The following is a 72,089-nucleotide window of genomic DNA, read 5'->3' on the forward strand; positions in this document are numbered from 1 at the left end:
TCCAAATAACTCCAGGGACAGGCAGCCAAGCTCCAGGCTAAGGCAAATTAAAACAATTATCCTCTTAGAATTTTAAGTTTATTTTGGCAAAGTTGGCGAATTCTTGACAGCACAGCGCATTAGTCACTCAGGAGCAGCTCTGGGGAGTCCTGGAGGAAAGCACTGGGCAGTAACACAGCTGAGGGCTTGCAAGGTTTCTGTTTTGTCACCCTCCGCTTCGTTGTGCAGACAGGCTGCAGCAGGGCTAGCGAGGGAAATGCGGGACTGTAGTGACGTGCGGCCTCTCATTCCTGTCTCCCTTTTTTTGGGTCATCTGGTAGAGTCCGAGTGTGGCTGTGGTGATGTGGGCTGAAGCTCAGCTTTAGGAGTATAACAGGAATTTGGGGGTTTGCAGAAACAAGCAGAGAATGATGCAGAGACTGTATCAACAGGCTATCTGGGTACAGCCTTCCCAGCGCTTGTTCGGCAGCTATGGGCAAACTGTTTGTCCTTCGAACAATAAACCCAGTGAACTACTGATTACTTGGAAATCCTCACCTCTTATCTCTGCTAGTGCTGCCGGGGAAGAGACCTGTGCAGACTGACTGCTCGTAGTTTTAGCACCATGTTGTCCTTTGCTGCTCAGGATGTGGCTTATTAGATGGAGAAGGGAGAAGAAACTGGTGCTGTGTGCTGAGCAGGTTATTATTTCACATGAATGTTTTAATTGAATGTTAATCAAAATTAATGTTAATATTAAATAAGACCGTTTAGCATAGCCGGGAGCTGTTTCTCTGTGTGTGTGTGTGCGTGTGCACATGCAGGCATGTATTTAATACGTAATTTTAGAAAGCTCTTATATATACACCTCTAAAAGTGATATAAATTAATTTCATAGCTTAAGACATTCCAAGGCTGGAAGAGACCGTTGGCTCACTTAGTCCCATCCCCACATAGGCGGGGCCAGGAACTTTTCCCCCCAGTTACACTGTAGTAGTGCCAGCAATGCTGTGTCTGAGTGAAGGATGTTCTCCCAAAAGGCAGCCAGCGGTGATCTGAAGACAACAAAAAATGGGAGCTCTCTCACTTCCGTTGGTAGCGTGGCACAGACATTTATCGCTCTTGCCRTAAATAGCGTGCATCTTTTCAGATTCTGTTGTTTTCTAGAAAATGGTTTCTGCCATACCTCTCTCCATCAGATTATGTAGTTCTGTTGTTACGTTAGTTTTGTAACTTTTGTCTCAATTAAGAAAAGACTCATTGAAGATCTTTTCAAAAAAAGCCTGTAAAATTTGAGCCCCTTTTTTCCCCAGGTGCAGACTTGCTGTTACCGTCGGGGCTGGCCGGCCGGTGGGGAGCTAGGTGCTTAGCTTTCCAAGTAGCTGTGCAGGAAATCGGAGCTGTTGGTGTGTAAATACCGGAACTGGACAATTTACCCTAAGGCACCATTTCTGTTCTCACTTCCTTTTTCAAAGGCAATGCCAGAAGGGGCATCCAGTAATGGCCTGTGCTATAGCTCTTCGGCAGGCTCTTGTACGCGGGAGCCTGGTTGGCAGCTGTGGCGACTCCTCCAGTTCTGCCTGACCCAGCGCTGTTTTTCTAATGGAGTCTCTGAGTTGCTGGTTTTGTTGTTGTTATGGGGGTTTTGTTCTGGTTTTGTGTTTTTATCCTTTCTAATGTTCTCTACCTTGACATACCTTAGTTCTTATTTGCTTTCTACATAACCGGTCTGGAACAGAGTGTTCCCCCTTGTAGAAATAAATCTGTGCACGTGCAGAGATCCCCGGGGCCCAAGGCCTGGTCATTTGCTAGCCGAGTCTCTTCCCAAAGCCGAGGGATGTCCATTCACCCAGTCTTTGCTGCGAAAAACATGCCTGTCTGTGCTTGTAAGTAGAAATAGCTTGTCCAAAATGGGCCCAAAGGACCTACTTTCTTCTGATTTAAAGAACAGCACAGTTGATGTCAGTTGCTTAAATTTATGGGAAACTGCTGCTTTRTAGAATTGAGACGGACTAGCAGGAAGCAAATGTATTTTTAACAAAAGCATTATTAGTGAGATACAAACTGTTAAGCATGCTTCACAGTTCAGGCTGCTGTGTCAGTTCAGTATTAAACTGTGGCATTTCATTATAGCCTTGGCTGCCTTTCATGTCTTGTGACAGAGCAGTTACTAAAGCGCTGCCCTTTACTCCGCTGGGCTGGTGGCGCCCGGCTGGGCACACGCAGCCTGTCCTGCTGGTCACCGAGAGGAAACTTCCTTCAGCTCCAGGAGCAAGAGTGTCTGAGTTTCTGTCCGGGTTGCTACAAGCCCCTGTGCAATGTGTGGGCAACCCTAACCTGACACCAAAAGTCCTGAGTGAACCTGACTTTAACTTAATAACACTGTGGAAGTAGAGCAAGATAAGCAAGGGTTTGGTAGAATTTTATGCTGGGATTTATGTGGCTTTGAGAAAAATGTTTAAACTTTCAGCTTTTTTTTCCTTCCTCTGTGAAGAAGAAAGGTGAAAATGTTGACTGACTCCTGTAAATGTCTTCGGATAGAAGTGTCATGGGCAGGAAGAGCAGGCTGCTCCCAAAGGAGGTGAGCCAGGAGCCCGGGGGAACATGCAGGGGCAGTGGCTTCACCAACAGTCCTGCAGTGCCCAAGCAAGGGTATTGCAAAGGGGAAAGAAGCCCTACACAGTCACTGAGGAAAGGTATTTCTTGGGGTTTGCCCCTAGGAAAAAGGGTGGAGTCCCTCATGGAAGAAAATGCAGTGAAGAAATTGTAAAGTTTCTGCTGCATTATTATTACGACTAGGTGATGCCAGGGTATCACCAAGGTGGTGGCGCAGGTTGTGTCCACATTCCTACAGTGAATTTTAAAGGTGGCCACCAGCAAGTGGAATTAGAGCCAAAACCCTTTCCAGGACAAATTTTGTGACTTTTGGCATTTCGCTGGTTGAATTTGAAAGGTTATGAGAAGGGTCAGTGTACCCCTCCAGCCAGTCTGATCTATAACCTAGCAAATGTTACAGTTTATCAACAGACACAGATGCATTTACAAATGGCCTGAGATAAGCTGAAGGCTGCCAGTCTGAAACTGAACCCAAGGAAGTGTGGGTTGCTGTAAGGAAAGAAAACTTATTTCTAGTTTTCTGACAGTGCCGTAGCCATTGTGGAATGGATTTACAGTGACAAGAAGAAAACAAGAAGCTGTGCACAACTCCTTAAACCCACCAGATGTTCAAAGTCTTGTAGAATGATGGTCTTATTATTCCAGAAGGTATACTGGTAGATTGCCAGGGTTGCAAAACGTATACGTAAGTTGGAGAGGAGAAGGAAACGATTTCAGTCATCAGTAGAATGTGATYTAGCAATTTCAGAGCTGAAAAGGCCTTTTGCAAGTGTTCCTCCTGGCATAACCATGATTCAAAACCCTTCTTTGTATTAAATACAGATGTTAGAGCATACAATTTGGGGCAGTATTGACACAAGAACACAAAGCTCTTCAGGGGATGGTTGCTTAAAACAGTAAGAGCTTAAATTCCCTAGGGGGAAATTATTGCAACACTCGGAAGGAACTCCTGACTGTCATTAAGGCTACAGAGTATATTCAGCAGAGGTTTAGGAAGATGTTTATGGTCAGGACAGGCTGTACATTCCCGCAATGGCTCACTAACTTCTGGAAACCTGAGAAAGTTGCCAGGTGTCTGAAAAACTGCAATACCAACGTACCGCAATTATGACTGCTCTGCTCACGTGCCTTTATCTCGCTGAGTCTAGTGCAGGGCTGCTTGGAGGGGCGAGTGATGGTTGCTGAAGAGAATGAGGATGCTCAGGAGGAGATGTTCATCTCTTCTCTTGGCATAGGTGAAAGTGGTACTGGTTCATTCAGGTAATAATCGTCTCTGTAATTGTCATAACCAAAAGCTTCCCAAAGTGGGAGCTATGTCTGGATAGTGGGCAATGAAAAGATTATTTGGCAAGTGCAGCCACTTCAGAAGTGGTATCTCTTCAAAATATCTGGTAAAAAACTCTGGTTAGAAGAGGAAAGCACTGAGATTAAACTTGACGTTGTAGAGGACATGAGAAGAAATCAGCTGATCATTGGTTCAGGTATTAGTTGGTTAACAGCCAGTTTTTCAAAATCATGAACTTAAAGTGAGAAGGATCTGGGTTGCGTGACGCCGTCTGCAGAGTCTCACAAAGCATTTCTTGTTCGTGAAGCTGGATAAGCTCCTTCGCAGTGTGGCATCTCGCCTTGTGTAGAGATAACGTTTTCCCTCTCTGTTTCTCCGAGTTGCTAAGCGCCCTGTAGGAGATGCGTGCCTGTGTGTCTATCCCGGCTGCGTGTGTTGTGGGGGGTAGCCTCGTGATGAGGAAGGAAAATGTGGGTAACAGACCAGCATGTACACTGTTCTGCAAGGCACTGGGCTTCATGGAAGCTTGCGGTCCATATCATCTACTTAATATAAATTGGTACAGTTCCATTTTTAGAGCTAACAGAAAAATTAACCTAGGTTTCTAAATAAATCCAATATGCAGTTATATACTGGGATGATACTGTCTTTCCTTTGACAGGTATTTCGTTGTAACATGCTACTGAATTTCTAAATGCAAATGATTTAAGGAAGCAGGGCCATGAGAAATGTTGACAGTGTAATTTGATTTTATTTGTATCACTGGCACTTCATGTGTGGGACATTCTTTTCTGCTTTTTTTTGAATGAGAAGCATTCCATCAGATTGTGAAAAGAACATTTTTCTGTTGCCAATGCATAAGCAAAAAATTAACCAAACAAAAAACCAATATTGTAAAGAACAGGAAGATAAGACAAGTTAAACAATAATACTTGACTTTTATGTATAACGCATTGACTTCAAAAATCTGAGTCATTCTGTCCATATAAACAAGTTATATAGTAGTAACAAAGTGCATGAAGCAAATTGCTAAATTTAACTAAGGTATTAAAATAAAAAGTACTTTAAAACAATACTTTAATACAGTTTCTTGCCATGATTCCATCATGCATCAACACAAATCAAATCCTGAGGCAACCTGTGCCTTTGACAGTCTTTCTGTATTATTATGTAAATAAATGGAAGTAATGGTCAAACTCACAAGGGGGTGAAGAACATCAAGACAAACCACCTATTTATAACAGAGTTGTATTAAAAAAAAAAAATCAAAGTGCACTGCTGGTACATCTCATTTGAGCCTCTTTGGGTTGTGTATAACACAGGGGCCTGATCCAGTCTCCAAAGGTTTTTGTTTAAGCACCAGGGGAGTAAAGAACAATACGTGTTCTGTTACGAGCATTACTATGACTAGCACGAAAACTGAAAAATTGTACCAGAATATATACGTAAACATCTTTTGTATACTGAGGAGGCAAACACTCTTAAATTATCTGATGTGTACAGTACTGGTACTTAATGTTTTGGTGCCAGTACCAGACTGGTCCAGTAATTAGCATTCAGATCTATTTCTAATTACAGATAAGGCATATAACAAAAAAGTAAATATTTGGTTATTAATAGCTCATACAGTTCAGCAACCCAACCAGTCAGAATTTATCTTGCCAATTTTAACAATCTTCAAACTCTTGTCTTCCATTTGTAGATAGTACTGATCTTTGAAAAAGTAGGTGTATCCTGTGAAGTAAATTAAAAAACGTACTCAGGTTATGGACAACATAATTCTTGATCAAAACTTCTTTGTGCGTTTGATTTCACTAAGCCTAGTGGACTTGAAGAGGTATTTCCTGAAATATTTATACAATCTTAAAAAGTTACATAAAGGCTCCCTTTCTGGAGAACAGAGGTCTCCTTTTAAATGGAGCCTCTAGTCAGGTTACCATTTTGTGAGCCTGAATTTTCGGGGCAGAAATATTTGCTGATGCCATTGACGTCCAAAATGTAATCGCTGAGGACGTCCTGACATCAGCGGTGCTTGCAGACACCTGTGCATGTCTGCACAAAGCAGGAGGTCACTTCAAAGAAGGTGCCAGGCCCTCAGCTGCAGCTGATAAGAGGAAAGAAAGAGCAAGATGCCTCCTCTTCGTGCCTGGCGTGCAGGAGATGATCATCGCTCTGGCCGTGGTGGAGCAGCATGAAGCTGAAATGGTGCTGGGCCATATCCTGGCTCTTGGGAACCTACAGACCTGCCAGGGTGCTGGGAAATTTCTAAGCCGTAGGGACTGTCCCGCTCACACCGTTTGGTGGTAAAACAGCCTGTGTATCAGGCTGTGTGTGGCAGGAGCCACTTCYGTGACTGTCTCAAACTACACTAAAAAGAGAGGCTAGTTTTCCCTGTGCCCAAATGAGAACACCAAACAAAACCCGGATCTTGGCCTTAGTGACATCTTGACATCAGAGCGACTGCCTCATCTGTTGCTCCCCTCTGCAGCCTAACATTTGTATAGCAGGTTTCTAGTCCTGTGCAACATAGCAGCAGAAAGCAGTGAGACACCTCAAGACACTTTCACAAGACAGTATAAAGTCTTACGAAACTAAGTTCCTTTTTTTCTTACAAAAAGTTAACAGGAAGAAAAGGAGGAAAAAATGCTACTAAGAGCCATTTCTTGCCTTGTAAGTTTTTCCAAAATGTTTAACATCAAGCAAATGATAAAGAAAGGTAGCAGATTTAAATAAAATAAGCTTTGTGAAAAGGTTATTAGAATAACTATTATTATTTGCTTGGACTGATACATTTGGGAAAGGTTGTGTCCCCTAAATGTTGCATTTTAAAAGGATAAATCTGTGGTTGGTAGGATATTTATCAATTGATATTTAACGGGAAAAGAAAGAGAGAAAAAAGTTTGAGCCAGCAGTATGCAAAGCTGAATTAGCATTTGGCTCCTGTTCATTAAGCAGCAGAAACTAAAGTCTCCAGTAATTGTCTGCTGTGAAACTTAAGAGAGCTTGATAGGGACTTAAATCAGACTTGCAGCTTACCACTATCACTGAGACCCAGGACAGCATYGAGATTATCTGGAACTCCATTCCAAGAATCAGCAATGAATTTAGGGGATGCCAGCTCCATTTTCTTTTTTTCTTCGTTGTACCTGAAGAAAATTATATCCCGGCATTATGAATCTGTATTTAATGTTAAGATTTGACATATTTTTTCAAGGAGTCCTAAGCAGATGTGGCTATATAAAACAGTTCAACAGAAAATAAAATAGAGGAGATTGTAATATTCTTTCCATTCGGTTAGAGTTTCCCAATTTCTTTAAAAGCCTGTGACATTTTGCCTCTTCTGCTTCTAGAAATGCAATTGTTGCTGAATTGAAAATATGGTTTCTAAGCAAAACATTTTTCAGAAATTCAGCTTTAAAATTCAAAACACATAATTCCAGGAAAGGTAACAGTTTTTCACACAGGAACCAATATTGGAAGATGTCAGATTTTAATGTGAAATGGCTGTCTTTTTTAAATCTTATTTGAAATTTTAGAGTTGTAACCCATATAATTGATGGATTACTAGTAAATTACATATTGCTTTCTGTGCCATTTCATTCTAAAACCCTGTTGTCTTCACACAGTCCTGCCTCCCCCTCAGTGATGATTAAAAGATAAATGCATGTTAAAAATATAGGCATTTCTTTGAACTGAACCCAATGGCTTTCACCCTCCGTGCTTTGGAGAGAAAACCTCAACTGACGTAAATCCACGTAACCCCAGGGCAGTCGGATCTCCTTTGTCGTGTCCTTTGGGAGCGGCAGGAACGTTGTGCGTCCGTATCGCCTGATGATCGGGTGTTTTCGTTACTCTGTGTGCTTTCCGCTGTCCAGTGCAAAGACGGATCTGCCCAAAGCTGCTTTTACACTCTCACAACCAAGTAATCCAGGCTCTCGCTACAGGCGGGCAGCCTGTAGGCAGTCGCTGTCCCAGGGAGGCCGGTTTCTTGGCGGTGGGCAGGGAAGGGGCAGGCTGTGGCCTGCCTTCCCTGCTCTGCGGATGTACACGCTGGAGCGGGTGCGCCGGAGGAGGCTGGAGGTGTCCTGGAACAGTCGCGCCGGCTGTACTGTGCACCAGGCTTGGTCACTGCGCCTGTGAGGACGCGGTGATGGCGAGCATCCCACCTCCAGGACGGCTGGCTCCGCGGAGGTCGCTGGGAGGAATCCTGGAGGGAAGCACTCATGTTCTCGTTTTGGTTTATCCATATCTGTCTGTACCTTGCATCACCTTTCCCTCATTGCTGTATGAAACTACTTGGATTGTGTCCAAAGTTACACCAGTACAAATGAGCAGTAAGTTGGTCAGAATCAACCTAGATAATTAATTTAAATTTCTTATTATTTTTTCTTATGGATATTTAAAGAAAATCTAGTACCTTGCAGTGTATCTTTAAAACTTCAGCTGTGGAATTTGAGCCAGCTCCTCTTCCTCTCCCTCACATACCTTCACTTTGCCTAACAGTCCTGCTAGGATGACGCTAAAATAGCTTGGGGCTGGAACGAGGCAGAAGAGAAGGCTGCCAAAATATCCATTTAAATAAAGTAGGTGTGATAATGACATGGGAAGGACTATGGCATCTAACTATTTTGATTCCATGTGACAGAGTCCTTGTGTAAAACAAAACAGCCACATACTTAAGGGTTGTAATGTCTGTGTTAAACACACAGGCTTTTTTTCCCCTCAGATATTTGTTAACTGCTTGCTTTCTTCTCTGAACACAYAGAAATCACTTAAAGTTGCTTTCGTTTCTGAACAATAAATTATGCATTCTGCAGTGACTGCAATTGATAAGGCACTTTGATAGAAATACTCTCTGTGATTAGAGAGATAAATTGGAGGCCCCRGAGTACAGTTAATCCAAACAGGGGCCGGAACAGAGGAGGCCAGCAGCTTGCTAACTCATGGTCTGTAGGTTTTAGCAGGAATCTGAAGTATTGCACATGACCATTAAAACTACTTGAAAACATTCAACGAGATCAGCTCTACAATCCGACATTAAAAAAATGAATAACAATCTTTAGGTTTTGAGTTCTATATAAATATATATATATATTTAGATAATGGAAAAGAGTAACGTCCTTAAAGCAGCTGAAAGAAAATTATGCTCAATTGGTAAATTGTGAAAGGGTACTTTATTTACTTACAGGAAACYGCTGCCATTAGGATATAAAATAGACAGTCATCCAGTTTGATCATACCAGGAAATGACTGTTCGTATTAAATGGACTCAATTATACTGATACCTCCTTGATACTTGATATAGCTATCTCTGCAAAGGGGCTCTAAAAGCCTGGAGAATCTTTTACATTTCTGGTTGGTGATTCTGATTTTCCTCTCCTCTCCTTTCCCCTCTCCTTTCCCCTCTCCTTTCCCCTCTCCTTTCCCCTTTTCAACTCCTTTCCAAACTGTTAGTTAATGAATGGTTCTGCTTTCAGCCTGTCGTTTAACGTCTGCATTCCTGGCCTGAAATCCTGCTCCTGACAGGGGCTTCTGGGGGCGAACCCAGGCTTGGTGCCTTGCTTCTGGGCTAACTCACCCCCCTTCATCGGAACACCTAAGCGCAGGTCTGCATTTTAAGCTGATCTTTTGTGCCAAATCTTCCTGCCAGTTATGATCATGCAATCCTGTTATATATGTTTTTTACACTTTTCCTTAGGTGCAAGGTAGGATATTTAATTCTRCCACCCTGATAGCCTTGAGGCATTTTAAAGACCTTCCTTCCTCATCTTTGAGTCAAACATCCTTCCTGTGCAGAACATGTTCTCGTAGCAAGTTATCTGCCCGCCCAGTTGCAGCACAGTTGTCTTGAAAATTACTTTGAATGTGTGGAATACAAAAGAGAAATGCAGTTCAGTACCTAGCTCTGCCAGAGGTTCCTGTATAGCCGTAGTTAAGACACAAAATTCCTGTGGGCCTTTTTCCTTTTTTCTTTTTATAAAATAGGTCTTTGCTTGCTTTGCCTAGCTAAAGCATAAAGCTTTTGGTGGAAGCGCTAACTGTTATCCTAACACAGGTAGAGCTCATGTTGATTAGGGCTTCCAGGCTCCATCGCAATGCAGGAGTTGTTTTAATATGACGCGAGTTTGGTTGCTTGTGTTGCATTGTATTTGGGTTCTCATACAGCCTTTCAAAGAGCAGCCGTGGCGCAGATGCACATTTACATGTGTCTGTGGACTTCTTTGCAACAAAACTGGCCTGAGTATGTACTGGAAACTTGAAAAGGACTCTAGAGACTGTGGAAATGAATTCAGTCTAAGCTTTCCCAGAGTACTCACAGGCAYGCTTCTCGCGATTTGCTCGGATCTGCTCAGCGCCGGCTGTATTACTAACGGGGGTGTTTGGGTGACTGGCGCGTCGGCAGCGGAAAGGACGCCCGGCCCTGCCAGCGCGCGTTGCTGGCCGCCGTGGCCTTTGCTTTTGCGTGCAGCACCTCAAGCCTGACGGCTTAGCGAAAGGATTTCGAAGGCAGGCTGGGCGGGTTTGGGCCTCTGGTGTTCGGCTTTTCTTAAAATGCCCCCTCAGCGACGGCGCGCTGCCCACGGGGGCATCGGCCTTGAGAGAGCCGGGGGCTGCTGGGGAGCAGGGGCTGGGACGCGTGGGTTGAGAGACGAGTTGTTGGCAGTGAGCAGCCTCACAGGCGCGCGCACGTCTCTTCCTCCCTGGCAAGCTGTCTTCTCAAACACATGCTGTTGTGCGAAGAGCTTTCCTAGCCAGGCCGTCGGGCTCAGCAGTCTCGCTCACCGCCGCCGTCGGCGCCGTGCTGGCAGCCTTCGTTTCAGGCCGCCAAAGGAGGCGACCCCCCCCCCGGTTGCTTCCCCCCGCCCCGCCGCACCTGCGGGTGCCTTCAGCGCTCGAGGCGAGCTCGGCTAAGGGCATACCCCCACCACTGCAATGCAGCTTACTTCCAGTATCTGTCTCCGGCAAAAATGTATGTCCTCTTGTTCCTGCCCCAGTTAAAGGCTGCGTCGACACGTTGCACATCGGGGGGGAGGCCCAGGCTGCTGAGTTTCTTTGGATAGCCCCGGTCCAAGTTGCTCGCCGAATAGACCCAGTACTCGTTCCCTAAGCGGGGGAGAACAGAGCAAACACACTGCTTACTAACCGGACAGAGAAATCTCTCTTCTTTTATACTTTGTTATGGGACTTTTTAATCACACTAATCGTGTTACTAGCCTTTCTAGCGTTTCCCCATCAGTGAAACCCTGGGTTGGAGTGCAGGTGTACTATAACTGCAGTTACTGGCTTTATCTCCCGGCTGCTGCTTGCCTCTCGGCAAATGGCTTCACCTCTGTGTGCTTTTGCTTCCTCTCCTGCTTCTTGTCTGTCTCATTTATTTTTGTGAACATTTTGAGGCAGAGACTGTCTTCATCTAATGTACAGCTCCTTGCAAGAAAAGTACAGTGGCAGTTACTGTAAAACAAATAATATTGGTAATTTTCTGTATGATGGAGATGGTTGTAAACCAGGCATGGGCACCTGAAGGTCAAATGCAGAAACTCATGCTCAGCCTCTGTATATAGCCATGGTTTGTTTTATTCAGGAATGTTCCTGACCGATTAATAGGAAGCTGTTGCTCAGAGTCCCTGCTTCTGTTGGCCTTTGCTGTACAACGTTTTCTAATGTGCTTCCAAATATGTGCTAGTGGAAGAAGTCTGGTTCTGCGCTCTTTACATGGAGCTGTAACTTGCTTAGCAAATACCACCCCTGGGCAGTGAGAGTGCAAGCTGTGGGGAGATTCATTCATGAGAGGACATTTCTTCAGTTCTATATCACAGTAACTGCCAATTCCAGAAAAACTTCTGTTGGTTTCAGTGACAGTTGGATCTGACAGAGCAAAGTATTAAATATGGAAAGGTGTAAAGTGCAGCACCTGAGTTCTGCCGAGTTCCTGGTTTGATCATTCAGGAGCAAAGGGTGGGCTCACTAGTAAGTGTTTTAGGATAGCTGAGCTGAAGGTTACTTTCAACCAATCTTTGATTGATTGATAGTTCTCATTTCTAATTTTTTTTAAGGAGGTTAGTTATATTTTTCTGGAAAAAAAAGAGAGAGAGAGAAACAGAGAGGGAGAGAGAGGTGCAGCTGTATTAGGATTATATATATAGTAAATGAAATATTTAGTGTTTTCACTTGGCTGAAATAGAGGGTTTTTCAAGTTGTTTTGTTTTGTTTTATCATGTAAAGTAAGGAAAACAGCCTTTCAGACATATGGGACAGATTATTACTACTTTTTTTCCCCTYCTGTACAGAAAGTGTACAGCAGCATCAGCCATATGGCATTTACATGGTTGGAGATGTTTAGTCATGTTTTYAGTGGATACTGGAGCCCAGTTTTTGCTGGCTCTGTTTTTCAGCTGTTTCAAACAGCCTCCCAGCTCCGCTAATTTGGCCAGTAGAGCTGAACCATACGTGCGAGTCCGGGCGGATGGAGAGCTGCCTCCTGGTAGCACGGCCTGGCACCGAGCGAGCCAGGTGCCCGCTGCAGCCTCTCCTGGGAGCCCCGCGCCGGGCGCTCGCCATCGGAGCAGGAGTCGGGCTTCGGCRAAAGAGAAGAAGACATGGAAAGGCATGGGGAAAAAAGACCTTATCTTCTCAAGCAACAAGTACAGGGACAATAGCATAGGATGAGAGGAGAGCAAAGAAAAACAGTGCTGAATGAGGAAACAGAGCTTCCATTGCTGGATTGGGGTTGCTTCTTGTTTTAACTAAGGAGTCTTGCTTAGTCCTGCTTGTTGCTGAACTTATCTTTCCAGGTGTTTAAGTGCCCTTTGGTGTAATGAAGACTGAATGCTGTTCAAAGTCTTTCAGATCCAGCCTTTTTTCTAAAATCCTCCATGGGGGATGTTTGGGATCTGCCTCCTGTATCCACTGGGTGTACCGCTCTCGGGCAGGCACTTCCCTGGCCCAGGCACAGCTCCCGAGGAGCTGAGTTTGAACGTAGCATTTATGCACATGGCTGCCTACATTTTAAAGCATCACCCCAATACCTGAAAAAAATACAGCCTTCTCGTCCTGAGGGGCCTCGTAGACAGCATCAATTTTCTCGGGCAGGTCGGGCCAGAATGTAGCAACCAACAGAGGACCGGTGGGTTTACCTCGGGGGTTCACGGTCCTCCACATGAATCTGAGCCGAACAGAAAGTTGTATGAGATTTGYAATGAACTAATTCACCAGCACATCTGTTTCTCATCATTTCTGGCAAAGGCCGCATGCACACGCRCACACATGCACACAACAGTRCACACTTAAAAGTGTTTTCCTATAGTGGCTGAAAAGGCAAATCATTCGTTTAGAAGCATGCTACTAAAACAGCTGCACAATGCGCTGCATGCTGGACCACCGGTGAAATTGCTGATGCTGATTGCTTTACAGTTCATGTTGCCTCTTGCATCAGAGCAAAATGCATCCTGTGTTTCAATTATACAAATAAGCTCATTTGCAAGGCATTTAAACTATTAGACGTTTCCTGCTGTTGCCTTTGGAGCAGACGGATGGRTGTCTGACAAAAGCAGAGATTTGCATTCTGTGAATTGCTCTTGCAATTACTATTATAGTGACTAAAAGTTCAAATTTAATAACAGTATATCAAACAGCTTGGAAGTGAGCTTGGCTGTAAAAGGAACTGCTAGCACTGAAAATGTTCATTAGAGAAATGCAGAGGGTAATTTATTGGCTATTTTATGTATAAGCAGGATCATCATTTGATTTAAGCTTTAAAAGRTGTAATTATCTTTTAAATGGCAGAGCTTTGTGCTGAGGGCTTTTGGTATTAAAAATGGCACTGTTGTTCTCCTCCTGCAAAGAACAACCAACCTTTTTTCCCCCCAACAGAATAAAAGTTTTGCCAATTGCATAAAATGAAAAACCAACAAGGTAGTGCAATCTCTCTCTCACCAAGCTGTAGCTATTAAATAAGCCTCAGGTCAAACAGCTTTTACTAATATTATTCAATCATTAAGTCCTGCATGTTGCTGAAGCTTAAGACACTACCAGCATCTTACTTTTTGAGAAGTATAAACAGTCGTTACCCWTTCCTACCCAGAATCATCATTCCCTTGTGAAACCCAGGAGTTGAAAGTGGATTTGGGTTTTGCCTAAAACTTGGAAGATCAGTCCTAAATTAATTTAATAAATTGCTGTATTATCRTCAACAGAAATTTAACTGTGAACAAATAAAGTTTAACTGGAACATATGAAACATTCCGAAATACATTTGCAAGTATAATTATTTGCAGCATATTCAATTATTATAGTCTGTAGTGTTTGTTTGCCAGTGCAACTGGCAAAGTGCATTATTTTTGTCTCTTTTTTWAATTAAAAATGAATATTTATTTAACCTGACATATGGTACTCGTAACTAAGCTAGTAATATATTAACTCATTCTCATTTTGCATACCTGTATGTATTTTTAACATGTACAAAAATATCTCTGATCATATCTCATTAGAGTTTTCGTGTTAAAAAGAGGCAAAGAATAATGCATTTAGCTAATTACTCTTACTCATATCAACATTTAAACATATATAAAAAGGCTGTAAAAAGTAATGATAAAATGTATCTCATGCATGTCTTCTTAGACAGAAAAATGGATCCAATGTGGTATGAAATGGAAATCCATATAACAAATCTCTCTAACACTGCATTAATAAAAGTAGCTCTTGATCAAATTTGGATCTGACTTATGGATGAATCAGCGCTAATAATTACTATCTATATGGACTCCAAATTTTCCAGAGCCAACAGAGAGTTGAAGGCAGGTTTTGTATTAAAGCACACATTTCATGAGACTTATTAAAATTGTGAAGTCTTCTTCTGAAAAGGGAAGTTTTGTCAAAACTGAATTTTTGTTTGTTTTAGAATGGCATAGGAGATATTTTGATTTCTGCTCATTGTGTTGAGGAAATGCTGAAATTAGGTATTTTGGCTTGATTTTTCACTTTGAAAATTTTAAAATGTCAGGTTAAATTTTAATATTATATGTCTAGACAGATTTCATTCTTCATTACAGTCAGGATTTCAAATTATGTTTTAATATAATCAAGATTTTCCAACATTAACAAATACAGTTATTTAAAGGGACCAAATCAGTGTTGTTGGGTTTATTTATTTATTTTAATTTCCTGGGAACTTCAGAAGTTTAGATTTTTATTCCCTTTAAAAACAAAATAAGCTTTTAGCCTTGACTGTTCTCTATGGCTAATAGCACCTACAGGATTTCCCTTTTTATTTCCTAGGCTTGAGATGTGATTTGAGGGGGGAGAAGAAAATACTTTTTTGATGGAACTCCTCTGATCTGGCCTCCTTTTTGCTATTTAGTCCTCACGCCTATGTAATGTGACACTTGGGTGCTGTGGTCGTCTTTGTTATTAAGGCAGATGAGCCATACAAGTCACACGACACATGATAGACATTTGTTTTTTTGATTTCAATAGTGAGTCATAGTGTTGCTTCCCTAATATTTGGAAAGGCAAGAGACTCATAGACAAATTAATTCCAAAGCAAAACAATTAAATAACTGTTGTCTGCTTTTGCCGAATGTTAGCGTAAAGCATGAGTCAGTCTGAACAGATTGTTCTAGTGTTTACATAGCTCCGTGACCAACTGTAGCTGAATGTGAAGTGCTTTAACTGGTTCCGATTACAGAAAATACTGGACTGCCTTCCTGACTTAGGAATAGGTTTAAAACTGTGCCTTGTGGAATCAGGCCGTATGTGGAGGCCAGCTTAGGAAAGAGGAAGCTGGGTGGCAGTCTGGCTGAAAAGCAAAGCCCCCAACTGAGCAGAAGGCAGTCAGGATGCTGCGAATGCTGTGAAACCGGCACTGTTTTTTCACTGCTGTGAGAATATTTTGAGGCACTGAGCCAAAGTGAAGACTTCAGCTCTCTGATGACTGCGGTAGCAGCGGTGGAGACCCTGCTTTGGCAAGCTGCTGAGGCTGGTGCGCTGGGGCCAGCCCTGGGCGGCTCCCTGGTGGCACGGTCCGGTGTTGGCTTTCTGTGATGCCAGGTTGCAGGTACAGTGGGGCCATTTCTTGCCCCCAAAAGGGCTCTTTTTTGCCATTATGGATCACTGGATTATAGGGAATCCTAGCCTGCTGCTGATGGGGCTGAGAGGAATAGTACAAGAGGTATCACAGATGTCCCCACACAGATGTGTTTAATACATCCTTTTAGCCCTTAGCAGCTGTAATAGAAATGGGGAACATTATATTCTTATAACCAGGACTTTTTAATCACAGTTTCTCCATTGCTAGAACACAATGTCTGCAGTAAAGTCAAATTGCAAACCCCAAGCACATTGTCTGGGTGTCACATAGATGGGAACCAGAAGTAATTGCATCCAAGGAACTGCTGTATACCAGGGACTGTAAAATTATCCATACTTGCCCCTGAATTTTCATTGTGAAAAGCCAGTGGGTGGAATTAAACAATGCAGCATAGTAATAAATCCCTCACATCTTCCAGATGAAAATTTAAAATCTGGAGGAGATGGCTGGCCATTACAGCACCTGCAGATACAAGTAACTGTTAAACTGCTGGTTTCAGAAAGGGTGTTTTGTGAGGGGGCTGCGTTTGTCAGTTCCTGCTCCCTTTAAGTTTCATCTCGGACACATGGCGAGGAGCAGTGAACAGGTGAGTTTTGCTACTTTCTCAGCCTCAGTTGCTTGTAAATGTTGCAACATGTTAGGACATAGCGTTTGACGTGGACACACGCACTTGTCCCAGATCTTCATCTACATTGGGAATGTTCAGGGTAACGGAAAATAAAAGATATAAAGTCGGGCATTGATTTATGGCAAGGGGGGAAAGGAGCTGTGGTGTCTATGGGGCTACCAAGCGCATCAGAAGATGCTCTTCATTACTGAGCAGCTACTGGTAATACAGGTTCTGGCAGCAGCAACAGGAGCCACAGCTGTGCAGCCTCCTCATTTTGTCAGGGCAGTCTCCACTCTTGCACCAAAAATGCCATTTGGGCTGGCTGCCTTGGAGCCCTTGCACACATGGAGCCCATCCTAACAACCAGTGTCCTTGAGGTGTCATTATAGCAGCCTTGCATCACCTGATACTATTATTGAATGATTTTAAACTCACCCTGGACTAAACCAGTTGGGGACAAGATTGTATTCAGAAATGTCCGTAACTGTGTCTTTATGAGCACGGGAAAAGAACAGACCCTCTTCAGACCATCATAACGCCTGCACTGCAGTTTTGCTAAGGAGTGTCTCCATGGTGGAACAGACATTTGGGGTTATTACCATTAGCTTTGGATGTATTACTTTTGGGGGAGTCTTTTAGAAATTGCTATTAGAATTTTTGTCCAATTTTCCTGCAATTGGCTTTGAAGCTTGCATCAGCATGTAGAATAAGTGCAGACTATAGGGAATGAAATCCGGAAGGGCAGTGCCTCCAGAACTCTACTCCACTGCAAGTGATGAAATTTCCATTGCTGAATTACAGTCCTTGTTGTATACGCTGTAAAAGGCATCCGGAAGTATTTTATAGGGAATGAATCCTTCTTTGGCAGAGAATAGACTAACTAATGCATCTTCTCCATCACTAATTTTGTGATTAATGTTACAGATGGGTAAACCTCTAAAGATTCAGGGTTAGATCTGTTTTGAAGAGACATTTAGAAATTTGGACGCTTCTCCCATCTACTTGACCCTTTTGAGCTGGTTGCAGCCCTCGTGTGACTCCACAGAAGCCAGCACAGTGACATCAAGGGTAACTTTGGCTCTCTAGTCTGTAAAATTGGGCTGAAAATGTCATGAGAGCAGGCTTTTTTTGTGAGGTTTCTGGCATTTCCTTGTTCTGATTTTGGCCATAATCACCACCAGCCCAGTCGTTGTCATAGCATCTTGGCACGAGCAATCCCAGTGTAGGCCAGAAACCAGAAGTGAAAAACCAGCATGAAACTGCCTGAAACCATGAGTGAAGTTGAATGTTCCAGAATCTCGAAAAAGTTTGTGTGTAGCTGTAAGAAAAGGTGAATTTGGAGCGTAATCATTGTTTATGTCAAATATCTCATGTCTCCCTAATTAAAGACAATCTTTTCCATATTATTTAAACATAAAGCCAGAATTTGTCATCTCCTTCCCGTAGCAGTTGATTAGGACACTTCGCTGTCTCTGAGCACACAGATGAAAGGGCAGAGATCATGCCTGATCATAACTTTCTAGGTTTTGACGAATAGGTCTGACAGAGTCCTCCAGTCGAGACCACATCAGCAAGCTGATAGGCGTCTCACTTACCTATCTTTGAAGAAAAAGATTTCTCCTCTAATCTGTGCGACTCCGTCAAAAACAATGTCATGCTTGCAGAGCTCTGGCGTGACCGGTCCAAGGGTTGGACGAGGGCCTGGCCCCGGTCCTGGTCCTGGCCCTGGTTCAACGTCGGGCGATACTTCTGCAATGGTGAACAGAAGTTTTCTGTAAGTCTGAAATACAGTGTCGCCTTGGTAACATGAACTATCAGAATTTATAGAAGGGCAATAATTTGGAGGCAATACTTGAAGGGAAAAAAAATTGTAATATCTTTTCCGAAGCGGGGTGGCAGAGTATAGCTCAGACCACCCTGGATTCGAGTCCTGGCCCTAGGCGGCTGAGTGGCCTCATTCAAGACACTGTCTATGTGTCTCTGTTTTCCCTCCTATCTATGTTGAGTCACCTGTTTAACTTCAAAGACATTCAAAAGTGGCTCTATTTGGTTGAAATGTTAACCTCGAGGTTTTTTATTTTACTGACTATGAGAAAGAAGAGAAATCCACTTTGTCTCTCTATTCGGAATTATCTGCATCTCAGCCGAGAGAGACATCAAAGCAGATTTCTCTTCTTTCTACAAGTGCTAACAGTTTACAAGTTTTAAAGGCACATTTTGAGGCAATTGTATGTTTCTTTCTGCCTTCATCAGTAATCAAATGTGCATGCACTTTGCCATTTGGTTTATTTTATTTTGATTTATTATTTGGCTGCTCCTGTGTTGCCTTATGAGGCATTTGGCTTTTTCTTAGATGTCAGGTTGATGTACTTAATTGAACAAAATGTGAGTATAGCTGGTATGAGATAATCTTGAAGAGTGAAAGAAAACAAAGTTTTCTGAACATTTGTTTTGTGTAGAGAGCCATTTCTAAAGGGTTATGTCAGTTATAAGGCAGCAAGAAAGACAGTTTTGCCTCAGGTTTTGAACTGTGACTTGAGAGACCTGGGGTTAAAGTCTGAGCTCTATCAGAGATATGCTGTGCACACTTAGAAAATGCACTTAACTTTGCCCATGTCTCAAATCCCAGTCTTATTTAAAGCACCCAAGAACAAAGAGAAAGGGAAAATTCAAATCAGATTTTTGATAAAAGTTTTTTTTTTAAATCTGGTCATTATTTTGACTTATTATCAATTCTAAGGTGTTGAGTACAGTAGAATGTAGTCGCGTACAATTAGGAAGATATCTCAGTGTAAAAGTGAAAAGCATAGAAACAGAAATGGTATAGATTTTCCTAAACTGCTCAATAAACTATAATATACTTGTTCTCTACAAGGTGGGAAATACAGAAATGGAATGGACTTCAATCGTAATAATTCCCCCTCGTTTCACTAAGAGTGTCTGTAGAGAAAACAATAAATTTTAAAGATGTACCGACATAAAAATACTTAAAACCCAGTTCTTCCCCTGGAGCTTGCCAAACACATTTATACACAAGTATCAGCTCCCACACGTTATTTGCAAATGTAATTGTGACTGTACAGCTCCAAGTGCTGTGGGAAGGGAATGCGAAGGGTTTTCCAGCTGGGGCAGGAAATGAAGCCCTTCCCCTCTTACCCGGAGGTGCAACCTGGGAAGCCCAGGGTGATGCAGACCAAAACACCCACACCAGGTATTTCAAGCTAGGGAAGAGCGCAACATTTCATTGGCCCAGTAAAGGCACTATAAATTTTCATCTATGGGTTTGGCATTTATCAAGGGAGTTTGGGGGCTTCCAGTAATTCAGTAGATTTAGTGACTCCTCATCCTTAAAKTGTGTTATTAGTAAGAAAAAGGAGCTCTGGTAATAACAGAACAGGGAATGTTTCTGTCATCTGTGATATTTTAATTACTGCAAGTCCTGAATCCCCAAATTCAGCCTGTGCTGCCTGTTTTTCTGATGATTTCAGCTGCTGAAGGAAGACATTACCATATAGCTCCTGGATCCCTTTAATGTCATCCTGAGAAAGTCGGAAGTTCTTGGTGTAGGTGTAGATTGGAGCCATGAGAGCTCCTGGGTCCTCAGAGTGCTCTAACCCCATGGCATGGCCAAATTCGTGAGCAGCGACCAGGAAGAGGCTGTATCCTGAGAAACACAACAAGTTAAAAATGTATTGCACAGGCTATTCTCTGTATTCTCGTTTTATTTTCTTTGCTACCCATCAAAAATCTCCCCATAATAAACATCTTACTGTAATAAATCATAGCTAATATTTACAGCCTCTAGTTTTGTATGTCATGCATGTTGCCAGAAATGACATTTCATGAAATAGAGGTATTCCAAAAGCTCTTGTGTAGTTGGTATGGGCTTGTTACGGTCTCCCATGAAAGTGACTTTGGCCATGGCCTTAATCCCGCTGTGAAAAAAGGAAGTGTAATAAATCAAATCATAGTGGGGTTTTTTGTTTTGTTTTGTGKTTTTTTTTAGCACAGAAGGTTTAAACTCTAGTCTAGACCTCAAATCTTGTTTTGCGTCGTGAAATAACATCCAARTGTTAAACAGGTCAACATGCATGTGTGTTCACTGCGAGCAATGCCTGCATCAGTACTGTCATACCAAATGGTTAGGTTAAAAAGAATCCCCTTTATCATAAGACAACATTTTCTCAATTATCCCCAAACAGGCAAGTCTCTGAAATTTGGCAGTTATTTTCACTCCTAAAAGACAAAGGGGAAATACTCATATCCAGAAACCTGATTTTAGCAGTTGTTTATAAATGTCTGAAAAAAGCCTTTTGCTTTATTTAATCTTAGCCATGTTACAAATAAGGGCAAAGATTAACTGAAATATTTTTAAATATTCATTTTCACCATGCAAATTTAACAGTTTCTCTTTTTTTTACATTTTCTTTGTCTTTGGCAGTATCAGTCACAAATGTTTTGTTGGTTGGTTGGTTTTTTTACATTTAGCACTTGTTCCTTGTTTGGCCAATATCACAGTCTAATTCTTATGAACTATTGAAGTACTGCAGTACTTGTGGGTTTTAGCCTGGTAGGGGAAAAGATGGTGATGAGAGAAACATTTTTCTTTGATTTTCTTTTTTTAAAGTTTTTTTTTTATATTTTGGAAAGATACTTCATTATAAATTTGGAAAATTCAAATGCATCTGTTAGAGGAGTTCTGGGACTGGCTGTTTAACTAATGCCTCTTTCATGGTTAAATGTAGGGTGTTTGCTCAGATACTTGGGCGAGGGGAAAGTAATATTACCGGCCAGGTTAGATAAGTATGGCAATAAAATTGTGCTGAGTGTGGTGTCATCAATGTGGTCGATATACTGTCACCAGTGTGTTGCTGTGGCAAATGGTTTTACCTTGATCGGGACAGAAGCCCCACTTGCGGTCGTCGTCATAGCTGCTGGTGGAAGCACACCACAGCTTGCCGTCGTTGCGACCCGCGCTTGTGCAGGACTCATATTTATTGCCAAGGAAAATGAAAGGGAATACGCAAGGTGCTCCTTCAGAGTTTCCACCAACCGTTGACATCGCTGTGGAGCACAACAGGAAAACACAGTGAGAAGGGAATCCCGTTTGATGGATCTTCTCCTAAACTATACATGAAGCAAGCAGAAAATCTGAAATCCTCTTAAGAACATGAAGAGTAAGAGTCAAAGTAATATTTGAAAAAAAAAAAATTGCCTGACACAGGAGAGTGGGATAATCTGGCCGGTGCCACTGAAATGAACTTGTTGCTGTTAGTTTTGATGGGAGCAGGAACGAGCCCCAGACCCACGTTCTCAGCTCTGAGAAAGCAGTGGTTACCTCGGTGTTTTGGGGAAGAGGATTGCATGGCAAATGTCTTTGTATTGCCCTATTGATGAAGTCTTTCCTGGGGCTGTTTTAAAGTGTGTCTCAGAAAGGTTACAGGTAGGTTTATTATCAGCAAGATGAAAAGGCTGTTGATTATTGACTGGTTGGTAGGTGTTCCACTGAAGTATAATGAGCTTTCAAGGAAAAAGAAATTCCCGAAGAGGAGTCAATAGGTTGCATCTTATAAACTGAGGAATTGCTTTATGTTGACAGCAGGATGCAGTTTAAAAGCATATGGTTTTAAACGTTCTTTAATGAAAAGGATATAAAATGTGGATGATGCTTTCTTTTAGAATACTTTTGCAAAACCTAGCAAAATTTTCCCCTAAGTTCTTTCTTCTCTGTTTAGTATATCAGAAATAACATTTGTATATGCATGTACAAGTATTTTGCAGAGGGAAGGACATGAAACTAAATTGAAAATTGCACTCTAAAGTAGGTGTCACAAACAGAATATGGAAGGAATATAAAATCATTTTAATTCAAATTTACTGCTACTAAATAATTACAATATTCAAATTATGTTATATCTTCTTGGAACATACAGGAGAGCAGCACAGAGACAAAGCCGGTTATCTCCCTCATGTATAATTATTTATTTCTCATTCATTATTATTAATAAGGCAGAAATAAAAGAACACATGAACACAGCTACCTGAGGTGATAGCCTTTCATGCTGAAAAAACTTAAGCTGAGTGTATTTCTTAGTTCCAGTGATAGAGACTATGTTATGCAGGAGTTCTGGAGCTTTGATATACTGGTTTTCAATATAATGGTTCTTTTGCTTGTTGAACTGTCATTTAGATTTTTCTTTTTCTAACTCTGAACTTGATCCTTTCTCTCTTTCTTTCTTTCTCTCTCTCTCCCTCTTTTTTTTTTTATTTTTAATTCTGTAAGGTAAAATTGAAGGGTTATAACTGAACATCAGAGGTAACAGGAAGCCGACCAAAAATGCATCCAATCCCTATCTGAGGTGGTTAGGGCACTTTGAAAAGGCCCCCAAAGGGGGTGCGTGTGTTTGCTCCTCGGCTGGCCCGTGTTGCGGAGCCAGGCCAGTGGGCAGGGGGACCGAGCTTCACCGGGGCCGGGTTAAAAGGCCCAGATTGTCGAGCTGCAATAGGTGATTTATGAAGTCTAAATGAATGATTATGCCTCTAAGCCTGCAACTTAAAATGTGGCACCTGCCAGGCTACACACGGCTATAAATAAATTTTATTCCTTTATGTATTAAAAATCAAGTTAAAAAGTATTAGAAATTTTGAAGAAGGCAGAAATATTATTCTCCTGGAGAAACCATTTCACTTAGCTCTTCTGAACAGCTAGACAGATTTAATAACTCAATCTTATCATACTAAACAGGATTTTTGTTCAAGTGTAAATGTTAAGTATTACTCATTGACAGTTACAAGCTAAAATAGCCTTCATGCTTTCTTTCCTCACATGAGGCTTCTCTTCCAGGGCCATTAAAAAGTTGTAGCTTGCTCACAGTTATCCTGCAGGGGCAGACACTTCGTCCTCTGGTTCAGTGCCACCTGCGCATCCCTGATGCATTTGGTACACTTGGGCATATGGCATCCTCTACATAGGCCACTGTTGCTTTGGTTGCTTCCTTGGCCACCTGTGCTGAAACTGCACCCAGTCCATCAGCTTTTGTATGTTTTGGGGAAGGTGTAAGAAGGGAGATCTGGGTTGTTTAGAACAAGGACAAGCAAGACAGCATTACAAAAGCAAAACTCCTCCTACCAGTCTCTGGACAGAATCCGTATTTCTTATCTCTGTCGTAGTCTTCGGTAGTGCCGCACCATCGGTACCCATCTGTCCGGCCTTCGGTCGTGCACTGCTCATAGGACTTGCCTTGGAATTTAAAGGGGAATTTGCATGGCTGTCCATCGCCGTTGCCACCCATTGTGAAAAGGGCTGGAAGGGAAAGGAGATAGAAAACTGTCAATACCGAGTGTGCCGTATCGATGAGCCGTTGTGATGTGCCACTGGTGACGGGAAGGTCCTGGCAGAGATATTAGATATATTAGGTATCCCTTAGTGCGCTGTGCTGTTCACATGTATTTCACAGCAAAAATGAAATGTTTTGGCTAGATAGACAAGGGATGTTACAATCTCACTTACAAGCAGGGAAAGAAAGGAATGACTGATTCATCTTTATAAATGAGCTGGGAATGAAGAAAATGCTACCAAGTTGTGTGAATGTAGTCTGAATTGTGCAAATCCTTTACAGCCTGCCTCATAACATGTAATTAATATCCCTTCTTGAAACAACATTTAGAAAGAGGATGTTGAGGAAGCCCCTCACCTTCCTTACTGTTGTGTTGGTTAGTTTACCTTGCATCAAAAATATTATTAAATAGGATTGTAAGCTTTTGTACAGAGCCAGGGACAACCTAGATCAATTTTCCTAATGGGTATCTTACGTAGTTTTTTCTCTGTTTCTTTAAGATGCTGACATACAATAAAGCTAAAGTAAGATAATACAACCTGTAGGCTTTTTCCCTAGGCTCTGCTTTGCATTATTTGAGAGCCCATGCAGCTGGGCTTGGACACTGGCTAGATAGGCCAGGTAGTAGGAATATCACTCCTCTGGGAGAGCTGGGCAGGGGCAGCTCCTCCTGCCTTTTGCTTAGGGAGTGAGCGTGGACGTTGGGTACTGCTCTTCTGGAGGCTCTTTGTCGTCCGCCCCCACGCACAAGCAAGGCCCGGTGATTCATCCCCGAGAACAACAAACCTCGTGGAAGAAGGACCATAGCATAAATTGAGTTAAGAGTTCTGCTAGCTTAGGATTTCAGTAAACTTTCTGGAGTAAAATAGGTCAGGACAATTTTTCAAAAAAATTGATGTCCAAATTGAATTACTTGAGAGTACAGATGGCTCAGAGCATCTAACAGTAACTCTCTCGAATCTCCTGGCTGCTGTGCTCTCCTGGCTGCTGTATCTGCTGGTGTCCGCCATGGTGGGACTGTTCCTGAGTGCCATGTACTGATGAGCGCAAACAACTGGGACAACGTAATGTGCCAGGCCTTTCGCTGAACCGAGAGCCAAACTCCGCCACACAGGAACACTAGTTCTCCTTGAGAATTAAGAATAGCACCTCGGAATGAAACACAACTGTCTGATTGCCAGTGTAAAAAATGCGGATTTGGCCATATTTTCTTACATCCCAAGGGGACACCTTTCTTCCTTTCCTTCCCCCAGTCTAAATCTAAAGCTAAAACCCAAATATTTACACAGAAGGCTTGGCAGGTTATTTAGAACTTCACTTTAGTCATTTTGATGACTGAAAAGTCATTGGAGACCCAGTGTCTTTGTAGGATTTCAGGGTTGTTGTTTTTTTTTCCTTTGCTTAGTCTGATACGCTGCTGGGAGGAGACACTGTTTGTAAGCCTGCTCCGCTTTGTTCGAGTAGCAATAAATAAGGACCCAAGACCTTCTCTGGCTGAAGGGTGACCAAGAGGGCTCTGATGATGGGTGTATTGTGACACGGATGATTCATTTTGCCTTTCTTTTCCACTTAAATCAGTAATTGGCCATGGCCGCAGCATTAAGGGCATGAACTTGAAAGTTACTCAAGTAAGCTCCAGTCGCACTGAGGAGAGGACTTGGAGCTTGCGGGCCTGGCTCGCACGCACGACTTTGCCGAACCTCAGATCCAGCCAAGCTCTCCTCTGTATCCTTGTGCATCCTGGACGTGGAAGCAGCCGCACACAGCTCCTGTCGCCAGGCAAAACTGCGCTCCTCAAGGTGACTGGGACACACCTGGCAATGTCTTGCTATGCATCCCCAAAAGGGGCAAGATACAGATTTTTGTGCTTGCATCCCAGGTTCTGTAATGAGTTAGGAAACCTGCATTAACTAGGGCTGTGTTTATACGGATCAGGGAAAGACTTTATTTTTTTTGAAAATGATTGGATTGGAAAGCAAAATTAAGCTGAGTTGTTTAGATGACTCACTTGCCGCATGAGCTGCTTCCAGCTCTAGATCTGGCAAACTCTGTATTTTAACAGCCTTTTTTTGTTGGTTTAAACATGGCTAAGTTGCAAAAAACCGTATGGAAAGTCAATCTCTTACTGCTTTGCGTAGAATCCTTCTGAGTCACAGTCAAAATGCAGTTTTTCATTTTGCCTGAGGTAACATCATATGATGCTCACAATCCCCTATTTCAGCAATGGTCTTTAAAGATTTCGGAGATTCCCCCTCCCCCTCCCCCTCCCCCCCCCAAAACCCCCCTCTTTGCCTTATTGCAAATTAAAATTAAAGAAAGATACTAGATCAGTTTCTCCCAAAACTAAACAAAAGTTTTAGGGGTTTGTAAGGAAGCCTTAGAGTGTGACTCTTGGTCTGCACCCTGGCAAGCTGGACATCTTAAAAATTAGGGAAGCTATGTGAGAGAGCAGATTCAGACTGGATATTACTAAACTGTAAGCTGAGTGACACGGTTAGCTCTCCCAGAAAAATCAGCCAGTCAGGGTGTAAGGAAACCTCAGGGCTGGAAGGCAGCTAAAATGTCTGGTACGGGTCTGAGGTGGAGGTAGCTGCATCCACAGGAGGCTTCTGCCTGCGACAGTCAGTTGAGCAGCTGCAGCAGCCTACAAGACTGCGACCGCTGCCAGGGAGGTATTTGGGCTGTGCGACTTGCAGAGGAAACGTCTTTGTCTTTTTTGCTCCTATTCAGGATGTTGTCTGGGTTTCTGAGCTGGTGCCACACAGCCTGCTGACTTGAATCATGATCTTGATATTAAAGATGACATAACTGGGAGGAAAACCAGCCTGGGTTAACCCCCCAACCACCACTCTGCGGCGTGTGACTGGCTGGTTAGTGTGGTGTCTTTCTCTGGCAGGGGAAGCTGTGGGAGTAAGGCAGAGTACCCATATCAGTAATGCTAGATAGCAGAGGGCCAAGGTTAGGAGCCCTGTGCTGTCAGCAGAGTTCGGTAAAGAGAGCGACTTGACTTCCCTGGCTCCCAGATGCCAAAGGAGAGGCTCAGCACACCTCCGTACGGTTCTTGCAGCAGGTAGATAACTTTCTGCTTTCCCTTCTGCTTTGCCAAGTGATAGTTGAGTCAGTCTACAAAATTGGGGTACAGATCTGCGATCAATTTTAGAAAACCCTAGTGCAGTACTGTACCTTTAAAAATACTGCCAAATATGCAGTGTGGCCATGTAACAAGAGAAGAGGGGAAACAAACTTAAGTGAATTAAAGGAGAGAGAAAAAAACACTAGCAATTAGGAATCTTGCTCCCAACACACAGCCTGTATGATGTGAATCCTGCCCTATCTGTATTTAAGAGCAGGATTTAGCAAATGGTGTCCTGGAATAATGAGTGAACAGTACCCCTCTGCATTTGATCAGAAACAGCTGTGCATAACTGTTGAAGGATCTTGCAAAACAATTACGTCACGAGCAAAAGGCTGAAACACATCTGCTGGGTTTCAGAAGCCTTGACACAAGCATTTCCAGGAGTCGTAGCGCTCTCTGAGAAAGGAGACTGCTTCACTGCTTACGTTTTCTGGCTTGTGTGATCTTAGGGTTCTAGAATGGTATTAACCATGGTATGTAGACGTCTGTTTGTCCAGCCACCTATAATCTGTGTTTCATTCCTACAATATCTGAGCATTTGAGGTATTTTAAAGAAATAAACCTATCTTTTCTCTTTTCCAGCTGGAAGGTTTATCCTACAGAAGAGGAGATTTGGGGAAAGTGGGGAGTGAAAGAGATGACAAAGGGTGTGTGTGTGTGCGTGTGTGTGTGCRCGCACGTGTGCATGTAATTCACTGAAGTAAATGTTAGGCTAAAGGAGCTAGGTTTTGGTAAATTCAAGTCTGTTAAAAGTTCATACTCCTACTTGCACGTCCCCTGGAAGTCATATAAGTAGCTGTCACCATGATAGGTCCCAGCTGCAGATGTGATATATAGACAATCAGGCTTTTAGAAATTAAAGACCATTTTTTATCATGTTAGGACTAAAAGACTGATATGTTCTACAACAGATTTTCTTTGAAAGCCACTAGCATCCTGATACAGAGAAACTGAAATCCCTTATTGGAAACCATATGGTTTTGCAAATGTACTTGAGAAATCCCCCCAACTTGTCAGGCGGGAATCTGTTTGTTGTTTGGCTGCGGCAGGCTAGCAGGGGAGTTTTGAAGACAGGATAGTTGAACTCTTTCTGCACACACGCCTGTGATATTTCAGAAAATTGTGGGTATTTAATTGACATATACATATTAACACACATACATGTGTGTTTTTTGCAGTACATGTTGGGGCTTGCCTGGAACATGCTGGGCTGTACTTCTGCATTCTTGGTCTGGCAAAACCCTAAGTCTGTCTTGTTTTGTTAGCTTTGCATTTGAGGCATCACAAATTTTCTTTCAGCAATCTGCATTCCCTTCCCTTATACCGACTGCATGTATATTATAAGTAAGTTTAGTGCTATTGTTCCAAGTGGGGTTAGCACGATTAGATTAGATTGCAACAAAAGCTCCATTGTTTGCTGTTTCATTCTCTTTCATAACTCTATTATTATTCATTAGGACATAGCAGTAGCATGTAGCAGTTCCAAATGACACTGTGGGCCCGTTGCTCAGGACATCGGGTAATGTGTGATGAAACAGTCCCTGCTGCCAAGAGCTTAAAGCAATTAGTTATGTTCAGCAGAAAAAAATGGATATGGGAAACTGCAGAACTGCGAATGTAAGTGAATATAGATGCCAGCACTGGAGTTGGCAAACACGAGATGGAATGAGTGGCTAAAAGCCCCTTACCTTCTCCTCTCATCTTTCATCTGCTAAATTAGCCCAGTAGGCTACTGCCTATTGTACTTGTCTCTCTAAAGGTTTCTTGCTGTTTGATATACAGGAGATCAGATTAACTCTCATATAGCAACTAATTGTCTGAAATTTTGTATCCAGTACGCTCATCATCAAGGTTTTCAAGAATATATTTATATGTTCCCAGTGTTTAAAGGGAAACACATTGCCATATCATTTCACTATAGAGATAATCACATTATGCATATTTTTAAAAAAAATCTGTAAATGAGTGCTTCCTAAGTCATTCCAAATACAAAATAAATTGCTTATGAAATCTAGAATTCTGTTCGCATGTCAAAAAGCTGGAGATTAATTATGATCTCAGCTTTCTAAACCCTCTAACATTTTTTCACTGATACAGAGCTGTGACTTCTAAAACACACAGTGTCATTCCTGTATCTAAAGTGAACAATTGGAGCTGCTTCATGAGTAAAAGAATCCTAAGGCATGTGTTAAAAACCTAAACTCTAAAAATGCAAATGCTTTCCTTGCTAGCAATTTGCAGTGTACCAATATATAAATAACTTTGTACCAATGTTGATTTTCAGTTGAAATCCAATCATTTTTATTTTGAAAAGCAGTAAGAGGACATTTCAAGAGTGGTATGTGACAGTAATAGTGTCACCTTGCAATAAAAGGGCTCCTGGGCTCAAACAGAGGACCTAGGCCACCAGTTAGTAAAATCTGATGTACTCATATATAGTACGTGAAGTTTCAGAGATTTTGGCTTGGTGGGTTTCTTCCTTAACTACTAGTTTTTTTCACTTGCTGCTCTTGAAGGAGATGCAGTTTTAGTGGGATGACCTACAATATTGGAATAGATTTCTACGACTTAGTGTGCTCCATCTCCATGTTTGGCCCTATCCTTACTCTAAAAGGTGGCTGTAGTTCCTAGATCGTGAAACTGAACCTATAGTGTCTTAGATGTATATATGAGGCCCGCATTGCTTCAGACCTGTCTTCAACATGTCCTTGATTTTAGAGGAGGGAGTTGGCACAGGTCATCATCAGTTACAAACTCTTCTATATGAAGGGAGTCTTTAGAGAGTTAAGTCTGTTCAGATACTGAGGAGATATTGAAGAGTGGTAAATCTAAATATGCCATCAAGGAAGTAAAAAAGCACAAGGAGAAGTGGAGAGGCAAAAATAAGTAGGGGACAGTCTCCTAGAAAAAACATTAGAAACAGTGTTCCACTTACACTCGTGGGGACAAAAGCCGTATTTGCCATCTGCATCGAAGTCTTTGGTTGTCGAACACCAGAGGAACCCATCGCTGCGGCCTGCATCTGTGCAGCTGTTGTATTCCTTACCATTGAACCAGAAGGGGAATTTGCAGTATTCACCATCTGCGTTTCCATACTTCACCCTAACCACTGTAAAGAAAACAGATACCATGGTGAGACTAGTCACCCGCTAGTCACCACCTCCAGTTCCTGGAGGACAGAAATGTCGTCTGGGTTTCCACTTTGAAATTCTATACTCTGCTAGTCTCTCTATTGGCAAGGTGATCATAGCTGAAATAATAACTGGTAATTTTGAAAGAATTACATGGATATTACTCATTGTGAACTGTTAGAATGAGCAGTCCTTAAAATCAGCCCAGAAAAATATATATGTTTTTGTTACTATGACAATGCAAACCTGCAAACATGCTGTTAATATATTTAGTAATTTAGGTTCTTGGGTAATATGGTTTGAAATGTTCAGTATAATTTGAAAGATTCCAGGCAGTACTTTGAGCGTGAGCTGAATATGCCTTCTGCCTCATAAACCACTTTGGTATTTCCAATTTGACTTGAATGAGATCTGCTGCTGCAGATACGGTGGTAACGCAGACACACCTGGATCCTGGGATTTAGTTCAGTTTGTCACATATAAAAACTTTTCTTAAGCCTGCAGTACTGGTGCTGTAGCATGTGTTAGTGTGCAGACGATCTGCTTATCCATTGCATTTTTTTATTGGCATTAACTTTTTGGACATTTGTGCAATACGTCCACTAATAGGGAGAACAGTTTCCCCCTGCTCATTGTGATCCTGCCCAATTGCTACAGCTACCAGTCAACGCTTCTGCTAAAGTTGAAAGAAAGCCAGAGACAGAATATGACTATTTTGGTGTTAAAGTTCAATTATTTTTTTCAATTTGGAGGAGAGTTGAGAAAATGGAATGTGACATGAAAGACAAGCATGAGTTTGCATAAATTTTGCAAATTATTTTACAGTATAAAGAATTATAATTAGTGAGAAATGATTGTGGTAAAGCTTAAGCAGAAAAACCAGGTCCGAAACAACTAATACTTGGTCTGATTTTTCTAATTTAGGTGATATGCTCTGGACTTCGGTTGTTTCCTTAAAAAGGGTATGGCAAGCTGCCTGTTAACGATTCTTGGGAGAAGTCCTTAATCCACTATTTGATAAAGACTTTGTTTCAATCATCAGCATGACAAATTTGTAATTCAATATTTTTTGACAGATACTGTGACTGTATAAATCCTTATTCAGGTGGCTGGTTCTATTGGAGTCACAGCTTAAGTCGTCTTAAAAAGGTACGTCTGCAGAAAAGCACTGGACAGTCTGCCTTTTACAAATGAATTTAAAGATGATGTAGCTTGGGTACCCAAAAACTGAGGCACTCAGAGTCATAGTCACGGCTTTGTACTTCCCTCACACTTTGTTAAGGTTGTGCAGCGTCAGGCCTATTATTAATTCTGTTTTTTCAAGGGGTAACGGGAGAGGAACAGAAAGGGGAATCCWATGAAACACTTATTTAAGAATTATATAAACATTTTATAGAGAACAATTTAAATTGCAAAAATTAATTTTCATCTGTAGTAATATTTTCCGTAACGTTTGTTGATAACTTAAACCATGTCAATGAAAACATTTAGTGTAGTGCCTGAAATGGCATTAAAACACAGCAGTTAGCAGGCCACATGCTCTGAAACACTAAAGTTTGGTACCTTGCCCCTCTCCAAGAGTCCACAGTTCATCATCATCAAAATGGGAGTCTCCTCCAATTCCTGGCCCTGGTGCAAAAGCGTGAGCCAGGAGACCGTCTTTGCCATCAAACGGATAGCCATCACCATGTTCTGCAGGAGAAAGCATACAGAAAAAGAACAGTTTCTAATGACTTCAGCTCTGTCAGCATGTAATTGCGAACGATGATTATCATGTGCACCCTTGTTCCCATCCAAGAGAGCAGCAGCGTATTCTGGTGAGGGAGTTTATTGGTATGAGCTGGGCTGGCAAGCTTCAACGTGAAGAGAAGCTGCCAGTTCATAGAAAGAAGGAACATAAAGTGAGTGTACTGCAGTTGTCGCAGCATGTTACTTTATATATCCTAAGTATTGTGGGAGGGCCTCAAAGGCAGCCAAGACCAGTAAAGTATTGTACACTGGATGTCTGAACGCATACACAATGTTAAACACTGTAGATGAGAGGTATTTTCAGAGAATTCATGCCAGCCTACAACAGAGAGAAGGGAAAGCAAAGACAGGTTTCTTTTTGCGGCTACTCTTCTGTTTCACCTCAGCCTGCTGTGCTCTCTTGTCTTTGCACAGGGCACCAACTTCTTTAAGCAGGAAAGCACATCGGCTGAGTGCTTCTCACTCCTGTGAGAAACCTGTGGAAAGCTGACACTTATTCAATGTCCCGAATCCCGTGAATGAGCCTGTCCCTCCTCCCCGCTGACCACTCCAAGGCTCAGCCTGCCTGCAGGGCAACAGCGTTTTAAGTAGCTCTCCTGTTATTACACTGTAGGCTTTTCTTGGAAGTACACCGCATGTGGCTAGAGCAGGCTGGCAAGGGCATAGCCCTGGTATTCATAGCTTTCCCACCACGCTGACCTGTGCTTCAAAGCTGGCTGCCAGCATCTCCCGTTGCATCATTTCAAGCCTTTTGGTCTGATGTCTTGCCATTTGACAGAAGCCCTAAATACACAGGCCTGATTCTGTACTCTGCTACACTGATTTCATGCTGGGGTTGGTCTCTTGATATTAGTTCAGTTTATTCATTTCAGTAGACTAGTGTCGGTTGTCAAGGGCCAGTTTTTAACATACATTTAGGTGCTTAACTCTCATTTATTTCAAAGCAGATTCTTTGCTTAAGAGAAAGCTTAGCAATGAATAAGCTTGAGGAAGTCCCAACTCCTGTGAATCTGACATGCAATAAAGTGATAAGAATGAATGTGGAAGAAGCTTTTTCCCCCACTACTTCTGAGCTGACTATAATCAGCAAATACTAAAACCAGCGGGAACACTTCTGCTTTTGTAAGAGTTCACTTCTGAGACCCAAGCCAGTCTGGATGAGGATCTGAAGTTTTGGGTACTGTACAGAATCTCTGAAGCTTTTGAGGTCAACTCATCAGTAGCTAAAGCAAAGAAAACCAGCTTGAAAGGGAGACTTCTACACAGAGCTCAGTTATTCTTCAAGCTATTCACTTCAGTTCCAAGRTCTACCTCCCAAGTGACTGGCTGCACAAGTGTCTTCACTGGTATTAAAAATTCTATGACTGTCCGTAATAAGTTAAAATCCTCCAGGTATATACTGAAAAGCTATATATGTTCTTTCAGGAGAAACCAAAATTAATTCAGAAGACATGTAGAATTAACATGAATCATGTCACCTATCATGAGCTGGACCCAAACCAGAATTCGGTTTGAGGTCTGTACTTTGAAATTCCTCAAGACTAAAGAGTATGTTGCAAGCCTTCATTCTGCTATGCTAAAGAGCAGAGATGAGCTATGGAGTTAAAACTGGAAGTCACAAATCCATTTTTAAGGTCCAGCATGTTAGAATCTCTTCCACTAACTCTGGAAGTCTGAGCAGAGTGTTATAAATGAAGAGCCTGATGGCATTCCTCTCTCTTCTATGGAGGGAAGCCAATTCACATCATCCAAAGATCTGTACCAATATTTCCCAGTTCTATTTCTGATTGGTAAATTTAAAAATAAAATGTTGCCCCTAGCAATTCTCTTTTGGAAAGATAAATATAGCATAAGGATATTRTATAAATATTTCTCTCTCTCTGTCTCTCTCTCAATTATAAGAAAGAAAAAAAAATCTTACTGAAATTAGATCTTAGCCTGTATAAGCCAAGTGCAAACTAGGACAAGGTTTGCCAGAAAGGCTCACGGGTAGTGCTTATTGAGGGTAGATCATTCCAATACCGAGAATTAATGAAAGGAACAAAACCAAAAACATATGTAAAAATAGAAAAATATACCCCATCTGCCAAAATTAATCATAATGTCTGCTTCTCCATCATGTATTCGGTTAAATCTCAGTGGTGTGACATCACTCCAGACTTGAAAGGCTCGGGCAAAGGCATCATCTACTGTCTCAGGATCCAAATCCGGTGTATAACCTATAATCCTTAGAGGTAAAAGGAACAGTTAAACAACACATAAACCCTCCCAGTATTTCTGGCTTACTGACCAAACYGCGGAGTGCACTGTGAAACTGATTGAGAGGCGAAACCACTGCATGTAAGATCTAGATTTCCCCTGGTCCAGAATGGAGTTTAGATGTGGCACTTAATGTTTGTTTTCCTTCAAAATTGATGCAGCAGCATGAAGAAAAATGATTACATAGCCAGAGGCTGTGCAACTTGCATGCCAGCGGGCTGTGTACAAAATATTCGGGGTTTTACCTTAGTGCCGAGGTGCTGGAAAGAGAACACCTGATGGTCTTTTGCTCCACTGAGATTTACATGTTTGTAAACTTTTTAAAGGCTTTTCAAGTCACGCTCACATTTTAGACTTGAACATACAAGCACATCACTGATTTGTCAGAGCACTTGAGCCTCCTGTTTGCCAGAACAGAGCTCAGTATAGTTCTGAAGGTTTCTGGAGTGGATCATTTTGCTCTTTAATAAGACAACAGCCCTTCTTCCTCACCTTCTTAGCTAGCTATATATTGTTTCATGGCAAATGAATGTTAATCCTTCACCAGTGTGCCAGTTACATTGCCAATAGAAGATACAAGGAAGTAGCAAAAGAAGGCAAAAGCATGTAAGAAAAAGTCATAGACTTGACATAAAAGAGGGGCAAGCTCTTAAGTGCATTGCTTTTTTCTTCTTGCTATGTTCTAATTGGATTTAGTAGTGCCTTGTATTGCAGCCAACTAACCTCCATCTGAGAAGCTTCCAACTCTTTGCTGCTGCTGCGCATAGTGAATGAAGCTACTTTGTGCCCAAGGAAATTGTTATCAGAGGAGGCCCATCAGTGTGAGGAGGCTGAGAGCCACCGCAGTCTTAGAGTCAGAGTCTGTTAGACTAGTCGCAGAATGGAGGATGCTTTGAGTCATCGCTAGCAAGAAAGCATCAGACCAAGCTACGCAGCTAAGACAAGTACTCTTGCTTGCTCTCGCTGATGCTAAAGGTTTGTTCCTGGGCACCTAAGCCAATGGGATTTTTTCTTGTTGACTTCAATAAGAGCAGTACTCGTCCCTAATTCTTTAGGGTAATAGTAAGAAATGAAAATATGCCAAACCTATTGCAATAGGTTTGCTTTTAGGCATGTCACTTGACCCATAGCTAGTGGTCACATGTATGTGCTCAGTCTGTGACTGACATTGTGAGACAATGGGGGGCCATTTCGATCCCTGAACGATTGTATGTTAGTCCAGCCCTATTTCATGGGGGGCTGAAATGCTTTGCGTTTGCCACAGTCGGGAGTATGGAAACAGAAGATTAAGTGAGTACAGTTGCTTACTGAACCAGGGTAACTTGACTACCTCTTAGCCATTAGAAAATTCTGTGGTCATAGATGCAACTTCCTAAACTATTAGGAATAATGTGCATAATGAATTTACCTTTTTTTTTTTACTTCTTTTTAAATTTTCAAGTTCCTCATGTAGTTAGACCATTAAATCTTTAGACTAGATTAGATTAATGTTAGATTTTAACATGAAAAATGTCCATCCTGCAGTTTATTTTAGCAGTGTTTACTCCCAGTGTTGCTGACTGATCATTCCTTATTTATGGCCAGCTACTTATGTAGAATTTTATTTCATCTGATTCCTGACTGTTGAAAGCATAACACGAAAGACCARTCAACAGCAACTGGTAAATGAGCAACAATGTTATTTGTTTTATTTTAAAAAGTGTTTGATGACCTCCATTTTCATGCCYGCTGAATACAGAGGCGTTTGTCCTCCTACACATGCTCTGCAGTCRCAAAGTACTCTTGTCCCTGCTGAGCGGACGGGCAGGTGAGCTACTCCTGCTCCAGATCCCACAGGATGCTTGCAGCAGAGCACAGAACAAAACCAACATCTCATTAGTCTCAACCAGAACCATGAAGTTGAGCTTTACATGATTATTCCTCAGATTTTACAATTTGAAATTTCAGAGGTGTTTGCTTGAGCATCCAGTAGTTATCCAAACACAAAGAGGTAATAATTMAAGAAATTCTGCCTAGCCCACCAAGCACTACCCCACATGTGACTGCCTCATTTAATTGGTTCTTAAAAGCAGGCTATGGTTATACATATGAGTAAAAACCAACATTGCTAGCCAGTACCTGTATGTTATATGRTTTTTTTCCCATTTTGGCTTTCTTGGAAAGAAGTTGTAATTGGCCACATCTGGATTACCACAGCGCGGTTTCTTCATCGTCTCAATAGTATTTTGATCCAAATCTCCYGTTTCAGGCAGCCCAAAAAATTTCTGCATTTTCTTCAAAGTATCTTTCAGTACAAATAAATTGCAATTGTCTTTTGGGCACCCATAGTATTTGTTCAGGTATTGCTTGAAAAAAAAAGGCACAGAACAAAAACTTTAAAATTCATAAAGGAGAGACTTAATCACTACAAATAAATACTGCAATTCCATGTTAACTTTCACATCTGTAATYTGCAAGTTTTCAAAATTACTATTATTAGTAACTGAGTAAGCAGCAGAATCGCCTTAATTGACATAAACCATCCTTGATCTCACAACATTGCTAATTAAGCAATCATTCCCTCTATTAGCTATCACCTTTACTTAATGAATTGCTTTATTAATAAGTGGATCATAGAGCTTTAATGTAGAACTACAAAGTAAAAATTAGTTTATCTTTTTTGGTTTCTTTATGATGTATAAATCTGCTTACAGTTTTAGATTTTGTATGTTTTTTTTCCTGAAGRCTCTATGGATTATTGAGGAACTTGTCAAGTTAAGGTATCAAAGAAACTTCACAAATGAGACCACATTAATTGAGAAGAAAAAAGCATTGTTTATTCAAACTGCATAGAGCTATTTGAATGTTGTGTGTGTTTGCTTTTGAGTCAACCCTTGCAAAGACCTGAGGAAGAAAGTCTTTGATAGCATTTCAGTTGCCTGGGCACCTTATCCCATCAATATCTGCTTAATGTCTTCATTGAGTCCTGCAGCAGATTATGGCTAGACAAGTCTTTCTGATGCATCTAAGGTGACAGACCACTAAATTGTCTCTTCTTAGAAAACAGTAGTCATAAAGGATCAAAAAGGCAGCACAAATCCATTATTTTCCTGTCTTTTCTAAAATAGTATTAAAAACTCAACTCTACTCCACGTTCCATTTCATTCAGTATGACCTAATCAGCAGGTGCAGTTCAATTWAAAAAAAAAAAGTGCACCAAAAAGCATGTGAGGCACCAGTTCTTCCCTTCTAACCCCGGGGGTGATTTCCAGCCACCACCAGGTGTGCCGTTTAAGCGCAGTAAGTCTGCCTCTGATCACGGAGGAGCAATGGGTTAGTCTGGTCCCTGGCAATTGCTCCAGTTAAGCAGTCGTGTCTTTCAAATGCATATTGCTATGTTGCATACTTCTGTAAAACGAAAGGTACACAGCTGTGGTCTCAAATATCCACACATGGGCCCCGCCTTCTGTGCAGTACACAAGTAACCTCACACAGACAATTTAGTATTTTTTCCCCTTAATGTCAAATGTTGACAGACTGACTGTGAGCTGCTTGGGGAAGGCACCAGCCCTGAGAGCCTGTCCGGCACTCTCTAGCACCTGGTGACAGCTGCCATAGAAGCACTCATTCAAATTAAAAAGAATGACCCCTAACAAAAAGCAACCAAGAAAACTTCCAGGTTTATCTTTACACCTGGAGGGATAAATCCTTTATCAACTCTGCTCTTAACATGGGAATACCAAAATGTGGCTACACAGCAGGCTGCCTGTTAGATAAAGCTCTTGGATTCAACATTTGGATCCAGACTAAATTTGGGAAAAATTGTAGTTCARGCTGTTGCCATGGCTTGGACCATTACACAGATAATCACACTTTTTAGATTAAATACAGGTTTTGACTGTTGATTTTGCATCCTTATTGAAGAGTAGATAAATGGACTAGGATGAAGATGTTAGTTGGGGCACATCCTGAATGGTAATAACCAATAACTAATTATTTTCATTCACAAATTCCAAACAGCTTGACCAGCTATCTGGAGACTTAGACTTTATCCAGTAGAGTGAAGCTTATGATTCCTTTATACTCGCACAGAGATTTCAGAAAGTTTGGGTTTACAATATTCTATACCTCGCTCTAAAAGAAAAACTATAGCCGTGTAAAACAGCCAGTGTTCCCAAACTACTGTGTAGGCCCCCCAAACTGGTATGTAGCATGGCACAGAGCAGAGAAATGCTGTTGCCAACGATGCTGCTAGACAGGAAAGGTTGCAAGCTGCTGATCTTTTAGGTACAGTTGCCTGTAGAATAGGAAAAAGCACTCTTCAAGGATTTTATCCAAAATACTAGCTACAAACTCCAAGGTAGGAAAAAAATGTAAACAAGCTAAAGGTWTATTTCCCCAAAATGTATAAGAAATGTCAGAGGTAATTATTCTTAACCAAGGWTTCCAAGAAACTCGACAGACCGACTGCACACTCAAGTCCCTGAGCCACATGCTATTCCTGAGGGTACCTTTGTTTTACGTATCTAATTAATTGACTGAAGTTCACCCAGGAGACCAGGGATAAGATCTCTACATCGGCGAAATATAGCAAAGGATATTCTATGACTGCAACAGTCAAGGCCTGGATTTCACCCACCTTCTCATCAAGTCCTGGAGTGCCTCACTCCACCCTGCATAGGAAATGGTTCAGAGATGTCTTGGGAAAAAAAGATGTACTCAAGTTGTTGCACCGTTTCCTGTGGAAGGTCCTCCATCCATCTACTGACTAAGCACAGACTGCGCTTACTTTTTATGATTTTTATAACACCTCCTTCTGATGAGGTATTTCTCCGGTGGAGATGGCTGCACTGGCAAGTAATGGACACACAAATCCTCTACTGGCTTCACCTTTGCTGCACCTGAGTTTCTTCTGGCTTCTCATAGTTAATGGGGCCTAGTGGCTTGATGTGAAGTGCATTAAGAGCATAAACAGGCCAGTTTGCAGGATCTATTATCATGATTTTAATCTCAATATACTTTTGACATATTTTATTATGCTTCTGTCTGTCTCTCCCAATGAAATACCATGACACAGTATAGACCACAGATCAGAACTGAAGTTTACTGAAGCAGCAGGATGCTGCTCTTGCCATTTTTGGTCTGGGAGCATGATAAATATAAAGCAATATAAAATGAGGCACGATAAAGAATTTTATTTGCTAGGATTATAAATATAAACCTAAGCCCTCTCAGTTTTTCCTAAAATGGTGATTTTACTGAAGATGAGAAATGAACATAACCAGCTGTTCTATGAGAAGAGAATCCTGAAGAAAATTTAGTATCTCTGTAAACCACATCTTGGCCTACACTGCAAGCTGCAGTTTCCCCGGAGTCAGCAGGGAGCTGTGGTGATCTGGAATTTAGATCCAGCCCATTAATGAAACAGGGTCCAGCTGCAACACAGCAATTTGTGTCCTGCTCCCGAGTGCTGGGGCTGCTCACGCGGAGGGGGCGAGGGAAAGCCAGCCAGTTAGCGTCACCCAGGAATACTGCACCAAAGACAAAGAAGAGCTGCAGTGTTGAAACAGCTTGTAATTTTCCTCGGAGCTCACATAATAAATAGGTTGTTTGAGAGAAATAAAGATGAGAGGAGATGTGGATTGCTGTTATTGAATAAAAGCCTGACTGTGCCTAAGAAAATAGATTATTTAAGAGTGGTTAAATTACCGTTCGACGTGTATGACCCCACTCTCCTCTCCCACACACGCTGCCCCCATCCTCTGGCTGTCGTGCTGCCAAGGCAAAACCTTGGATGATTTTAAGTGCTGAGGAGAGCCCTTTTGGGGTCAGTTTGTCTGCTTTTGCTAAACTTTCCACCGCCCCCCCGTCTGCAAATTCTCAGTCTATCCTCCCCCAGACCTCCTTTAACCTGGCAAGGTTTCCCGAGATGTACACCAACTCCTAAAGCAAAGTGACCAACTTTCAACCCTTTATATGCTAAAATAAGAATAATTTATCTCAATCTTCCTTAAAATGGAGTTACTGCTGAAGAAGAGAAATGTCTGTAATTTACATACTAAAATAAGGATAATCCATCTCAATCTCCCCTTAAATGGACTTCCCCATAATGTCATTTTTATGACGGTCCACAGGGCTAAAATAAGGTTAGAATAAAATGTTGTAGAGCTATAGCTATAACTTCCTAATGTCACATTCAGAAATCCAAACTCCTTTTTTTGTTCCAGATTGAATTTAGAGAAGAATATGTCTTCAAAGCTGTGATAAGATTTTTTTTTCAAAGTTAGAACTAGTCATTATGGCTTCTGAAACTCAAGCCAGCTTTTGACTGTAATTGCTCCTTAAAGCTGTGCTTATGCAATGCATGGTAAACAACCTGGAAAACAAAATTCTGCAAAGCTGTGTGCTACATGCATTAAGCCCAGGTTTATGTAAGTGTGCCTCCGCAGCCTTCAGTTCTGTTTGGTTTAAGTCAAATATTAGATGTATTTTTTTGTCCTTCTCCCCTCTTAACCACTGGAATCTTTTGACTATAGTCACAGTGATTTAGTGAAATTATTTTGTATGTTCAGACTTAAGGCAAAAAAAAAAAAACTTTGCTGGCTTTAAAAATTTTAAGAGAGGAAACATTACTTGGCTCTAGTTTTTACTTTTGAAAGATGATACTTTGCTAGCTAGCATGCTCTTCCAGAGACTCCAGCGAGAGAATGCTACAGTCATTTCCTAGCCTCCGCTCAAACAAGAAAGAAACATCTGCTTACGAAGAACAACAATATAAATCTGAAGCAAAGACGAAACCAGGACTTACCACTGCTAGTTCTTTGTCTGTTTTTGGAGTGCTGTCTCCAGGAAACTTAATGATTGGTGACGGTGCAGCTAAAGTTTTGTTAAAAAGATAGACGTGGATTAATAGTACTTTAAAAATGAAGCCAAAGACAATGTGAGTCTTCATTCTGCCTAAACTTGCGCTACGCTCCTTGGAGAGAGGTTTTCCTGACCGGCTGTCAGTTACTTTAGCTGCCCGGTACACCAGTTGCTTATCTGCACATCTTAACTCTCCGCACCGTTTTCTCTTTTGCTTGCTCTAGCAATTCCTTTGTATGTTTAAAACATCCAGATGCGCAGCCTCAAGCTACCACAAGAGGAAGTCTGAAAACTAGTGGAAACATGAGAAAAGGGCAGTTACAATTTGAGATTGCTGTGATTTTAAGGTAGCAACAAGCAGATACTTATTGCTGCTGAAAGAGGCCACATTTTCTCCTCGTATGCATATATGAACATGTTTAGTTATGTCAGAGAGCAGTGAAGGGCGAAATCTGACCTAATATTCAAGGGTCCTGGGTGCATTTTATATTTAAAAAAATTTCCTAAACATTATTTTCTCGACTAAGCGTTTGTATTATTTTTTAGCCCCTTTTCTTGCCACAGACATAAGAATCTGCTTTAGTCATATGTGGTTTTGGTCTTACCCAGTGCCTTTCAATAAACATTTTGATTACAGATGTTGAGGCAAAGCWTGTATGGAGCAGTGCAGCCGAGCGAGGCTGCCCCTCGTGCTCCCGCCCCGGCTGCGCAGACGGCAGGGCTGGGTGCGGGAGGCTCGCTGGCATTTGGCATTCACCTGGTGGGCATGGTATATCGCCTTCCCCGTTTGTCTGTGGGGTAAGAGAGAATCAGGCAGATTCGGCAAATACAAACGATCCCCAGCAGCTGATGTCAGGGGAATTGTACCMAATTCCGAATTTGCTTATGCAGGGGGATTGGTCCACTGGTGTAGCCGCCTTAGTCTGAAATACTGGTATGAATGCGTCTATCTTCATGGACAGTCTTTTTATTGTTTTGGTCATAATATTGCCATCTTTGAGATGTTATTACAAGCTGAATGTTTTTTTAGCTGAATATCCTTAATCTAGGGGCTTGGCTCATGACTTTTTAAGACTGGAGGCTGGCAATTCTGCATGAATGAAAACTGTGTTCTAGCCAGCCAAATGTCACAGAATGGGTGTTATTAAACCCAAATCCCACCATCAAGGTTCCTCTGAGCTGTATGTCAGCATAGAGGTTGTTACGGCTTTCCACTGAATGTTACCGATGAAAGCTTTCCGGATGTGACTCTTGTTACCAAATAGGTCTGTTAATGAAAGGAAATATTTTGTGGGTATTTGGTATTTATTCATAATATTTTGATATTTGATTGAAAATATTTAATATTTATAATTCTTTGGCTTACTCTARTATCAAGCCATTTTGCTAACTGCACCCCATCATCCACAAACTGAATAGTGTTAGAAGGGCAAAGGTTTCAGACCGTGGCCAGGTGGTTCAGAGAGAAAGCACTAGCTGAAGCCTTTGCTGCCCATGGAATTAATTTGGTTGAAAACCAACCACGGTAGGTGTGTGGCCACTGGGTGAATCAGCCATGGGAAGCAGCGCTTAGCATGTAGGAAAGGGAGAGGAATTATAGGAACTTTGAACGCAAAGAGAGCTTTCTTTGTAAAGTAAGTAGCTTTGCATTTATGCCCTCTCATCCTTCCATGCACGATTCCAATGGCACCAGAGTTACAATGAATGACTTTCCTCTAATGGTTCAGCTTTGAAATTGCATCTCCTTTTTCAACTTCCCCTTCAGCAAAAAACATAGTCCCTTCTAAGAGTTGCCTTAATAAACAGCAGTTCTGAAAATATGATCCAGTTTTTCCACAGCCCAGCACTTGGTTCTGGAGAATGACTCTCCTGCTTTGATGTGATGACAGCTCCTATTTGTGTCTGGCCACAGGCAACTGGAAGAGAACAAAAGCTAAGGAAGCCTTCACTAGATGTGCCAAATCACTCTTAGCTTATCCTTTTTTAAACAAGTAAAAATATTACATGTTGTGTCACAAAGTTGTGCAGTTATCTCTGTTCTGCAGTAGGTCAAGGGCTGTTGTCAATCTTACAGCATAAGAACTGTCTCATTTTTGTAAGAATTTTAACTTAATATGTGGTAGCGTAGTAGCTTTCATTTTGAAAGGTAGTGCAGCAAAGCTATTTAAAGCTAAATGTCTCCTGGTACATTCCTGTTGTGCTCATAAACCTCACTGAAACCTAATGAACACTCTGAYGTGCTCCTTGTGTCCTAGCAAACATAGACTCAGAAATGGATGAGGCCACTTGGGAATGGTCTTCAAGACCCTTGCAGTTTGAAAATCTCACTATATTTTATTTCTTAACTTTGTTGGCAGGGAGAGAGCCTGGAGGTCACCTTTTAAACAAATTACCTCAAAAAATCAGCAAAGCAACAGAAACCATACAGACTTGCAGTGGAATGCTGTTTCTCACCTCTGGTTGCAATTTTGCTGGCAAACTACTTTGCTGGTGCTGTTTCAGCTAGTGATCAGTTAAGCAAATTCTGTTCAGTTACGAAATTTAATAAATAATAGAATATTGGGTTTGTGAATACTGGGTGAACCCATATATTGACTTTCTGATCATGCAGTGAAAGGCCTTCTTATCTGTGATCACCTGAGATCAGTAATAGTTTACAAGATCGTAGCTGAGGTGCCATCTTTAGATAATCAAAGCAAATTAAATGCTGGTGATGCTTCTTTGTGAGAGTAGAAGTCCTACCATAGTATGACTGAATTCCGGTTTAAATGTTTCTTGTCTACTTAAATTTTACTTAAGTTCTGTGTGATCGTCCTCTCCTCAGCATGCYGTGTAGGTGATTTTCCTCCGGCTAGCTCTGCAGTGCTGCTAAACCCCGAGAACAGGGAAATTCTGCCGCTACCAGACCCCACAGCTGGCCCTGCTTTGAGCCGGGGTAGGACGAGGTGATTTCCTGAGGTCTGTTACAGCCTGACTTCTTCCGTGATCCTATCAGCCTTGCTGAGTTTGAAATGACATGGTACGATCTGCCTTCTGTTCCCTGACTAGATAAGCTTAAAACCACGCAGACTCTGAAACATTTGAATTGACACATTTTGACATTTATAGATTGACGTTTTGACTGTCATTAATATTTACTTCATAAACATTCTTTAACACTCTGTACTCGGCAGAGTTTACCTCTTATATAGACTTCTGACTACAGACTAGATGCATGGAAGTTAAAAATTAAAAAAAAACAAAACAAAAAGAGGAAGAGAAAGAGGAAAAAGACCCACTGAGAGGGAACACAGGCCACCTAGCAGCTTTACAGAAGAGCTGAAAGAGAAACCTAGATCTTTTTTCTCTTAGCTTAATACTCAGTCTATAAAATATTTTGCCTATGTACGTAGTTGTTACCTCTGGATTAGCTACAGAAAGTGAACACAGTTGTAATTACAGCTACGACTTGTTTTTATTTGTGGAAAAATTATATTTCAATGTGGCAGGTAACTTCCATATCAAGTAAGAAATGTATTTGATATGCATGGTTTCTCCTGATTCAGGAGAGAGAAACCCTGCTCTTCAGTTAACCACGTTTGTTTTGGGTTAGAACTGCTTCATATCCAAATTTTAGAACCATCTACTTTACGAGTAAGATGCCAGCTTTGCCTTTTAAATGCCTGCTTTTATGCATTAATAGGAACTGATGGCAGAAACCACACATTAGGAGATGGCAAATGCCTCTTGAGGACAAAAGCAATAACAGCAAAGAGGGAATCATCATCATGTCTTGTGTTATTAAGCTGTAAGCTACATATCTCAGTAGGTGTAACTGTAATAACAGACATATGAGCATGTATTAACATGGTATTTTTATCAAAGGATTTTTCTGTTTTAAAGAAAATTATTTTTGAAATGATTGAGGAGCACTCCGCAGTTTCAGGATTAGACTTCAGATGTTGTCCTGGGTAATTTGCTGTCAGTAAGTCATCCCAGAAAGGCRCTGTAGCAATTCCTACTGTCACTAATTCCAAAATTACATCTAAAGCTGATGATTTCCTTGTGGTTCCAGAGAGATGTTAGGCAGAATGTCAATGAGCACAGTTCATGGGAGGATAATGGATTTAGACTTAGTGGTTTTTCATTATTCTTAGTGGGTTTTCATGTTTTAACTTGAAACCTTTTGCTAGACTAAATAAATAAATAATTATCAGGAAAATTAAGGTCGCAAGAAAGCACCTGATCRTCTGATGAGAGAGTCATCTGCCCATAACAGGGGGTAGTGGGATGTGAATCTCCAAGTAAATTCTTGCTGTACTTTATATATATCCCTGTCTTGCATTTGTTACTTCTAGGTTCCGAGCTGTCAGTTAATAGCTTCCAGTTTAGGAAACAAACCAACAGTTTGATTAATGAAGATGGACTTGCATTGATTTTAGCAGGATTTTTCAAAAAGAAATAACACATTAAAATTGTCAGAAAATTGCCAGTGTAGTGCTCTAAGGGTGTTTCATCCAAAACTTCCAAGGGATTGGAAGACCTGAAGCTCAGGTGATGGAGAAGTTTGCTTGGGCTTGAGGAAAGGTGCGATTGGGGCTGCCCCAGGTCCAGTTTATCCAGGTCTTTGGCTCCTTCTCAATTTGCCAGGATTGCCTTGCAGCTCCTTTTTCTGTGCCCTGATCCTGTTCTGTAAGTTCTTCTGGGTCATCGCTCCAGTGCCTTTTTCCTTCTGGTCTGAGGAAGAGGAGTTCATAAGGATGGGGAAAACCAAAGAACTCCAGGAAGAAAGCCTGGGATTCAACTAACCTAAGGGAAGCTGACACTGTTTCCCATGTCTGGCTTGCAGGGCACTGCACTTCTAGGAAAGCTTCCAAAGTGGTGCCAGCCTGAAGCCTCACCGAACCTGAGATACATGAGACTCACTTATCTACTTGCTGCTGGTCTCTGTCAAAGATGGACCATCTGTGCAAATAATAATGTTAATATACTAAGGGAATACATTTTTTTTCTGGTGTTTTGCACTGGTAAAACAATAAGTTGCAAGTACTTGCCATCCACTTTATTCTGTGCCTGTAATAGCAAGAGTGGGTGTTTGCTGGAGCTGACTGATGGGAGACGTGTACTCATGTAGGAACAGAGAAAGGCATCATATTAGCAGTTTATCCATTACAGTGAAAGTGTCTCCAGGAAGCAATGATTAACCCCAGCAAGCCCCATTTGACTTTAAAAGGATTAATAAATTCAGCAAGAGCTCATTTATATTGCAGTCAAGCGAGCTCATCTAAGACTCGTATGTTGAAGAGTTGATCCTAACAGTGAGCGTAAGACTTAAATATCCACGTCATTTATATCCACCTTATCTGGATATCCTGTCTGCCTGCTCAGTGCTGGCTCAAACCCCTGTGATCCACATTTGCAATATCTGACCACCGCGTGAGGGAGTCTTTAAACTGTTGGAGACGTGTGTGTGCGTGCATGTGTGGGATGGGGCCGGAGGGGTGAGGGGGCACAACATACAAAGGGCCAGCAGTTGGTGCCAGATGTGATTTTCAGCTTTGAAGGTAGCAATTATATTTTTGCTTTTGTTTCTCTCATCTCTTCTGTTTTGGGAAGTTAGGTCCTAAGGACATGAATTTCCATTGACACATGGATTTGGTTTGTTAGCTTGCTGCTAAATTAGAAATGAATTTTTGGTAATTCTGTTACTCCGGACAAGGCATTTTCCATTGCATATGTTCATTATACTTCTGTCTGAAGCAGAAATTCCAGCCTGTGTCCTCAGCTGCTGTTAACTGCCATTGCAAAGCTTCTGTTGGGTGAATTAGTTCAGCGGAACTACGCTGAGCGACTGCCGTTGAAACCCCAGGCCAAGCTTACGTGTGGCACCGGTGCAAACATCTGTGTGCCTGCCTACCACTGGCAGACACTCGAGGGGAGGTTCAAAGTGCAAACACTGTTGAGAATTTTCACTCATCTCTACACATTTTCCCATTTTTCAATTTTTAAATTCCGAGCAGTGTAGTTCAGAGCAGTTTTAATTATTTAGTTTCAAGTATCTGATAGGATGAAATGAGATCTGGTGAGTTCATTTCACTTGAATTTGGGGTGTTCTGGTTATTCATTGCTGTTGAACATTCTGCTAGCTAGGTAATTCAGAAATTCTGAAGCCTACACAGATTTGGTTACAAAGTAATTTCCAACATTTCTACTTGAAATAGAAATTGGTCATTACCTGCTCTTCTCCCCTAAATTTCAGTCATTAATATAATAGATATAAAAATAAAATATATATTCTAGTTGTCTATTTAGACACTGGCTATAGTAAGCAGCAAATGCCTGAGCTATTAACTGTTAAGGTCACTAATAGAAATGTCTCTGGTGAAAATTTTGCCAGTAAGTCAAATATGGAAAGTATGGTGCCTTCACGAAAAAAGCCATAGTCTAATAATGCAAGGGAGTAATTGTTTTTTTTTTTCCAGTGTGAATATACTTGGGCCTTCTTTGGCCTTCCTTTGAAGACATAGGCCTTGCCAATATTTTCAGTGCTTTCGTTAGCCTGGAAGAATAGTAGAAGTTTAACCCTTACCAGAATTTCTCCTTTGGTACCACTGGGGAATGACACTTACTTAGCAAATGAAAAATGCAGAGACTTGCTTATTTTGTAAGAGAAACTGAGGGAATGGTGTTTTAGCAAAGCTTTGTGAAATTGCCATGCTAGCTCTGTTGCAATTTCAAATGTTCTAGGTGAATTAGAAAATCTGAGAGGAGACTTTAGGACCCACTTTTTTACAGTGTGCTTTACTAATACCCTTTTGTGATGCTTTTATGGTCATGTTCTAGATGTGTATTCTTGAGGACTAGGTTTCTTGAGCAGCCCATAAAACACAGGCGAATGGTTCTGTTAAGGTTCCACTGCAGCCAACAGAACGTTTGCCATCAGCTTGATGGGGAGCCGGAGCTGGACAGTAGCCCAGGAACATCTCCTAGGAAGCCAAAGACTTCATTGTGTCTTGGTGCCATGGCATCTTTGTAAAGGGTATTTTTGCTTCAGGGCATCTTTTTCAGGAATGTTATTTTTAAGCCTTGCTTTTTCATAGAAAACTGAGTTTTTGCATAGTCATATGGATGTACATAATGAAGCAAGTGGGTACGCAGATGCTGTGGAGGTTCTTCTGTTGATTACTAATAACAATTCAGACATTATGCAAAGCATATAATTTATTCATTAATGGGACAAGTTGATGGCAAAAGCAACAGAAACCAAGTCTTACTGACAGTGTGTAATTAATATAACCTGTTAGGGGCCATATGGAAATGGCCTGGAGGTCCAGTATTTACAAAGATCTATTAAACGTATTCAATAGCAAGGCAATGATGTGGAAATTTTCCTAAACCCCCATGAATGGGACACAAAATAAGGCTGTCCCTTAGGGTCAATCTATGAAAATACTCAGAGGAATAGTTTCTATACAGTAACAGTTAATATCAGACATCATAAACTGAACAGCTAGTGTGGAATACTGCAAAACTGTGTGTTGATGTTTTTCATTATTTCCGAATCTGAAGGACTCCCTTTTAGCATTCAGGGCTGTTGAGTTTAAAGAAGCTCATGCTGGCCTATTGGTCAAGATAAGCGTCTTGATGAAAGGAAAGCTCAAGTGAGAAGGTGGCCGTGGCTTTCTCAAGGGCCTTGCTTGCTAGCTCCAGCAGGTCTGGCCTGCCCACACAACTTGTAGTTCATCGAGGGAGAACAAAGTTTAAGCCACTCCTCAGCAGTGCAGTAAGAAAAGGTTTTAGTGTCAAGCTTTCAATTGCGGAGGAGTACGAGGAAACCTTTGTTTCGGAAGATGAATCAAGCTAATATGAATAAGGATTTTTTAGTCTTGATTTATTGATATTCTCTGAGGACAATGCATCTGTAAATGAGCTGTTTCCAAAATAAACCTACGCACTCAACATAAAACATAAAAATGTGCCTCAACTTGTATTATTTCAAAGAAAAATATCATGACTATTAGTACCTGACTTTATATTTCCCCCTTTTTTCCCTTTTCACATATTAGCTCTTTCCATTATTTACCAGGTCTGATTCCACAGTGACTTACAAATGAGGTTATTACTTATTGTAGTAGGTTTCCCAGTCGGTTTCAACATATGAAAAATACCTAGTTATTTTGTGTTGGGTGGTATTTCACTTTGTGAAGCGACTCCAAAAAGTAAGTGGGGCTACTTGTAGGGAAAGGCAGAGGCTTCTGGCTGGTGGCTTCTCTGCTTGAAAGTGAACTGGATCTTACAGATAAAATATGCGGAACTAATTTGCCTTTAAGAGAAATCCACACCACTGGTGGCTTGGCAGAAGAAAGAAGTCTTGATGCTGCTATATTTGCCTAAGCTTGGTAAACTCAGCGTGATCATAAGTAGCTCTGGGGACAGATCCTGCCATCCGTGTTGATGTTGGCTAGCGTTGTATTTTGTCGGTGATCCTGTTGATCTTAACAAGGCATCTTGCAGTGAAAGATGTGAGTAAGCATGGTGGGGTCTACCCCTTGGCCGGAAGCTGAGTAGCCTCAATACGTTAAGCACAGTAGTAAGAGCAAGAGCTGAGTTTTATGCTTGCGTGCTCAGCTCCTAAGCCACATAAGGCTTTGTAATTTCTGCTTTTTGAATTTCAGAGATAGACCCTAAGGAGCACCTCCCCAAGAGAGCCATTTATTGAATTCTGGGAAGATACACATTACTTATAAGCAGGGCCGCGCTGAAGCGGGACTGTTGCCGCTGCGCTCCTGCCTGTATTCATGGGCGAGCTCTTCCCCGTAACAGTCAGCAAGTGCAGTCCTGAGCGTGTCAGCAAAATAGTTCTGCTTGCTTTGCGGCTGCTGCTGGGCAGCTGCTTGTTGGTGGGCACTGTACATCTCACTTGTCATTATAATGTTAGTGTTGAGACACCGAGGGGCCTTAATTAATGACTTTGAAGATCTGGTCTTTTATAATTCATGACAGAACTTTAATTAAAATCAAATATATAGCAGTTGAACTAGCAAAGGATTTAAAGTGCACAGTCGTTGATGGAGAAAGTGATTCCCTCTGACTGCTGGTGCTATATGCTGAATGCAAATTCCCTTTCATTCCAGCAGAGTTGGAGAACAGAATAAGCTTTTTTGAAACAGAGAGGTCCCTGTTGTTACAGACTCTGGAAAAATGGTAAGGCCAAGGGGCCTGCAGTCATTTGATTCCCTCTCCCCCCCCTTCTCCTTCTTAAATTCTCATATAGTTTAAAAGTCTACATAGGTACAAAAGAAGAGGCTACAGATCTGTATGAAGCTTATGTACTCAATTACTATTTGTAGAGATGGTGAGTAACAGTGCTGGCAGGTACTCACTCGAGGACTCTTGTGAAGGCAGTAGGACAACTCCTATTTCACATAAAGGGAGACTGAGTCACTGCTTTCACTCAGACAACGGAGAATTTAATGTGTTTTGGAAGAGTTCAGCCTGGTGCAGTAATCAAGTACATTTTTTTCTGGCCTATGTTATATAAGCTGGGCTTAAGCAAATACAGTAACAGAATGTATTACTGTAGATTAAACCTGTTCTGCCAGGGGATGTGGGGTTTTTGTGGGCCGTTTAGTTTGCTTCCGTTTATTTGGTCTTTGTGTATACTTTGGTTCACCTGAAGTTCATGCTTTTCTTCATGTTCACGTGAAGAACATGCTTTTTATCCAGGGCCCTTAAAATACTGTCCAGTTACTGCAGGGGCTTCCATGAGGTTCCTTGGATGGACTTCATAGTCTTCCTGGTTCATCTGCCTGCCTGGATAAACATTCAGATGGCATTTGTGGCATTTGATTTTACAGTTGTGGGTTGTATTTTAAGGATTATTGTTTGGTCTGCCAAGGGACTGGGGGATTGGTCTTCCTTTCTGTGGGATTAGTTGATTGTTTGCGTTCGTGGGGAAGAGAGGTGAGTGGGATCTTGCTGAATAGGCAGCCTGTGTTGCTGCATTTCCCCATACTTTGTATGGAGGCCAATCCATGGTCTTACCTTCAGAAAAGGAAAAAAAAACCCCAACCCTCAGCTACCTGCCACATGTACAAAAGGTAATAAATTAAACAAAATTTACAGTCTAGTGGAACTAAGGAAAATTGGTTAATAAGTCACATAAAGGTCTTTCACAGAAAAAATTTGCCATGAGAGGGGGATGAATAATGGAAAAAATTGTATTTGAATAAATTAGTCACTGCAAGCTGGCAAAAATTCAGAAATAGCTTATTTACTAGCTATAGAAATGGTCTAACAGTAGGAAAATATGATTCACAAACCATTCTTCAAGATTTGATGAAAAAATGTTTAATAAACTATTTTGAACATCATTCAACCATCTATAGTTGCCATCTTTACCTTTACCGTGGCAATAATTTCTTAGTCTTATAAATATAAAAATAACTGCTCTGTAAAGGAGACATTGCCTGACTTCTTCAGTGGTTACTCCTGCTTATGTTGCAAAAGGTTGCAAAGTTTTTCTGTTTTATATTACTAACTTTTCACATAGTAATTCAACCAACTGCTAACACTACAATTTGAGAACTGTCAAAATCAAATTCCTGGGCACAGTCATGGGGGAAAAGACTTATCTGGAGTTTTTCTTTTATTTTTATTGTCAACATATTAAAGTTAACTGTTATGTGTATGTGATTATTTAAGGCTGTTTGGCTGGCAGATATATTTGTATAGGAGTCTTAATACCCCTGGGTTGTTCCTGCAAGTCTAGCCGTTGTTAGGGCATCTGGAGCTGGGTTTGGAGCCTTTTCAGAATGCTAAATCAAACTAAAAGTAACCTAACTGCAGGTTTTCTTTTGATTGAGCATTATTTTGTGGCATTTTATGAGAAAACTTTGGATTACTTTCAAGATCAGATGTGCCCAAGTGTGTTCAATGTCTAGACCAAGGTTGTGCCGGCAGTTTCAGGCATTGCACGTGCAGCAGGAGCTGCTTCAACAGACTGTTAAGTAGATTGGGCTCATGACTTTTATTTAGAGACTTACTTTCTTGTATAAGTAGGTATCAAGGTCGGCTTATTTTTCTTTAACAAGACCTACTAGGTTGATGGTCCAGCACAGAGGACTCAGGAATAGAACTACAAGCTCAAAGATGGCAAAAAGGGGAAAAATCTAAGGGCACAAAGGGAATCCCAAAGGGGAGAAGCGGGGAAAGGCTAACAGCCCTCGGTGGTTAAAAGGGAGGTATTGAGTTCAAAGGAAAGCTTCCATTAGAGTGAAAACCTGACCCAGCGGCACCACCTGCCTGTCCCTTAGCGGTCTGTATTAGTTGTTAATGGGAATCACCGAATCAAGGCAGCATTTTAATGGTCAGTGAGAATGTTTCTATGAAGGGATTAAATTCCAACTTTTTGTCTTTCAACATTTTTATTACCCTTCCTATGCATTTTATGGGCTGTTAATTTCTTTCATACTTGACTAGTATTAATACAGGGCAAATAAATGGCTAAACTACTTCCAGAGGCAACTTGATGGGCCGTACAATATGTCCACATTTCCTGTCCAGGAGTCTGATTCTAGAGCCGTTTCCACAAGTTTCATATTGTTTTCCTTGTGGATTTTAAGATAATATTAAATATATTGCTACTGCTCTGCACAAAATCAGGATCACATATTTTTTTCTGCATTTCAAAGAGGAAAGTGATTAAGGTTTTATTCTGATATCTAAATGGAAATTTACTTTATTTTTATTTCTGGATTGCCTTTTTTGCCTCTGCCTGGAGGCCATAGAGAAAGATCTGAGTTAGGAATTGTGATCCTAAGCAAATCAATCCATGTTTTCCAATGACAGGAAAATAAACAACRGGAACTTCTGTGTGCAGTGATTGATTGAAAGGCATTACTGAAAACATGTTGTTTTCTATACTGATGCAGCAGCATCTGTATGGTATTATTAAGTTTCCTTTTAGGTTTTCTTTAGCATTACCTCTTACTCTCTGCAATGGAGTAATCATCCTATTCCAGAGCTGATTTGTGCTTTGCAGCAGAGGGAATGTACATGCTATAAAACCCAGTATGTCCTCTTGCTTTCAGCTCTTCACGTTGAGAGGTTCTGCAGCCTCCCCTAGCACAGCTAAGTACCTCGTGCTGCTTGATCTCTGCAGTCCTGGCAGGCCACATGGCACCCGAGACGGGACACGGGCGTTTGCCCCGGCCCCTGCTTTCGTTCCGGCCACTGCTCTGCTGAGCTTTTGTCAGCTCTGGCGATGGGGCCTGCAGTCTACAAATGTCTCCCAGGTGATTCACAAACCACAGATCCATAACCATCAAAAACCAGCCTGCTGTGTTCTCAGGGGAGTGGTGAGTCTTTCAGGCTTTTTTGGCAAGGAAATAAGTGATTGGCCRTTTATTTCAGTCAACAAAGTCTTCTCATAGATGAAGACAAAAAGCTTTTTTACGCTCTCAGTCCAAGATCGAATCCTCCCTCTCCACCAGCATTTGCTACTGCATGATAACTGCACATATAAGTTAATTCTCACCATATTTCATAGAGGATTGATCCAATTCCTTTCCTGGGGACAGAATTTAGTTTTTTGCTTCCCTTAATAATACCGGAGTTTGGGGGAAGGAGGGCTCTTCAGGTGTCCCAGTTTCTCAGATGCTTTGCCGTGATTTGCATTCCATGGCTGTTGGAGACCTTTGCACATCACCTCTCCCAGCTCATTGCTGCAGGCGCAACAGGCCCAGATTTCTCCGCAGAATTCTCCATTTCAAGGGACATTTGCACATATGTGGCTGACCGATTCAACCTTTCTGTGACTTACCTGTAGACCGTTCTGTGTTAAGCTATTTCATAGGTCTGTTAGCTCTTACGCACAGAAATTTCCGTTTTCATTTGTTTCACTGAAGTTTGTCGGGTTCAGCTTTTCACTAAAGCTGATGAGATCATTCCAAGCAGTTCTTTAAGGGTACATTCCCCGATTCTGTGTACAGAGCTGGGGCTCTGCTTACCTGGCTTGTCATATCTCAGGCTTTCCAAGGAGTTTTGATATGGAAAAAATGAAAGATCATCCTCAGCCTTCTGGAATTTATTCTGATCAAGAAAACCTGTTTATATGGAAGTCAGACAAAATCCTAATAATCTGTAACATTGCAGATTACAAACTGCAGCCCTAGTCACACTGAATCTCTCGCCTAGTACAGTGTTTCAGGAAAAGCATAGGCTAAGCGAGCACTGTAATATTACTACCTGGTTTAATACAGATATGAGAACTGATTCATACCAACTTTTTATTAGTGTGAATACACAAGTTTGAATCACAGAAATATGCATGGATACAGCTCATTCGCTGCACATACTCTAAGGGGATTCATATGTGTTTTCACCCCATGGGTTGCATAAACATGCTTCTACCCAAGATCAATTTTTTGATTGTATAAGAAACAGATAACTACTACTAAGGTGTGACACAAGAAGACAGCAGAAAAGATCAAAGACATTGTCTGTGTATTAGATTCTTATAGCTTTAGGAAATGCACCACATCTGACATGGCTGAGAAGGAAAACCTAGTCTCTGGGGGGATGGCCAAGGGAAGAACCTGCCTTTTCTTTCAAACTTTTTAGTCCTCCTTTTTTCCCCTTCAAAGCCAAAGGAAGCCCTCACAGTGGGGCTTAGAGCTCTAGGGCAGGAGTCAGGACTGTGACTGCAATTTTTTATCTTTTTTTTTCCAGTTATATATACAGATATTATCCCACTTTTATTTGTGTGGGATGGTAATCAAATTATTAATAGTTTCTTCAAGCTTTGGAGGAGATCTTCTTTCAAATCACCAGGTTCAACTGCCAAATGCAGTTTATTCTTGCAAAAAATCTCATGGCCTCAATCTGACAAAGCAGTTGAGCACTTGTTTTTACTCAACAGTCATGTGAAACAAAAGAGATTAGTCATATGTTTAAATGCTGGATTGGAATATATTTGCTTGAAGAAAATTAAATGCATTTATCATAGCAAAGAATATAAATTCTATACTGTCAAGTTCTAATGGGCTGAAGTTCAGGCAGAAGAATAGCACTACTCATAAGCAGTAGGAAGAGGAAAGCAGGCATAATAATAAGAAGAATATGTAATACTTCCAAAGTACCTTTCACCCAATGAGTTCACATTGCTGTATGCATAAAAATGATCAACATTTCAACACCTCTGTGAACTAAGCTGAATATCTCCTTTCTCAGATGGGAAAGTTGAAGCACAAAGAGTTTGAATGATTTATCTGCATGAATTGGTAGCAGAGCTAAGAATCAAATCTTGGCTTGACTCAATCTGCCATGGTATTATTGCTCATCCCAACTATTCAGTCATTTATACTATATGGGAGTGACAAGCTCTGTCATTCAGCTGGAGAAAAATAATTTTTAAACATGATTTCAGTACAGCTCTTACTCGCCTTTCTCCAAGTTTCTTTTGTAAGAAGTTTTCCTTTTTCTCTCCCATGACACCAAGCTTTGGATTTAATTTTTACTCTATTCATTCTGGTTTTTGCTTTCCCTGAACAGTAAGTTTGAGCTGGCCAAATCAACCTGTCCAACATTAATACACTGCTATAATAAAAATGTGAATAACAGCAAGACTGTGGAAAATCATGCCCCTCATACTGGCATATGATACTAGTTGCGAAGTTTGTTACTTGGTTCCCATTGTTAGAGTTATGCAGCAATATATATTTAGAAGATATGTAATACTCCACTGAAACATGGGCAGAACCTGCCATCAGACAACCTACTGATTTGTTGCTCTTTCCAGGCTCCTACATGCTAAACGTGCTACCTGTCCTCTCTCCCTTTTGTGAGTGAATCACAAGACTGGAATTTTGATAGTTTTGCAGAATTATTTGCGTAGAACATACTCCTAAAAATAGTTTGATCTCGTGGTGTAGTAAACACTGCAATTTCTATTTCCTGAGGAAAACTGCATAACTAAGAACCTAAGAATTATGTATTTTTTACAGCAAAAGTCTTTGCATTTTGACCAAGAGCTTTTCAAGTGTGGTACAACATCTGGGCAGCATTTTGCTCCTGAGAGTTTTGATGGTGGACTGCTCTTTTTGCAGCCCACAGAAGGTTGGCCATTCATTTAGTTGGGGAACAGGACAGAGTCCCTTACTTTAAGGGCTTTTAATTGCTTTAAGGTTCGAGATTTCTATTGCATAGAAGCCAGATGCTTTTCTTAGTCCTGCTGTCTGTCACACAGTGCCCACATGCAGGTCCTGCTTCTAGTTTACATACTGCAAGTAACTTCTTCTTAAATGCCATAAGAGTGAGGGAAAGGGCTGTAAAAAAATGGCACTCACCCCATAGACCTGCTCCCCATATGTCTGACATATCTGCTTACTTAATGGAAATGTGTTTTTACTGCTGCTAACAATTAAGAGACAATATAGTTGTGGGAAAGTGAGCTGCTTTTCTGCCCTGTCTGGCACAGCAGACAGCATCACTGTCAGATAATTTCAGTTGCCAGATTTTTATTATTGGTGATGATACTTGAGCCATTAGGATCAGACTTCAGATCCCAGGTTACATTTGCAGAGCTGGCAGCATGGAAAAAAAAGCAAAAAGAAAATCATTTACTTTGTAAATTGAGTAGACTTAGCCTGGAAGATATTGAGAGACACTAGTGGTTCATTAAAGCACATTTTTATCATGTTTAAGTTCAAACAAAGTGTGGAGCAAAAAATAGTACTTGTTAATGTACTGTAGAAAAAAAAAATGCCTCAAGGTGTGAGGGACATGATGATGGATTGTGAATCTTTCTTAAAAGGTTGACCTGCTCTTATTCCATTACCCTCTCTATTACGTGTTGCTCCTCCAGGACGTCAGCCTCACCCCATCATATGGTTGCACACACCTGGTATTCCTTCTGCCCCTCCAACACACTTCGTAGAGGCACAGCTCCAGTTTGGCATTCAGCATAAAACTCAATGCAACCACATTTCAGAGTACCATCATGGTCATGCTGTTTCTACTTCTTGTTACTTTATTATGGTGTTTTCTATGACCAGCACTTTCTTTAATACAGTTTTTTGTTGTTGCCAAGGTCACAGTACAAAAAAATTCAGGCATTAAATAGCTGTTCTTGAGAATTTGGCCATAAAGGTTAGCACCAGCTCTAATAATGAAATCCAGGCTGTTGTGGTTTCATCATTAGGTTGTTGGTGATGTAAGTAAACGACACTTGCTAAATGGTTGTTAAGGTGAGCTTTAACCCATCCCATGATCTAGCCACATCCCAGAATTATGGACAATGTGCTCATGCTGTTTCTTGCAGATGTAACATTTTGAAATTCCCTCTCTTTTCCTTCAAAAGAGTACGTTCCTTGGAAGTTCCAGCCTGCGGAAAGCAGAAACTGCCGCATCACAGCCAAGGCTGGTGAAATCTTCCCAGAGTGTAGTACTTGCACCCTGATCTGTGCCTCTATCTAGAGCCCAGGAAATGTTGCATTTTTACTGGAGATTTTTGCCTGTTCTTACCTACATTTTGAACAGTTGAGAGACCAAGACATGGGGATGATGGTAATATGAAAGGCAGCAAAGGTGAGGTTAGGAAGTGACCCCAGCTTTGTGTAGAAAGGAACAAGACAGAGACAAAGTAGGATGTGAAATCCCACATTTTTTAACTGACCCATAATTATAACAAAAGGAAAAAACACATGCAATGCTGCTGGGTTTTTCAAAAACAGCACAGCGTGATCAAGGTGTGATTAGTTAAAAATGAGCACATTTTGGTTTGGCCTAACTGGCAATATTTGGGAAAGAACTAAATGCTTTTCTTAGTCAAGAGGATAAGAAAATATCTGCCTTTTCAGAAGTCCCCAAAATGTTTACAATTGCAAAGCTGTTTTGTGAATATGTTTGTCTGAGGGTGCCTGTGGGAACATAGTGGGTATGTCTTTAATCCTGGAGAAAGTTTGAAATGCAGCTTTGATTCCCAGTAAAGGCATGCTGGATTGGATGGCATTACGGTACATTGCAGTGGAGTAGAGAGCACAGCACAAAAACACTTCCTGAAGTTGTGAAAAAAGAAAGTTGCCATTCTTAGCGTTTTCATTTCTCCACTAGAAAGTCCATGTGCTATTGAAAGGGTTGTTCCAATCTGTCCATGCGGTTTTGCTCATTAAACAGAGTGTGGTCGGTTCCTTTGCAATGGACAATGTTTTAAGCAAAAGATGAACTCTTAGTGTCTTCTCTCTAATGCATGATACTCAGGAAAAAATACAGTACCCTACTAAAGAGCCTGATGTCTGCAGCAGCTTCAGGTATAAAGGAGCTGGCAAAATGTCAGTAGAAACAATAATGGATAGAGTTTCCTGTGGGCTACTAACTCTTTTGCTAATTCTCAGAATTCCTCCTTTAATAAGACATGAGGTTACGGACCATACAACTTGTTTTGTTTCCATATTAGAATGCTGCCATGCTTCATTTATGAGCATTTGCATAAATCAGTACAGCTCATTCTTAAATGAAATGTGCAATGTGAAGATCTTAATTTAGGCTAGAGTTGCTTCTTTCCTCATATTTAATGGAGCACATGGATTTGATTTTTAAATTTTTAATTCTAACACATTTTATTAAATGTGCAAGCATAGGGAAGCGCCACCAGTCAAAGACATCATTATTATATGCATGGAGGGTTATCTTCTGCCTTTCTGCCCTCATCATTCATTAATGATGCACAGAGGCTTGTCATTTGTCTTTTCAATTCTTTGACTTTATTTTATTGCTCATATTTTATGACACCTGGAGAGCTGTGTAGCTAGCATTCATCATCAGCCTTACGTATCTAAGGGAATATCATCTCTATTAGGCCAGGAAAAGGAGCTTTTGTTCTCTTTGTATTTTACCTATGAACTTAGTCCAACATCAATTTCTTATTGTTGCTGTTTCTTGCAGTCTTTAATATTCTAACAAAATTAGTAACTCAGCTCTGTTGTATGCTAGAAGAGAACTAATTCATTCAGCCTCACCTTTACCTCATTTCTCAGCTGCTTATTCGTCCCTACACATCGGGTATATTCATTGACCCTCAGCCATACCTCCAATATGCCATGCAGATAGTGACCTGAAGTATGAGTAAGGTGCTGCCCAGTCTTTGTAAAATTGCCAGATAGAAATGTCTTTTGTCAAGTCTGTTGGGTGAGAGTCTTTGCAAGGCATGCTGTGGTCCATTGGGAACAGTGAGGAGACTCTTAAACAACTTCTGACTTCCACATGTCACCTCAGAAAGCCCCCCAAGATACTCTGATCATAGAGTGTTTGGAGTGTTTTAACATTTCAAGTTCAGTTTAAAGAGCTTAATCAAACTTTCTGACACAACTGGCACACATTAACATTTTTGAGCTGTAAACGCACAAAACTAGGAATTTCTAATTGCCAGTAATTAAAGTGTGTGGTTGGTTTTGAAATGTTTTCCTATTTGGAAGAAGTCTGAAGTGGTACAGCTCCCCACTGATGTTCCCGAGGAGACAGGGCCTGCCTGAGGCTGCCTTGCTGCCTCTCAAAAGGTAATAGGGAAAAAAGTGGGCTGTGTACTCATCTCGCATAAACATGTGAGCTGGGACTACTGTTGTGTGTGTTCATAGCAAAAATTTAGTTGGATGGCTTATTTTTATTAAAAATGTATTAGTTCACCATGCATAATATCACTTTCTGCCCGATAGGACATTTAAAAGGATCTTGGTGTGCATCACTATTTTGCAAGAGAAGCACCTCACTGAAACGTTTCAGGTGCTCAGAAATGCAAACCCATAGGGCAGAACGTGGGTAGCTCCCATCGCTCTATTAAACACATTTACAAATGAAATGCTCTTTGGACTAGAGCTAACCTTGAATTACTCTGAGAGGATCCAGAGACCTACCAGTCTGGGGCCATGCTCTACGCGTTTCCTCTCCGTTGTCTGAGCACAGAGGGAGGCAGTCCCTCTCCGACGCTTCAGTGCTGTAGCCACATGCTGCCTGGGGAAACGGAGGGGACGTCTCCCGGGGGCATATGCTGCACCAGGACTGGCTCTGCTTCCTCTGCAGCATCTGGTGCTGACAACTGCTAAGAGAAACTTGATAGGGGACACAGCCTAATCGAATATGGTAATTTCTTGATTGCCACGATAAGTTGACACTTGACAAAAGCCACTGCTGCTTTTCTCCCCTCCTTCCACGCGCTCGCAGAGGAGTCTTGCATAACCTAGCCCTAAGAAAGAGCAGAGCTGCTGAGCCAGGGCTTGGCAGTCTGTTCTCTGGGGATGCACTCACAAGTTTTTTTGCTTCTAAGAGTGGTATTTCTGGTGGCCACATCACAACTCAGTTTTCAAGTGCTTGTCTTTTATTATCTCTCAAAGGGTTTCTTGATCTTCCTTCCTCTTCTAGTCTGTTCAAAAATACGGTAAGAACAGCCTTTATTGTGGTATTCTGGCACTTCTGTTTTCAGTTTCAGCCATAGTGAGGAAGCCCAGAAGGGAAAATGCATTTTTGGAAGAGCTTAACTGTTTGGAGCCTGAATTGATTCAGTAAGTGCAGCATGGGATAATGTTTCTTACTCTGTTTGAAGATTCAAATTGGAAAAAATACACATAATCCTAAGTTTCTGCACTTGCCACCAACATGAGATGCATTTAAAATGTTTAATATTTAGGTCATTAAAATGTTTTGTTTTGGGCTACTTCCTGCTGTAYGAGTCATTTACCTGCAACCTTAGCAGTCCAGTCCAGCAAGCAAGACCTTCTTTTACAGTTTGACTAGTCAATAAGTGCACCGTCCTTTGGATTGTGGTCATGCATGTGCACAGAATGGGTGGGACCACAAGGAAATGTTTGGCAGAGGACACTATGGAGCCATCTGATTTTGATTTCTCATCTGTCATCTTTTATCTCTGCTCCTCTTCCAGGCCAAAGAATTATACCTCTGATATAGCAGAAACACTGTAGTTAACACATGAGCTAGAATTGCAGTTGCTTTCACTGTAAATGTTGTGCTTCCTGCTGATAAATATCTGTGCCAATGAAATGAGTAAATACGTGAAAAAAGTATCTGACATCCTGACAAATGAAAGAGAGTGTATTTTACCAAGAAGATTAGGTTTATAACTAAGTACTTAGAGGGAAAGTGTGTTGGGGAATTAAATTAAAAGTGTTAAATTCCAGCCACTTCATTATTCTGAGGCATTTAGTAAGCATGAGTCCTCCAGAGTGTCCATTTCCTGCTAGCTCTGCACAGTCAGAGCGACCTAGCAAGTGGAAACACATTAAACTGAACATGTTTTCATGCAGCACGGCCTGGAAAAGAGCAAGAATCAGAAGCTTGACAAAGCATTTATTGCCTGGTACAAGGAATTGATGCACAGCTTTTATTTTGTTGATTTGTATTTTATTTTGCATTCTCCAGGCAGGGAATACGGAGTTACGTATTTCTCACTGTGCTTTTCACAATAGAAGATCAGCTATGCCCCTGCTAGTGGAGAGCATGCATTCTGCAGAGCTTTGGATCAGTCTGTGATAAAATGACTCAGGTGTTAGCAATTTGCCACTTCCTTTGGAAGCCTGTTTCACAGCTGAATAAACATGGCTACAGGAGTTCTTCCTGCTATACTTTCAGTCGGAAGAGAAGTGAAAAGGGTCAGGGTCCCCCTCGTTCTGTAGAGCAGAAGCATACTGGGATCACTGAGAAGCAATGTGAAGGTGTTTGGAGAAAGAAAGGAGAAAGCCTAAGTGAGTGGGAGAGACAAGCTGTACAGAGGATTTATGCTTTTAAAACTAAACCAGACACTAGCAGAATGAAAGTAAAATGTCTGTTCTAATGGATCCAGCTGTAGAATAGCAGATGGATGGCAATTATGGGATGGTGATGTTTTCATTCATTCTTCTGCTTCCAGAAGCTCCCATTTGTAGGCAGTACCCATTGAGTGGCAACACTGAATACTCAAACACCAATCCCCTTACAGTCAGGCCAACTGCTTTTTAAACAGCAAAATCTTGAAAGAACAGGAGTCTAAATGTCCTGTTTAGAGCTTTTCCGTGATATTTTTCAAATTCCAACTCGGACGTTTGGAAGTCCAGACCAGAATTCTCCCATTAGCCTTCCTGAAACCCGCTGGGTAATCTTACAGGAGTTACTCAGCAAGCAGCAGTGCCTCTGCCCCAGCTCTGCATGGCCAGGCACTAGCTTCAGAGCGAGCAGCAAGTCCCTTAGGGTCCAAGTGAACTACTAGAAATAAGAGATTGCGAGGTCTTGGCAACGGTTGCTTGCAACCAGGATCCAGGTGGGAGTCTACCCTGCTTCTCTGGTATCCCAGGGTAGTAAAGATTTGTTTCCACTTAGAGTATTTTAATGAGCATAATCACATACACTTACTGCGTGTGGTTTATAATGCTCTGACTTTTCATCTCATGTTTGCAAAGCCACAAATCAGAATGCTATTTTTAGATGGAGACACTGTCTTGGATTCATACTGAGTATAAATATTTATAAGAAGATAGATCCCAAATAATTTAAGAATGTTAGATTCATTTAAATACTTCCAACACTTGGGTGAAGTCAGCTGGCAAGTAAAAAAGGTTAAGCTTAACTTCCCCCTTCTCCTATGAGAGAATTTGCTGAAGTTAAAGTTAATGTACATTTTCCAGACTTGTACTTACTCAAAGATAATTTGTACTAACTGCAGAAAAGAGATGTTCTAAAGATTTAGCATTATGATCTACTTTGCTTCCTCTGTGTCAGCTACTGCAAGATACTTCCAATTCTGCAGGCAGCAAGCACCTAATGAAGGCATCACAAGTGTCTGAAGTGATGCTAAAATCTTTATGAAAGTTTGTTACAGCCAACCGTGGGTGACTTTCAGACAGCCACCATCTCTTGTGCGGTACATATCACCTGGAACTGTGTGCAGCTGCAAAGCATTAATGATTTCACTCTTGGGAGATGTCTGAGTCAGTTTTTCTTCTGAAAAGGTTCCTTACTCTAGTGTCAAGAGGTAGGAACCATCCTAAATGTGGTCAGACTTGGTGAGGATGCATGGAGTAGTGAGACAATGAGGTAGGCTGAAAGAAGGAAATTGCAACTTATTCTCCTTTTTCCAAACTGAAAGTTCACCCAAGACAGGCAAGACCTTTAATCCCCTTATACTAATGGCCAAAATACCTTTAGGAGCCTCATACATACGCTGTACACAGTGAAGGGAAGGCATTTAGTGGGCAGCTAGTGCTACCCCTCGGTTTTGCAAGCTCTCTTGTAACCCAAATGCTACATTGGTAACTCTGCTTCCTTTGACTATGTATGGTTAGTGTGCCAAATACAGCATCACTGAACCATGAGAAGAAGATCCAAGAATGATGGTTGTTCAGAGCTGCCAAGCAGGCTGTGTTTTCTCAGGTGCTAAAGTTGCTCATTAAGAGCACATGTGGTGATGAAAGCTCTTGGACTATAGGTCTCTGAGCTCTTATGAGCAAGAAAGATTATGAACTACCTCAAGAAGAATGGTGTCAACGTGAGCTGGCTCAATGTATATCATTCACTTGCACTGAGCAATGAAATAGAGCCTCTAGAACTGGAGTTCACAGCCCACAGATGAGGTAGGAAATGTTTATGTCAATTAGTAGACACACAGTCATAGTGAATAATGCCAGATCTGATCCTAACCCTAGTACTAAATTTATTGAGTTCATATAAGACAGATTAATCAGTGGCTGTTGAAGACAGTGGTCTAAAGGCATCCTATAGCTCTGGCAGCCTCTGAAGCACTTGACTCCTAGAAGCTTAGGAGGTTTATATGAGGAAAAATCATTCTATACATTTCATGTCTTTTATATTCTTGTGCTCTTGACCACCAGAGACAGTCACAGTAGAGCTACATGGGACTTTTTGATCAACCATGATGTCTTTTCTTATGTTCTTAAGCTAAAGGCACTTAACTTTGGGTCCAAGAATGGATGTGAATGCAAGGGTTGAGGAATCGGAAATACTTTGTCTCAAATTCCCAAATAGTTAAACTTGGGAACATATATTGCTTGTGTCTCAGTGAACTTCATTGGGAGTGACACCATTTTGGAGAGAGATTCAGTTTCTCAGACTTGGCAGAACCCCACTGCACTAGTCTTTTTAGATCGACATCATTTCTGTTGTACTAATCAGTGAATTGGAAGCAGACCTGAAAGGATAGGTAAAATAAACTGTATTGGTTCAAGAGATGCATTCCGCACTAACTAGGCCCCTTCAGTCTGGCTTGCAAGGTCAGCCGTACCCAGGGCATTCTGCGACTCCCAGTTTGTAAAGCTTCCTCGGTCACACTGTGGTGGGACGTGCTGTACATCTGCACCCAGCTCTCCTGCATTCACTAGGGCAGCTCAGAGGGGCAAGAGAAGAGATCAACTCTCTTAGGTTTTGTGCATGCCAACAGATGTTAAGAAGGCCCTTTTTTTCTAAGGGACCCTAAAGGACAGTCCAACATCCCCTGAAACAGCTGGCCAAAATCTAATATTTGGTTTTCAGGCTCCTCAAAGCATAGGCTTTATGTCTGCATTTATCTGCAGAATGCCTTTCAGTGCCCTATTAAGAAAGTAAAACATTCATAACTTCCAGCCATTCTGTCTGTGCTTTTCTAACCATGACCAAAATATTCCTCTCTCATCTCTGTAAAGCAGAAAGCCCTGATTCTTCTGGCAGAAGCCACCTTCAGACATGGAGGGATGATAGTCATTCGGGTTCTTCCATGGTAAGATGCGTTCTTTCTGATGCTCCTACCCTTCTATAAGCTCAATGAAATCAATGGACAGGGCCATGTAGCATTGGGGCAAGAAACGAGTGAAACAAAGGCTGACCTTACAGGTTACAAACAGCTGTGAGAGAAAAGCAAGCAGAAATGTTCTAGGTCTGCAGCAGAATGATGGTCCCACTAGGTATTCTGCTGTAGGGTGCTACCTGGGATGCAACATCAAAGAGGAAACGAACAGTCACCACAAACAGATGATGATAAAGTTATTTTATAACYGCCTAGCATAGCTTTTAGTAAATTAGTGAGAAATCTTTTTCTTTAATGCTTGGTGACACATGCACAAAACCCCCAGCACATCTGATTTCTAAGGCTTCAAATGATGGCACATATTTCTCTGCCACCTGGAACATAAATAAGTATGAAAATGCCTCTTTATCTACTGCTGATTATGGTCTCAATTCTGCACAATATGGAGGAGATTAAAGGCTGATACTTCTGTGTACTGCCTAAGGCGCTCGCACAGCAGGAGGATGGCGGTGCCCTTGTTCCACGCACTGCTCCAAATGCCGTAAATGTCTCTCTCGCGGCAGTCGCTTGCTACCGTGTAAAGATCACTCCCGTTCGCTGCATCAGCTTTGCTAAGTGCTTGTTCTTATTAGCCTGAACAGTGACAATTTGTTATTGTGGGCTGCGCTGGGACATTTCCCTCTCCAGTAGTACGTTGTTTGCCAAATCTACATGTTACTGCATTTGTCTGTGCAACGCAGGCTGCCTGCTAAGGTAGTTAGATTTTTTTAACTTGAACACTTTGTAGCTTTAGGCCAAATTCTGTTCTCAATTACACCTGATCAGATCAAGACTAACTTTAGTCATGTCATCCATACATCCCACTCTATTTACATCAGGATAGTTGCAGGCAGAATAGATCACTCAGCCTTAGATATCTTTTGCTTATTGAAATGTAACAAAACATCTTTTCCGTTGTTTTTATTTCTAGAGTTTTCATCTAAACGCTAAAATCATCTAGACATTTAAGCATCATTAAAGTAACTTAAGAAGACACTAAAGTTATTTTCCAGGGAAAGGGTAGCAGTGTGGTTTGATGAAGCAAACCAAACCCTTGTGGAGTTGCTTCTGTTCCAGGGTGGCTAGGGCAGCTGTGTTCCCAGGGATGCGCTCTGGCCGACTGGCCAAATCTGGACCAGCGTGCCTCACGGAGTAATACAGAGGTTTACGTCCCCACGAGCACCATTGCGTGATGTCTGCTGCATGTCATTCGTGGGGAGGGAGACGTACTCAAAGTTTCCTCGCTTTCTTTTGCTGCCTTGTTCTCTGGAGAGATAGAGCAATTCTGTAATGAAGCACTGATTTTTAAGCAAGTGACATTTTGAAACCCAACATGACCAAGAACTGAACTGCACAAATGGCTTCAGCTGCCGGCCATCCCTGTTGTAGCTGGTTGGCTTCTGCCTTACAGCTGCACAGTCTTCTCAGGCAAGGCCCTCACTCCCTGAACCATGTGTGGCGCGAGGTCGCAATAGGTAAGTAATCCACGGGGATGTCCTCAGCTGGCATAGCTCACAACCAGCTCCCTTAACACCAAAGGGAACTGAAATCACTTGAGCTRCCTTGATTTACAGCAGCTGAAAACTGAAGTGCTACTCTGTATTTCAAAGGGAGCTGAGGTTTCCTTGCCCTTCCTCCAGAAATGCTGCTTTCCCTTAGGTGCAGTTGGTCTGGAGAGAACTTGTTCTGTGTGAGAAAAGTCAGTCCCAAGCCATGATAACCTAGGTTTAATTCTGAGTGCTGAAGTGCATCAGAGTCTTTGTTGAAAATATTATCTGCTACAAAGTAAGTTTTATAATTTTGTGTGTGTCAGGTATTTTGTGTGTTTCAAAGGCAACAGGAGAAATGGAGAGTTTTTCAGAATTACTTGTTTTGTTCCTCTCACTCATTTCTCCCAGTAGAAAACAAGACACTTTAAAATGAAATTTTATAATAGACATTTCTAAACAAAGCTGTTTTCCATTTTCTGTTTTTAATATATAACTAGTTTTTCTGTTCAGTTGTTAATTAAGAAATTTTTTTTTATGTTTGGGCTTAAGTCAGTGTCTGTATCATGTAGTGAAAAATAAAATGAAACATCTTTTGTGAAAGAGAAACTATTTAATGTAACTTTGCTAAAGTCAGCAGACCTGTGCTAGTTCATACCAGTTAAAATTCCAACTTTGAACATGTGCAGTAAGTATAGAAATTAAGTTATTAGACATGTTTCTTTAAATGGGATGTAGTGAGCTTTATGGATCAACATTATAAAACAAAGTTATTTATTGTATTTCTCTCTCAAAAGTGTATTTTTAGTAAGTTGGGTTTGTAGGTATCTTGTATCTTTCTCTTGCCTAGCTGGTCCTAGAAAAAATCGTAATATGAGACAAGAAGCAAATCACTGCACGTTTCTGGGCCTATGCACTTTTGTGATGTCTCAGTGATAAACTGATTTGACCATTTGGCAACCTTAAACAAACCTCTGAAAGTGAAGAAACACTTCTGACATGGCAACTTGAAATTTTGCAGATTTTTTCATTAGTCTAATTGAATATTTTGAAGTTTCTAAGTCTCACTAAGGACTAAATCATGACTGCAGCATTTTTTCACACACTCATGATTTAGCCTGAGGTGATTATTATTATATATTGCAATCCTGCCAGGAGCCCTGGAGGTACTACAGACACTGTATCTGGACTTCTCAACGCTTGAGAAGAAAAGAAAACAAATGTGTGCAAGGGAATGCTTCCTAATGAGACAGAATGTCTCAAGTATTTTGTTCCTCCTTAAAAATTGTATCTTGTATTGGGGCCTGATGTAATCTTAACGCAGACACTAGGTAAAGCAGCTGATTCTGAACCCATGTGTTTTGATTAGCAATTATTCCTCATTTCCTCTACGCAGTTTATTTGGGTTACTTCCAGTTAGGAAGAGGATCAACACTAGGTTGCTTATGTGGGCAACATAAGAGATGCTATGATTTTTTTTTTCTTTCCTTTTTTTTCCCCCCTCTTTTTCTCTCCACTGCTTCAAGTGTTAACTTAGATTCCTCTGTCCGCAGCCCACTGAGGTTTTTAGGAGCTAGCTTGAATTTCCAGACTCAAGTCTCCATCAAGAGAACATTGTAATAAATTATTTTGGGACGTTTTGGAAGCATAAATTGAATGTGCATTTCTTAACAGCTCTAAGGGACTAAATTCTCAGAAGGGAGTGGGCATGGCTAAGAGCGCAAAACGGAATTCCTGACTGTATTTTGAGAGTTTTACCATATACATGTGAGGGAAGACATGCTCGCTTGTGAAGCCAACTTTTAACCTAGACCTACTATGAGTCAGGGTGTATCTACAGTTGTGGAGCTGAAATGAGTATTTTTGTGTCAGCTCAGTTTGAAGAACAGCAAGTTTTCCAAGACAATGCCAGAACTAAAACGTTCTTGAGAATTACTGTATTACTTGTTTCCAATTTATAATGTGTGAGTAGTAATCTCTGCTAAAATTGAGGTTCAGATTTCTATGCAGATTTAGAACATCACTTAATTTAAGTGTGAATGAATTGAAGATTGTTTTCTGTGTAGTTTGACAGCAAATGCAATAGGCAATAACAGGGCTAGAAAGTGAAGCACAGCTCATTAATTTACCTGACCACTTAAAATGACTTCACCTGAATCGAAAGTTATGAAATTTGGTTGATGGAGAAGATCTAGGGAGTCAGAGGTTTCAAGTTATGAAGGTTGACAGTTGCAGYTTTCAGAGCCTGAAGAAAATTTTTTTTTCTTTGGGTCTTTTGAGGCAATAAAGGGTCCAATCTTGTAGCAATGGAGGCCATCAGTAGATGGCTTCCCCCCTGCCAAGATCATCCAGGACTGAAGTGCAGTTGGGAATATACCAAGCTTACATGGGTCAGCTGTTCTATGCCTGGACAGATCTGGTGCATTGCAAGCTAGAGGGATTACGAATTTCTTAAACTCAGTAACTGCTGCTGATTATTTTTCTTACTAACAGTCTGTAACTTCCAGCTTCATTGTGTGGACATTTGATTTCAGTTAACAGAGCACATAAATTCCCTAGCAGATGTTGGATCTTTTGCCTGCTAGAAATAGGTTATGGAGCAATTCCTTGAACACAATGGTCATGCTCAGAAACATAAATCTACTGTAACCCCACATTAATCTTCTGAATGCATTAATCAAAAGTTGTCCACTGAAACAGCATGAGAAATAATGCTGTAAATCATTCTTCAGATGAAAAGGCAAAMCCCCCCCCACTCTTCTACTGTATGGATTTTATTTGTTTATTTTAGAAAGTTAATTGTAGCCTTTGGGAATATAGATGAACCTTGTCAGTAAAGTTCAGAGAAGTTAAAGTTCAGGGAAGGTCAGTTCATCAGTGTGCTTGCAAACAAGACCGTTGTGGTGTTGCACTTTTTTTTTTTTTTTTAATTGCCAATTCTGGGCAGCGGTTAAATGTTTTTTTCAGAGTCCAAATAACCTTTGAGATATCTGTTGTCTGTGTTGGACCCCACCACTTACTGCTTTTCTGTATGAATCCATTTCACTGGCACATGAATAATTCTGCTGTTGCGTGTTATAGTGGAGCTTTACTACCGGTCTGCATATTAGAGGAGGTTAAGACATGGAAGATCCTATATTTTAAAATGGGAGGTGAAAAAAAAGAAAAGGTTAATTTGTCAAGTAGCAGTAATACAATCTGTTAAGAAATCCTGGGTACTTTATTGTAAGTGGAACTCTAGGTTACAGCTGCTCACGTACGTAATCAGAGGAGGGGAAGGCAATAAGTAAGTTTGACCCAGCAGTTCACTGGGAATTTAGGCCCTTCTGAGCTCAGAACGTGCAGATGCCCTGCGGGCGCTGGTTAATGCAGGCGATGGCCCTGCCCTGGTTTGCGAAGCAGCTTCTGGCCTTGTCCCAGCCATGGTGAGGAGGCGACAGCGCTGCTCCCCTGCACTGGCGCTCGGCTTCCCGCGGCGGGGGCCGAAGACGGTGCTCCACCGGGAGGAATGCCCCGGCGCCAAGCTGCGCGGGCCGCCTGCRGCCAGCACCTAGCTAACGAACTTGCTGTGTGCTTGCCGAAATAGCATAGCAATTTAACACACCTCTGTGAAGCTGGGAAGGTGTTAAAAGCTTGTATTATCAACAGCACCAAAAAAGCCACGCAGGAAATTAAGTGGTGCTTTTCCATGACTGCGTATGAAGGAGATACAGAAAGGAGGAACTGAGATGTCATATAATACCTGTCTATTTTTAATAATTGGCCAGTACAACCACTACACTCTTTTTTGCTGAAACTTAGGTCAGTGCCTCACAGTCCAGGGCTCCCTAACGGACACACTGGAGCTCAGACCTGCTTAACATCACGTCCAAACTCTGCGATTTCGGCCTGGCCTCAGGCTCCTGGAGTTTGTCATTTCAGCCCATCAGGCAATTCAAGTCAGGTGGGACTTTATCTGGTGTAAAACTAGTATGACAGAAGGATTTAGTTTATCTGCAGGATTATTTCATATGCTTTCTTTCCTTGACTTTAACACAGGCCATGTTTAAATATTTTACTACAGTGCAGAGGAAAGTATTTGGCCCAATGGCTATAATGGAAGTCAGAGCTTAGGGGGCTCTGAACCTGCAGGTCCTCTTGTTACTTAGAGGAGTCAGTTTAACTTCTTTGCCTCTCTTTCAAAAAAAACTATTAAAATTGACATAAGAGCATTTTAAACGTAATGTACTTTATCGCCTAAACTGGGCCCCTCAAAAAGTGATGATGATGTTGAGCATAAAGAAGGAAGACAGAGCGTGATGCTTACTACTAGGGGTAGTGCTTTGAAATCCCGGGATGAAAGACGTTATATAGCCACAAAGTTGTTTTAGTAAATATTTATTATCCAAAGTTGCGTTCTGTTTGGATATTTCCCTGAGTGCTTCAAAGAGCCTTTGTGTGTATTTTCTCTTTAAAAGCAGAAAGCCTTTGCATGTATTTATTTTTTTGTTTAAATGGAGAAAATGGCAAAGTAAAACGTGTTTGAAATGCGGCAGTTTTGTCTTTGCTCTTGCCCCGATGGTGGTTTTGGGCTCCAAGGCCGCCGATAACGCTTGCGGGCAGCCTGGGGAGCGCTGCCGGGGGAGCAGCCCTGCTTTGCCGCTGCCTCGGGCTCCCCCGCTAGCGGCGGGCGACGGAGCGAGGCTCGGGCTTGGCGGGTCTGCGCAGCGTTACGTCGCACGCCGTAAATGCTCCAGCGCGCGCTTTGTAAGGGCAGACGTGCGCGGTCGGCTCCGAGGCGGCGTTTCACAAACGCGCCGAGAAAATGAGCATGAAAAAAAACAAGGGCTGGTTTCGGAAGTGCTTCGTAGCCCCCGTTAGCCGTAACTCGCGGTGAAGGCGCTGCGGCCCTGCCTCGGGGCAGCGTTAATCCGGCCGCGAGCGGCTTTGGTGCTTTTCCCGCTGCCCGCCGGCGCTTCCAACCGGCTGCGGCCGCGAGCCGCCTTGGTGGCTCGGGAGTTGCGGGCCAGGCTGGCCGCGGCGTTTTAAGCGGTGTCGATGGTTTCCGTGCGGAGCGCGAGGGCCCTGCGACGGAGGGTGTGCGGTGCGCGCGGCTCGGCCGGGGCGCGAGGGCTGGAAAACCTGTCGAGCTTCTGGAAGAAACTCTTGCGATCGCGAGCGTGGAAGGGTTGGGGCGCGGTGGCGTGTCGGGAGCCCGCGGGTGCCTGCGGAAAGGCCTTTCTCCGTGCGACCCGTGGCTCGCTGCCGTGGCTTTATAATCCATGTGTGAGGGGGCGATTTTCGTCTTCCCTTCCTCTCTGTCAAGCCCATGCTTTATTCTCAATTACCTGGTTTACGCTGAAGGCTTCATTACAATTTGACACGTCTGCTTTATCCTGAATGGAAATAAATGGAAGAGGAGGAGGTGGCTTCCCCCCAGTTTTMAAAATATTTATGTCCAGATGGGAAAGACATTATGAAGAAAATAGGAGAAAACATTGCTTTAAAATATTTCCCAAGTTGGTCTTCCTGTGGTATATGGCCTAATAAAATCCTACCATAAAAGAGCATTTGGCCAGGCCATCTTTGAGGGAGTTAATGCTGGTTTTGGTATTCTGCGGATTTGCGGCTGAAATGACATCACGTAAAACTGGAATGTGCCAGGGCTAGAAGAAAAGGCGGGGGGAAGAGGGGACTTTGCCCTCTTTCTAGATTAAAGAAATCAAGGTCATATAAATGAATTCAGGGAATTTATTATAACAGAGAGACATCAAAGTGCAGCATAACTTTATCTTCACA

At 41.6% G+C, this 72,089-nt stretch overlaps 1 protein-coding gene across 1 annotated transcript; it reads right to left on the reverse strand.

Moving 5' to 3' along the window:
- Positions 1 to 4,611: 4,611 nt before the first annotated feature.
- Positions 4,612 to 41,284, reverse strand: MMP2 (matrix metallopeptidase 2). Its single transcript, XM_026068839.1, has 13 exons — positions 40,975 to 41,284; positions 36,306 to 36,532; positions 34,007 to 34,155; positions 31,743 to 31,871; positions 29,984 to 30,157; positions 23,705 to 23,878; positions 21,466 to 21,639; positions 20,084 to 20,239; positions 18,171 to 18,324; positions 12,907 to 13,043; positions 10,825 to 10,984; positions 6,917 to 7,026; positions 4,612 to 5,614 (listed from the first exon to the last, which is right to left on the reverse strand). The coding sequence occupies exons 1-13, from the start codon at positions 41,116 to 41,118 to the stop codon at positions 5,511 to 5,513; spliced, it is 1,992 nt and encodes a 663-aa protein (XP_025924624.1). The 5' UTR covers positions 41,119 to 41,284; the 3' UTR covers positions 4,612 to 5,510.
- Between the last annotated feature and the right edge of the window lie 30,805 nt (positions 41,285 to 72,089).

This window comes from Apteryx rowi, unplaced genomic scaffold (assembly GCF_003343035.1).
Source record: "Apteryx rowi isolate R43461 unplaced genomic scaffold, aptRow1 scaffold_28, whole genome shotgun sequence".
NCBI classification, from domain to species: Eukaryota; Metazoa; Chordata; class Aves; order Apterygiformes; family Apterygidae; genus Apteryx; species Apteryx rowi.